General features: G+C 44.2%; 2 protein-coding genes across 3 annotated transcripts; one reads left to right on the forward strand and one right to left on the reverse strand.

Moving 5' to 3' along the window:
• Positions 1-6,432: 6,432 nt before the first annotated feature.
• Positions 6,433-49,797, forward strand: LOC140721096 (uncharacterized). The gene is given in 4 exon segments (XM_073035961.1): positions 6,433-6,651; positions 13,945-14,049; positions 14,051-14,730; positions 47,030-49,797. Coding segments are annotated over 4 exon segments (2,178 nt in total). The 3' UTR covers positions 48,204-49,797.
• LOC140721066 (uncharacterized) lies at positions 21,719-32,224 on the reverse strand. 2 transcript variants are annotated; one of them, XM_073035931.1, is made up of 3 exons: positions 32,075-32,224; positions 30,497-30,642; positions 21,719-24,705 (listed from the first exon to the last, which is right to left on the reverse strand). In XM_073035931.1, exon 3 carries the CDS (start codon positions 24,303-24,305, stop codon positions 22,932-22,934), a length of 1,374 nt encoding a protein of 457 aa, XP_072892032.1. In that variant the 5' UTR covers positions 24,306-24,705; positions 30,497-30,642; positions 32,075-32,224; the 3' UTR covers positions 21,719-22,931. The 2 variants fall into 2 exon arrangements, with proteins under 2 accessions (XP_072892032.1, XP_072892031.1); XM_073035930.1 differs by having other exon boundaries at positions 30,497-30,646; positions 32,075-32,222.
• Positions 49,798-51,142: the final 1,345 nt, after the last annotated feature.

Genomic DNA, 51,142 nt, shown 5'->3' on the forward strand with positions numbered 1-51,142 from the left:
CGTTGTCCTCCCTTTCTGCAGCTGCGATACTATCCCTGGTTTGGCATCGCACTCCCTTTACACTCTGTTACCCGACCCTTTCCAGTCTACAACATCTAAAACCCGGAAAACCCTGAAGCTATCCCTGTCCTTGTGACGGTCGAGTGTCTGTGATAGTTTGGAACATACTTCAACCATTGTAACACTCACGCCAGCAGCATTGAACGTTTGTATTGCTACCTACCTGAACTGTATGAAATCAGCAATCTTCCGCCAATTCAGCAATTTCCGGATGACCAAGTATATGATTGTTTGAATTTGCGACTTATTTGCCAAACCTGTTCATTGTAAAACGACTTTATTTGAAAACTCCGCTGAATTGTCATTTGACGCGGGCGTTATCTACACAGATGGCCATTTAATGTAAACACATACTTCATTCCATTCCTCAGCTCTTCTCTGAATTTCCTCTGTGTCAGTGTATAGATACAAGTATTGGTGCACATGCTGAGGACTTGCAACATGAACCCAAATTGTTGTAGGATGTATACCGGGGAACTCAAATATCTGTTCACGTAAAAATAGTTTTCCAATTGCCATTTCAGGGAATGGGCTACATAGGGCAACCAAAATAATATGAAATTAGCTGATATAGAAAACAGCAAAATCATAGATTTTCTGCGGTTTTCCACCTCGGCATCTTTCTGATTGTCGCTGTTGTGCCGAAGCCTTCTGCGGACTCTATTTGCCTCAACAATATGTCTTATGGTTAACCCGTTAAACACCAGGATTAAGCCGATTGGTAGCAACGGATTTAAAATACTGTCCAGTAATTCGTATCCTCTCCACGCGGGTGAAGTAGCGTATTCATATGTGAGGGCGCAACGCCACGGCGTGTTGTCAATGATGACGTAAGGTTCAACGGCAAAGTAAACCGGGACACATCTCCCGCAGCTCACTATAACCACGGTCACGATAACCACCGTTGCTGTTCTCTCTGTGCAGTATCGCTCCCGCAGCTTTCGGCAACATATTGCGATGAAGCGATCGAAGGTAAAACTGACCGTGAACCAAACAGAACAGTCCGTCGTTGCAACTTTAAATACAAGTGTCAGAGCGCATACGGAGTGATGAGTAGGGATCTAGAATAAATGTGGATATTGTTGGCCTGTTCCACTAAAGCAACAACGATAACCACCATCAGATCCGCTGTTGCCATTCCAACCAGGTAACGGGTGATGCATTTGGACAGTCCGCATTTTCCCCGAGATAGGATCACAATCGCCGTTAAGTTAACTGCAAGAAATTTGGAAACAAAATAGTAATATGGTCAGCTCCCTGAATGCCCCCATTCTACCGATGCTACGGAGGGTATGGTCTGTTTGGAAGAGGAAAGCGGGAATCCTGTGTGTGCGGTCTCGGTCGCTGCACTCCGGCTGGACCGAGTGTGAGTGTCAGTGGATTGGCGACCTACCCACAGTTTAGAGCGAGGCATCCGAGTTCCACGACTCACGGGCCGGTGAACAGAAGATTGTAAACAAAACCATTTCTATTATTAGGGGCGAAACAGTTGAAGCGATTGTTTGCAGCGGTGACAAAGTGGAATCACAAGATACAAAACACAATTTATCATTTAATGACTTGTGTAAGAACAGATCTGAGTGTCGAAAATAGACTGGACCGTCATTTAAATAAGCGGCCACGTTGTTATAAGGTCGAAGTGTCTGCGCTGATAGAAACTCGGACCTAGAAAAGCAGAGACGAGCATCACTTCAGAAAGCCTAGCGAGGTGAAAATATGAAACACTGTCAATATCGGCACGAACGTCACTGACGAAAGAAAAATCACTTCGATCAAAGTACGAAAATGAAAATAAAACAATGAGAAGCTGGAATTCTACGTTCCGGAAAACGTTTCAGCCGACGGTAGCATCTGTGCTCAGTAACAGTGCGGATACCGCAGCAGAGTAACGACGGCACCATACATAAAGTAACCAGCTCCGGCATCTTACCGGGGACACCAACCGCTACAAGTGTGGGATAGAAAATGGCCGCGATGTAGTAAATAGCCGGATATTCCATATTCTGTCAGAAGCAACGTTCAGCTGCTCAGATGGACTGGTGATCGGTTTAGCAGACTTTTATTGAGGTGAGAGCAATTCCACTGAGGCAATTAGCGTGGCGATCACGTCAGGGATATTAGTGATAACCAAGTGCACAAACACTTACATTAAACTATTTTTATCACTGTTCCGTGTCATTAATTTGACTCCTCAGGGGATATTGCAATCTATTTACTTTAAAACAAAATATGATTTGAATTTTCCATGTTATTTTCCATGATATCTGGCTTCAGCAATTTAAATAGGATTTTTAAAAAAAATATCTGTGTTGCTTTCAAAGTAGACATTCATCTTGAAGTCGATTTATTTTGTAACATTTTGAGCACATTCGCTTCTGAAATTGAGGAAAGGAGATTGTTTGGCAAGGGGAACGGAGAACACTTCTTTATTAAAGGGGAATATTCGTTCATTCTTTTCTTTCGTTCGCTCCAGTATTCCGAGCCGTGTGAGTGATGGATATCACAGTGACAACTGACATATTTTACAATAAAATACACTGCACATATTCCTCTAAACACTGTAAAAGATCCACAGCGATATTCCAGAGACCTGTGGTCAAAAAGGGAAGGTGTCTTCTGGAGTTTAGCGAGGGCTGAGGACAGTTTGAAGAACAACGTATTCCAGCGCACGCATGGGCCGACTGACAGGAACCTGACCTCTGCCAGTGAATGACTTGACCACCCCGTACCCGTGATCTTCTATGCAGTCGATTTAACTTTAAAGATATTCTCAAACCAGCTACAATTCTACCAGTATTTCGCCATCCATTCTATGTTTGAACAAATGTAACAAGTTAAATCTGTGAACATTCCGCAGGTTTTCAGGCTGTTCTATTATTTGCCACGAAGTTGTCTGTTTTTCTCCTCATTTGCTTTCAGCTATATTGCCTTCCATACAAACATAGAAACATAGAAAGCCTACAGCACAACATAGGCCCTTCGGCCCATAAAGTTGTGCCGAACATGGTCCTACATTAGAAATTACTAGGGTTACGCATAGCCCTCTATTTTTCCAAGCTCCATGTACCTATCCAAAAGTCTCTTAAAAGACCCAGTTGTTTCCGCCTCCACCACCGTTGCCGACAGACCATTTCACACACTCACTACTCTCTGAGTTGAAATCTTACTCCTGACATCTCATCTGTAACTACTCCCAAGCACCCGAATCCTGTATCCTCTTGTTGCAACCATTTCCTCTCTGGGAAAAAGCCTCTGACTATCCACATCATCAATGCCTCTCATCACCCTGTACACCTCTATCAGGTCATCTCTCATCCTCCGTCCCTCCAAGGAGAAAACGCCGAGTTCACTCAACCTGTTTTCTTAAGCAATGGTCACTATGAGTATGTGCAGAACAGCGGATGTGTTCAAGCTCACCTGTCAATCACACTTCCTTCTGCTCCTGCAGTGCACCGCTTCGTGCCGATTATGGTTCTCGTACCGATGAGCGGCCCTAGGTTTATTGGGGAAAGTCTCATCACTCTCGTTCCATTGTGGAACTCGTACTATTGTGCGGCCCTCGGTTGACTCGAGAAAGTATCACCTCTGCCTTCAAGTTCATCCTTTCAAAGTGAATCACTTCGTACCTTTCCAGGTTCAACTTCATCTGTAACTTCTTAACGCTGCTCTGCGTCCTGTCACTGTCCTGTAGTAACCTGTGACTACCTTCTATACTATTCATAATTTCACCAACTTCCACATCATCGTAAATACAATAATCCACCCCTCCACCTCCTCATCCAAATCATTCATAGAAACACAAAAAGCCGGGGGTCTCAAACTGATCACTGCAGGACACCACTGGTCACCGACATCCAGGGAGAAAACCCTTTATCCACAACTACAGTCTGCCTTTAGTGGGCGTCAGTCCTGAATCCACCAGCCAACTCTCCCTGGATACCAAGCCTTCTGACGCTATGAACGGTCCTACCATGGTTAACCGCATCAAATGCCTTACCAAATGGAGTCAAGGAGATACAAAGCACGAGTTCTAATTTACTGACTTACAACAGAACAGGCCTACGTGTCGAAAATAGACCGGACCGCCATTTAAATGAGATGCCACGTTGTTATAAGGTCGAAGTGTTTGCACTGACAGAGACTCGGAACGAGAAAAGCAGAAGCCAGCATCACTTCAGAAACTCTAGCGAGGTAAAATTATGAGAAGTTGTCAAAAGTAATTTCGATCGAAATACGAAAGATGAAAATAAAGCAATCAGATGCCTGAACCCTCCATTGCGGAAACATGTTTTTCTTTCGTTTGTTCCAGTCAATCCGGGCGCTTTGAGTGATGGAAATCACAGTGACAGCTGACATGTCTTACAGTAACATATAGTGCACATGTTCCTGCAAACGCTTTAAAGGATCCACAGCGATATTCCAGAGCCCTGTGGTCAAAGTGGGAACGTGTCCTCGGGAAATTAGCGAGGGCTGCAGACCGTTTGAAGAACAATGTGTAAAGGGGATTTCTTCTTTTTCTTTGTTACTGTGTATGTAATCAAAATGGCTTCTTAGTTTTGTTAAAAGTAGGAATGCTTCTTTGTTGCGAGAGAGTGCTGGAAGCTTGTTTGGGTTAAAATTTACTGATAACGAGAATTGTCTTCCTTTGTAAACCAATTGGGATTAATGTTGTTCTTTCTTCTGAGTCTGTAAGCTATTGTTGGCGGGTTTTTGGAGATTCGGCGCGAGGGGTTGAGAGACAGAGGAAGCGATCTGTAAACTGGGCGCGGAACGGACCCCAAGCAGGGGTCCAAGGCCAGGAGGTACCCCGAGGAGAGGAGATGAAGATAGATCTGCTTGGTTGACGACTTCGGATGGTCCTGAGCTGCGAGTCGAGGAGTTCGGAGGGGATCGAATGGTGGCCAGAAGTCTTCAGTAATTGAGCTACAACGGTTGTGCACGAAGTGGTTTGGACTTTGATAAGTTTGGCGCGTTTTCTTCATTTTCTTTTCCTTCATGTATACTGCATCGTTATTAATTACTTAGTTATAGTAATCTTTATAAATTGTAATCATTTAATCGCATATGGTGTACTGTCTGTTTTTGGGCGAGGCGGGGACATCACACAGCATCCACACCAGCTGATTACCCAGTTTGGCGGGGCCGAAGGCTGCTCGCCCTAGACAAGAACGAGCTGAGCGGGCCTGAGGCAACCCAGGGGGTCACATTGTGGGGTTCTCGTCCCGATTGATTACTGGGGAAGATGTGCGATCGCCCTCTTTAAATTATGTCTGCGGAGAACAGCAGGTGTGCCTTTGCTGGTGTGCGATTGCTGGTTATCTCTGCATGTGTGTTGAGTGGGGTGGCTGTTGGTGCCCCGGAGGGCGTTGTTCGAGTTCCGGCTAGCGTTGACGAAATGGTGGTGGGGCCATGGGCTGTCCATACTGTTAGGAGAGCGAGGAAGGACTGGCGGGTATGTTCCAGCTATGGTGGGCTCCACCCGGTTGTTGCAATAATGTCCAGCCCTAAAGGGACAGAGATGTGGGTGGAGCTGATCTCTCAGTTGTTGGGTGAGTGGCAGTGCTTGGCTGAGGGAAAGCGACAGGGATTGGTTGAAAGTTTGAGTAGGCGGGCTGGTGACGTTGTTAGAACTGTCGGTTACAATTATCTCGAAGTGACAGCTGCCAGTTCTGGGAAAGTGTGGGAAAATGCGTTTGGTTCGACTGGAAGTCAAATGTCGCAGCTGGGGGGCTTACCATATCCGTGGCAGGAGATTGGTGGAAAGTTTTTAGGGTATCCCTTTTGGTTAGGAGGGCAGATAAATTGCTTGCGGTGCCAGGGGGATCTGTCAAGGGGATCAGCTCCTCCCTCAGTTGTTCAGTTGATCCGAGAGGTGTCGGGAAACTTAGAGGAGGCCTAGTGGGGGAACGGCTTGGGGTCTCTGGGGGAGCACGTTCCCAGCAATGTACCAAGGAACTCCCGAAAGGAACAGACACTATTCCTGAAGGCTTAGAGGGACCACGCACTCAGGTGTCGTTACGGATGGATGGAAGCCACGTTAAAGCCATCCTCGACAGCGGGGTGTCGGTTAAGTTGCTGTACAGTTTGTTTTATAACCGTTATTGGAAGCATTTACCCTTGACGACATTGAGGGCACTGGAGATTTGGGGTAACAGTGCCGGTGATTATCGAGACGACGGTTGCTGGTCAGTGAAAATGGAGTTCTTAGAGGCAAATGTGGGGGTGACTGAGGTTCGTGAATCATTAATGCTGATGTGTCCGGACACCGTTGAGACGGGCAGCGTTTCGGTTCTGGAGAGAACCAATATCCTGCTGGTGCGCTTGGGGGCCTGCCCCGAGGAGGCAGGTGAGAGCTGTTTGGAGGCATTTTCGATGCAGCCAGAGTTTCGAGCTGCTTGTGCGGACGTGTATAGCATACGGCCGATACCGGATTCAAACAAGAGCCGGTGGTGGTACGGCCTGGCGGAAGTATCTGAGTGTGAGCCCCTCTTAGTGGACGCTGCGGAATACCACGAGGGAGGGGAGTCGACCGCTGAAGACACCCCGGTGAGAAAGAGGTCGCGGCGACTGGGCCCTGAAGCCGGGGGAGACGTAGGCAGCGTGTGTGTGGATTATATTGCGCAGAAGAGGCGCACTGTCATTGATCAGAATACGGCCCTGCGGGCCGAAGAGGCGATGGCCTGTCTGAGTGGTGCGAAGTGGTTTAAGGTGTTGGATCTGAGGAATGGATGTTGCCAGATTCCGATGAGTGAGGCCGACAAGGAGAAGACGGCCGTTATAGGTCCCCCAGGATTATTCCGGTCCGAAAGGATGCCACAGGGCATATCCGGAGCCCTTGCAACATTCCCGCGGGGCATGCGGAAGACCATGGGGGATGTGGAGGCGTTTGGAGTTTTGGCGTATGTGGATGATCTCCTGGTATTTGGATTTGCTTCGGGAGAATATGAAGTGAGGCTGTTGCAGGAGCGGCTGAGAACTACTGAGTTAAAGTGTTTATTGGACACGTGCCAGGGCTGGTGAAGGTCGCAGCTTGTGAGTGACTGTCTCTACGGAATCAAGTTTGAAATGAAGACGGAGAGACTGGAGAAAGTTGATCTGGAAGAAGTCATGATGAAGAAAAAGCTGGAGAAGTGCAGTGAATACTGAACTGGAGGCTGACCAATCTTTAACAACTGCTTTTCTGGTCGGGGTTGAAGAAGCTGTTGGAGTAACTGCGTCCCAGATTGAGATGGCCGGGATGCGTGAGTCAGAACTGCTGAGCCTGTGGCGAGAGTTGCAGGGGCCAGAGAAGAAGCTGATATCTCGATTACAGGAGGCTGAAGAGGCTGCGGGAGCAGTGTAGGCCACGTGTTTCCGTTTGGAGAAGATCAAACAGCAGCTACCGGTCGCGGAAATGAGGAAGAATACAGATTCGAAGGATAATGTGCTGGATGTGTGGTACATGCTGCCTTTTGCTGACTTTCCCTCGATTGAGGAAGAGACCTTTGGCCCTTCTCCCACTGAGTCAGGTGTAGTGGGAAGGGTTAGCTGTGTGCAGTGGGGGGCATGAGTGGGGTTGGGAGAGGAGTTGGTAGCGGGCCCGAGGTATCCCCAGTTGTGTCCGAGCCTGAAGGTTTTAAGTAAGGGGGTACGGAGGTCTCAGAGGGTTAGGAAACTCCCAGATAAGTTGGCCTATGTAGCACCTGAGGAACAGGGCGTGAGGATTACTGTTTGGGGAGCAATGTCACTGTTTGTGCCTGGGTTAGGGTTTGTGTTGGCAGGAAGAGTGGGCGAGTTATTTCGTAGTCATGAGGACATGAGTATTATTTGCTGGGGGGAGAGTGTAAAGGGGGTTTCTTCTTTTTCTTTGATACTGCGTATGATAATCAAAATGGCTTCTTTGTTTTGTTAGAAGTAGGAATGCTTCTTTGTTGCGAGAGAGTGCTGGAAGCTTGTTTGGGTTAAAATTTACTGATAACGAGAATTGAATTCCTTTGTAAACCAATTGGGATTAATGTTGTTCTTTCTTCTGAGTCTGTAAGCTATTGTTGACGGGCTTTTGGGCAGATCGGCGTGAGGGGGTGAGAGGGAGAGGATGCGATGCTGTAAACTGTGCGAGGAACGGACCCCAAGCAGGGGTCCAAGGCAAGGAGGTACCCCGAGGAGAGGAGATGAAGCTAGATGTGCTTGGTTGACCACTTCGGGTGGTCCTGAGCTGCGAGTCGAGGCGTTCGGAGGGGATCGAATGGTGGCCAGAAGACTTCAGTAATTGATCTCCAACGGTTGTGTACGAAGTGGTTTGGACTTTGTTAAGTTTGGCGCCTTTTCGTTATTTTCTTTTCCTTCATATATACTGCATGGTTATTAATCAGTTATAGTAATCTTTATAAATTGTAATCATTTAATCGCATATGGTGTCCTGTTTGTTCTTTGGCGAGGCGGGGACATCACACAGCATCCACACAAGCTGATTACCCAGTCTGGCGGGGCCGAAGGCTGCTCCCCCTAGACGAGAACGAGCTGAGCGAGCCTGAGGCGACTCAGGGGGTTACAATTACATTCACCCTGGACGGGTTTATATTTCCTGAAATGTACCTGATTTAACCTGGAAATGAAAATTAGTCGTCTGTGAGAGTAGAACAGTAAAGAAAGCACAACTATTCCCTGTAAATTATCCCGGTATCAATTTGTCGGTTATTCCTGGAAATGTGTTCGCTAAAGTTGTTGCTAACAACGTTCACATGAATAATCTCCGGAATGATCAGCTTTATGTTTGAGGAGCATTTGATGGTTCTGTACCTGTGCTCAATGGAGTTCAGAGGGACGGTGGGAGTGGTGGGAGATGTATGGTTAAATAAACAAATGGAATGCTGAGAAGCCTGGATACAGTGGACATGGAGAGGATGTTTCCATTAGACAGAGAGTCTGTCATCTGACAGCACAGTCTCAGGAAAAAGATGCTTCTCTATAAAACTGGGATGAGAAAGATTCTTTGGTCAAAAGATGTCTGATCTGTGGAATTTGTTGCCGCAGAGGTTGGTTTAGGCTGCCATTTGGGTATATTTATGACAGGGATTAATATATTCATGATTGGTGAGTAGCTGAGGATTACAGGAGGAAGGCTGATGTTGGAATGAATGTTGGATGTTGGAACATATGATGTTGGAATGAAAATCAGCTGTGGTTAAATGGTGAGGCAGACCAGATGGATCAAATCACCTATTTCTGTTCCTGACTGAATGATGGCTCCACCTTATCCCATATTGTTTTGTGATGTGTGAGGGACAATAAAAGATTGTTTACTGATATCATTATATCTGCCTTCAACTTTTAATTTTCAGTGAGTTTTGTTCTTAGTAACATTAAGCAGAAATGTTTGGTTCTCGTTTTTATTGTTAATGTGCTTCATTATCTCTCTAGTTAAAGTTAGACCTGTGGTGAGAGGTTTATTGGAAGAAAAAAAAAATAACCGGAAGCAAACCACAGCTGAAGACGAGGGAACAGCAACAAGTGAACCAGCCCGAGAACTCAGAGCATAAACTGGAGAGAACAACTCTGAATCAACTGACTCGGCGTTCTCATTGATTCAGTCAGGAGAAAGGTTGGTGAGTCTCATTTACTCAAACATTGGTCCTTTAAACATTACATACTTGTACAAGGGAAGGTAGGATTTAGTTGGAGTGGGACTGAATGTTCCCAGAAGAACCAGTTATGCCTCTGTCAGTTTCAGTTGCCATCACTGCAGGTCTGGTACTGTGTTTCCAGCAGCCCAGCCCTTTAAAACCACTCCCATTCTGTGGAAGTCGAATCCGGAGAAAGTCTCTCAGAGAACGTACGGTACAAACTCTTTATTTCAGGTACCCGGGGCTTACTCAGTTAGTCGCTCAAACAGGAACAGTCAATGACTGTTCCCACCCAATCCACTAACTGACTAACAATTCCCCTTACACCACAGATATATCCATCCAGATACCCCCCACACAAGACAGGCTGGAGCCAAAGATATTTACTACATGACAGCCCCTAAAGACAAATTACGAAATAGTCATAATGACTTACACACACAGAACAGACTGAAGCTGTCCTATCTCTACACATGAGTGCACAAGGAGATAAGCATCCTGAAACCCTAGCTAGCTACCCTCAAGAAGAAATATGACTCAGCATGGCTTAGTACATCTGTTGATCATCAGCAGTTTCTTTCAGAAAAACAGGCTGCTAAAGTTTAACGAAGTGTTAACCCTTTTACATACTTTATCATTCCCTCCTTTAGATCATTACATGATCAAGAAAGCAGTAACCTTTTACAGAGAAAGCAACCAAGTACAGCATTGACATCTCAGTGGGTAAAAACAATGTACATCAGTAATTATAACAATGATATGTACAACTATTAGGACATAATGCAATATCATGCCCCACATATTACCAAACAGGCCTTCGAAGATCACCATTTCGACTCTTCGGTCAACCCGTGAAAATCTTGCCCTACTTCCTTGACGCTGTCAATCTCCTTGGCATTGTGCTCGGAGAGGGATGTAATGTTAGTAGACTCATCAGGGATATAGGTGCCGCATTCTGTATCAATAATAGCACAGTTTCCCTCTTTCTCAGCTGGGATAAACTCTAAAGCCGTACGATTCTGTACGACTGTTTGCTTGATTGCAATCATTTCAGTGGATGTTTCTGTTACTTTGGCCTGTGTTTCTGTCAGGGCCCCTGCAGTATTGTGGCCAGCTCCTCAAGTGCTTGTAGCCAAATTGATTATCTCTCATGAATTCCTGGATACTACATAGGAGAGAAAAGCGATCATCCAAAATCGCTCAGTCTCAGTTATTCCTCTCGGCTGCTGGGCACCTGCAGTTATGGCCAGGATGCATGTTTCCCAGTATAGGAAGTTCAGTTTGGTGGGGGCCTGAGATACCATCCCTCAAAACACTGACAGCCACAGTCATCTCTGACTGGTCCACAGCTCCTCACTCACTTCCCCGGATGTTATTTGAGGAAGCCCAGGCTGAGAGTTCCACACTCTGGTTGAGCAGAATTACTGAATTGGAACCATAGTTTTACCATGCTGTGGAATTTCAGCACAAACCCAGCAGGTCCCTGGTTCTACCTGTTTGGCAAGGTGTGACAGAAAGACAGAAAGGTGTTTACATGGGGGCTTCCGGAAAGACATAAACACAAACACCTCTGTTACATTCCCGTAACGGTTTAAATGAACCAGCAGCGATAGACCACACCTGGAGTGTGGTTTTGATGTTAAAACCACTGTCTTTATTCGTATCTACTTATAATATAACAAATTAAGCAAAATAATCAAAAGATAAAAGTGTTATGAGCACACATACGTGTAAATAATACTCCCAAATCACTGAGCGCAGGGAATACCAAGCTTAAAGTCTTGAGACGGTAAAGAATGAAAGTTCAGTTCATCCACGTAATCAATGACGAGAGAGAGATATTTGTAATCCAAGGTGAATGTCAAGAGAAGGCAATTATGTTGAATTCCACAAATTCCACAGTGGTAAAACAGGATAACAGTCGCTGTAGGTCTTATCCGTCGTTGTTCTAAATCCACATACGAATTATCTCCAAAAGTAGCTTATCACAGGAGTACTGTCTTCAGAAGGAACTACCACCCAGGCAAGGGTTAATGCACAGGTAGATTCCGCAAGGTACTCCCAATCCAGACCCAACACACAAAGTATTACTGACAGTGATTTCCACAGAATATCCCTTCTCACAAATGGTTACCACATAACACACCCGAATCCAGCTAAGGGTTAACAAAAGTGTTAGCAACGAGATACTCCAACAAATCCCCATTTGGATTATACGGATTATCACCAACAGTGATTGGTCACAGGAGTACCCACTTCAAGTGAATTACCACCCCCAGGCAAGGGTTAGCACAAGTGGTCCTCACAGGATACTCCCAAACCAACAGATCCACTCCAATGGATCAAACAAAGTGACAATCACACATTCGGTATACACCGGATCAGTAGTCAACCCACCTTGTGGGCATAGGAGAGTCCAAACAGTGGCCTTTCCACTAGGCCCTTTGTTTCGAATTTTCCATCTTCTTTCTTTCTCTCTGGCTGACTGTGTTTGTGACTGTCCTTGCTTAAATAAAACAAACTGTAAGCTATGTAAACACAAGCCGCAAGCAAGTGTAAACACGCTGCATCGTCAAATAGTTCCGCCCCTCTCTCTCTCTCAGTAAGAATCAAACAGGAGCTGGGAAAGCCAGGCTTGAATACACAGGAATTTAGAAGGAGAATTTAGAATTTAGTCTTTTCTCCCCGTATTGCCTTTTTAGTTATCTTCTGTTGCTCTTTAAACGTATCCCAATCCTCTCGCTTCCCTTTCATCTTTGCTATGTTATACATCTTCTCTTGCATTTTTATACTGTCCTTGACTTTCCTTGTTGTCCACGGTCGCCCCCTACTCCCCTTAGCTGGCTTTTACCACAGAGATGGGGTGGGACTACAACCAGAGGCCATGGGTTAAGGGTGGAAGGTGAAATGTTAAGGTGAACATGAGGGGAAACTTCTTCACACAGACAGTCATCCGGGTGTGGAATGAGCAGCCAGCACAAGTAGTGCATGCGAGCATGTTTTCAACATTTAAGAGGTTCGTGTAGGTATCTGGATGGTAGGGATGTGGGAGTGGGCAGTTTAATTAGTTCAGCAAAAAACCAGATGGCCCAAATGGCCTGTTTCTGTATTGTAATTTTCCACAAGAACCTGAAGTAATACTAATATTCACTCTAAGTCCTTTTAACAGCTGTGCAGACCAACCATTCACCTCAGCAGGGATTTTTTATATGGCGTTAAAATTGTGGAACTTTAAGTTAATAATACGTGACAGAAAATCCCAGATGCACGTCAGGAAAGACAATTTGCATGAGAGTGTTTCAGTTACTGTGGGGCCAGGAACACATGCAGCTCAGCAGGAAGAGGGAATAATACCACTGGAGAGAGTCAAACTGAGCCAAGGCACAGATTGGTGATGGCAGAAATGCCATGTTCTTATAGAGACAGGAGGAGCATCAGGGAATTGATGGTCATTCCAGATACCAGCACTCTGCCCAGTCAGGTGATGATTTCTCTGTCCAGCTTGGGTTCAACCTCATTGTAACAGTGAGGAACAGCCAAATCAAAACTTGGCGACTCAAGTAATCTCATCTGAAATATTGTCCTACAGCCATTGATGGACTTTGTAAATCATTTTACAGGTTAAAAACGAGAGGGAATTTGTCTCCAGGAATCTCAAACACAGCACGCCAGTCTTGCTGTCTCTGTCTAGATATTTAAGAAGTGGAGCGAGGGACTCAAACGACCATTCTTTCTACTCAGACTGTGGGGAGGGATTCTTTCGGTCATCTGCCCAACTGGCACGCCCGTCATTTTACACAGGAGAAAGGCCGTTCACCTGCGCAGACAGTGGGAATAGATTCACTCGGTTATCACAATTGAAGGTACATCAGCAAGTTCACACTGGGCAAGGCCATTCATCTGTTCTGTGTGTGAGAAAGGATTCAATTGGTCTTCCCACCGGTGGACACACCAGTCAGTTCACACCGGGCAGAGGCTGGTGATCTGCAGAATTTGTGGGAAATGATTCACTCAATCATCTGACGTAATGGCACACCAGCGGGTTCACACCGGGGAGAGGCCATTCAACTGCTCCGAATGTGCGAAACGATTCACTCGGTCATCCGACCTACAGAGACACCATCGAGTTCACACTGGGGAGAGGCCGTTCACCTGATCAGAATGTGGGAATGGATTCACTCAATCTTCCACCCTACAGAGACACCAGCGAGTTCACACTGGGGAGAGGCCGTTCACCTGATCAGAATGTGGGAATGGATTCACTCAATCTTCCACCCTACAGAGACACCAGCGAATTCACACTGGGGAGAAGCCATTCACCTGCTCAGAATGTGGGAAGAGATTCGCTCACTCATCCAACCTACATAGTCATCAGCGAGTTCACACTGGGAGAGAAGCCGTTCACCTGCTCAGACTGTGGGAAGCGATTCACTCTGTCATCCCACCTACAGAGTCATCAGCGAGTTCACACTGGGGAGAAGCCGTTCACCTGCTCAGAATGTGGGAAGGGATTCACTCAGTCATCCAACCTACAGAGACATCAGCGAGTTCACACTGGGGGGAAGCCGTTCACTTGCTCAGAATGTGGGAAGCGATTCACTCTGTCATCCCACCTACAGGGTCATCAGCGCGTTCACACTGGGGAAAAGCCGTTCACCTGCTCAGAATGTGGGAAGGGATTCACTCAGTCATCCAACCTACAGAGACATCAGCGAGTTCACACTGGGGAGAAGCCGTTCACTTGCTCAGAATGTGGGAAGCGATTCACTCTGTCATCCCACCTGCAGAGTCATCAGCGCGTTCACAGTGGGGAAAAGCCGTTCACCTGCTCAGAATGTGGGAAGCGATTCACTCGGTCATCCAACCTACAGATACATCAGCGAGTTCACACTGGGGAGAAGCCATTCACCTGCTCAGTCTGTGGGGAGAGATTCACTCAGTCATCCACCCTACAAAGTCATCAGCGAGTTCACACTGGGGAGAAGCCGTTCACCTGCTCAGAATGTGGGAAGCGATTCAGCCGGTCATCCAACCTACAGAGACATCAGCGAGTTCACACTGGGGAGAAGCAGTTCACCTGCTCAGAATGTGGGAAAGGTTTCATTCAGTCATCTCAAGTACTGGCACATCAGTCAGTCCACAATGGGGAGTTGCCGTCGTTATGAATCCTTAGGTTTCGTTTGCTGTGGACTGTCATTTTAAGAGAGAGAGATTAAGAAGTCAAATCAGTTTGACTTGCAGTTTGTTTACATCGCTCGCAGCTTGTTTAGTTTTAACCGAGGACACAGACACTCAGAATCAGACGGAGACGAAGTAGGAAAAATGGAAGGAACAAAACCAGGGAACTAGTGACCAAGTGTCACTGATTGCTACTTCCCTATGCCCACAAGGTTAGGTTAATTATCGATTCAGCATACATCGAATGTGTGGATGTCACCTCGTTTGATCCATAGGAGTGGATCTGATTTGGGGTATCCTGTGAAGACCACTGATTTGTTAACCCTTCCCTGGGTGTGTTGTGGTAATTCACTTGAAGACGATACCCTTTGAAGACGATACTGTTGTCTCGTTTTACCACCATGGAACCTGTGGAATTCGACATAATTGCCTTCTCTTGACATTTAGCCTGGATTACAAATATCTCTCTCATCACCTATTCCATGGATGAACTGAACTTTCATACTTTACCATCTCAATTCTCCAAGCCTTGTTTCCCCCGAGCTCAATAGTTTGGGAGTTTTATTTCCGCACATATATACACGTAAAACTGTTAACTTTTGTTTATCTTGCTTAAATTACTATATTACTAGTAGATTCTAATAAAGATAGTTTTAACATCAAAGCAGATTCCAGGTGTAGCCTATTGCTGCTGTTCGTTTCTAAAGCGTTACAATTCATAACAAAATTGGGGCCTGCGTCCGGGATATGAACAGATTTGGGGCGTAGTCATTAATTATCGATTTCATTGTGGAAATTCCTTTGGATTTATTTGTGTGCGGAAAATCAGTAGCAATGGATGTTGACAGATGTCTGGAAGTGCCAGCCTCTGAGGCATTGGAAGACGCCAGAAGGATTGAGTTGTTAAGTATTGCTAAAATGTTAAACCTTGCTAAGGGGAAATCGACGATGAGGAGGGCACAGATGCAGAGGATAATAGCTGAACATTATGTATCTGAGGTTGTGTTTAAAGTGGAGGAGTTGGAGGAAAGTAAACCTAGTTAAGTTTAGCTCCAGTACAAGTGAAAAAAATTAAAGATGGAGGCTGCGGAAAGTCAGAGGCAATTTGAGGCTAGAGAGGCAGAAAAACAGAGGGAGGATGCAGAAAGGCAGAGGCTGTTCGAGCTGGAAAAGATAGAGAGATTGCAGAAAAGGGGTCGAGTGTTAGACTCTGGTGATAAGTTTAAGGCCATTCGGGAAGTTAAATTGGTACCTCCATTTGACGAGGTAGAGGTTGATGAATACTTTCAGCATTTTGAGAAGGTTGCTCAGTTTATATTGGCCAAAAGAAGGTTGGCCTATTCTCTTACAAAGTGTAATTAAGGTGAAGGCTCAGTAAGCCTATTCTGCTTTGACAGTTGATGAAGCAGCTGATTATGACATTGTGAAACAAGCTGTCCTCAAAGCTTACGAGTTGGTCCCAGAATCATACAGGCAAAAGTTTAGAAATTTGAGTAAGTATGTGAACCAGACTTATATGGATCTTGCTTATGAGAAGTTTTTTGTGTTTTGACCGCTGGTGCACATATAAAAATATAAATGATGATTTTAACAGCTTGAAAGGGTTGGTTTAAATTGCAGAATTTAGAGGATGTGTGCCTGAAGACATAAAGAGATATTTAGATGAAAAGGATGCTGCCACTTTGCAGGGGTCTGCTGGATTAGCAGATGAGTTTGCTTTAACTCATAAGGTTAAGTTTATCCCGAATAAGAGATTCCAAAAGAGTAGCAGGGATCACCAGGGTAAACCAGAAATTAAAGCTGGGACTAGTGACAAGAGTAGGGATGAAGGGAAGCAGTTGAAGGAGAAATATGCTGGTCTTACTTGTTACTGTTGTAAGAAAGCTGGTCATATGATGGCTAATTGTTGCCTCCTGGGGGAGAGAAAGGAAAAGGAGGCAGTCCTAAATGCCTGTGTTCAGTATGTTGAAGCACCTGTAAATCCACAGGGTTCTGAACATTCTGTTGAGGCTCAGATAAGGATTTGAGAGGCCTGACCCAGTTAAGAAGAGATTTGATTATTTTATGTCAGATGGGATTGTATTATTAAAGGAAGGGTCAACCCCGGTACCACTGAAAATTGTATGAGGTACAGGGGCTTCTCAGTCACTTATATTGGACAGCATTTTAAAGTTTGGTGATGAAACTGAAACTGGTGAGATAAATCTTATTAAAGGCATTGGGGGGCGGTGTCGTTTCTGTGCCATTGTACAAGGTAACTTTACAGTCAGGGTTGGTTTCGGGACCTGTTAAGATTGGATTGTGTTCCAGTTTACCGGTGGAAGATGTTACTTTGCTGTTAGGGAATGACCTGGCAGATGATAAAGTAGTACCTGCAGTGTAGTTGACAACTAAGCCAACCACGGACTACCCACAGATGGATTTTAACATTTATCCTTCCAGCGCAGTAACTCGAAGTATAACTAAAAATTCAGCCGACGCAGACAGTTCTGTGCAGCATGATTCTGATACCCATGATAGCCACAATCGGGATTCCGGTAATAATGACTTGTCAGGGACTTTTCTGCCTTCATTGTTTCAACAAGATTCAGGTAGTAAGTCTGATGAGAAAGATTTATCCCTGTCTAGGAAGGAGTTTATAGCAGAACAGAACCGAGACCCTGAGATTGAAGCTTTAAAAGAAACAGCTCTCTCAGATGATGATATTAAGAAAGTGCCAGTAGGGTATTATCTCAAGGATGGAGTGTTAATAAGGAAGTGGAGGCCACCTGCTATACCAGCGAGTGAGGAATGGGCAATTGTTCACCAAGTTGTAGTTCCTAAAGTTTATAGGGCTGAAATTTTAACTTTGGCCCACAGTATGCTCTTAGGTGGCCATTTTGGAGTGAATATAACTGTAAACAGGGTTATGAAATAATTGTACTGGCCTAATTTCAGGAAAGATGTGACCTTTTGCAAACCTGTCACACTTGTCCAGCTGTGGGTAAACCCCACCAGGTCATCCCAGTGGCCCCACTGTGGATTATACGTGCATTCGGTGAACCCTTTTATGAAAGGATTGTGTTGGCCCATTGCCAAAGACTAAAGCTGGCCATCAGTACCTGCTAACTACAAAGTATTATGTGTACTGCATCCAGATTCCCAGAGGCAATACCTCTCAGAAATATTAAAGCTAAAACTGTCGCCAAAGTTCTTACCAAGTTGTTCTTTTTTTTCACTTCTTCTGGATTGCCTAAAGAAATCCAGTCTGATCAAGTAAGTAATTTTACACCTGGATTATTTCAGTAGGTAGTTTTTGAACTAGGAGCTGAACAAATAACATAATCTGCGTACCGTCTGGAATCACAAGGGCTGTAGAAAGTTTTCATTCTGCACTCAAAACAATGATTAAGACATACTGTGTTGAAAATGGAAAGACTGTGATGAAGGAATATATTTGTTTTTGTTCTCAGTAAGAGAGTCAGTACAGGATCACTGGGGTTTAGTCGACTTGAACTTCTATTTGGTTGTAGACTGAGGGGACATTTAACCTTGTTATAGGAACAGTGGATTGATGGGGATGTACATGTTAACTTGTTAGACTATGTTTTGAAGTTCAAAAATAAACTACACCAAGCGTGTAGTCCAGTGAGACAAAACAAAGATTTCTCAAAACAAAATAAAGTGTTGGTTTGATAAACGGGCTTGCGAAAGAAAATAGAAAGTGTGGGATAAGGTGCTTGCCTTATCTCCAATGTTGACGAATCCACTCCAGGTGAAATTCAATGAACCGTATGAAATAGGCTCTCAAATTAATGATGTGAATTATGTTATTAAAACACCCGACTGACGTAAACTAACACAGGTTGTACACATAAATATGATAAAGCCTTATTTTGACAAAGACGCACCATCTGTGAGTGTTGTTGTCAAAACTTATGAACCTGGTAACCCTGAGAATGAAACAATTGACTCGTCTGAGACTTTTCACAAGCCAAACAAGGTCGCAGTTAGGCTAATGAACTCTGTTGTTCTAGAAAACATTGATAACAAGTTGTCTCATCTGCAGCCAAAGCAACAACAACAGCTGAAGGAATTAACTCTGAAGTTTAAAGATTTATTTCCCGATGTTCCCAAGCAAACCACGGTCGTAGTACATGATGTAGATATTGGTCAAGCCAAACCTATTAAACAACACCCATATCATATGAAAGTAGAAAAGTGTAAATTGGCTGAGCAAGAAATTGAAAATATGCTGGGAAATGGTATTATTAGTCCTGCAGCATCAGATTGGAATCACCCTGTGTTATTGTGCCCAAATCTGATGGCAGTGTTAGATTTTGCACTGGCTATAGGAAGGTAAATGCAGTAACAAAAACAGATGCCTATCCTATCCCTAGGGTGGATGATTGCATCGATAAAGTTGGAAAAGCTAAATTTCCAACGAAGATTGATCTGTTGAAATGGTATTGGTGTGTTCCTTTGATGGACAGAGGTAGAGAAATGTCTGCGTTTGTGACACCTTCTGAGTTGTATGAATGCAATGTTTTGCCGTTTGGAATGAAAAAATGGTCCAGGATCATTCCAGAGAACGTTTGATTCTGTAATTCGAGGGTTAGACCACACAGATGCCTATATCGATGACTTAGTCACAGGGAGTGACACTTGGGAAGAGCATATCTCTGCAGTAGAGAAGCTGTTTGACAGGCTTTCCCAGGCCAGCCTTACATTTAGCTAAGAGTGAATTTTGCCATGCCACTGTGACCTATCTTGGCTATGTTGTAGCTCAAGGCAAGTGGGCTCCTGTTCAGGCAAAGGTCCAGGCAATTTCTCAAGTTCCTATTCTGACTGCTAAGAAGGCTCTTAGAAGGCTTCTGGGAATGGTTGGATATTATCGTAAGTTCTGTAAGAACTTTGCTTATACCGCCCTTCCTCTGACTAATCTCCTCAAGAAGGGTAAAATGTTTATTTGGACCGAGCCTTGTCAGGAGGCATTTGATCGATTGAAAGCCATTTTTATGTCATTAACCTGTACTCAGGGCACCTGACATTACAAAGCCATTTTCTATAGCTGTGGATGCCAGTGATGAAGCTGCTGGGGCAGTGTTATTACAGAAAGATGATGATGATGTTGAACAGCCTGTAGCTTACTTTTCGAGAAAATTCAATGAGCATCAAAGAAATTATTCCACCTTAGCGGGCTCATTGTTGACATTTAAGAAAAACCTGGACAGGTATCCGGATGAGAGGCGTTTGGGTTGATATGGCCCAGGTGCAGGTCAGTGGGACTAGGCAGAAAAATGGCTCGGCACAGCCAAGAAGGGCCAAAAGGCCTGTTTCTGTGCTGTAATGTTCTATGGTTCTTAGAGAAAGAGTTGTTGTCACTCATCTTGGCTTTGCGGCATTTCGATGTCTGTGTTTGCCCTGTGCAGGAACCTCTTGTAGTTTATACTGATCATAATTTGTTGGTGTTTTTGAGTAAGGTAAAGGACAAAAACAGAAGACTGTTATACTAGTGTCTTATTTTGCAAGAGTATGCTATTGTGATAACGCATATAAAATCCACGGACAATATCATTGCCGATTGTCTTTCCAGATGCTAAGCTCACAGTTTTAATAGTGAAGCAGAATCTGGTATCTGTAAACGCTTCTTCAATGTGTTACATGATAACCGTATGTGTATTGTTTTATATACTGTAGTTTGCAGTTAAAATTTTGCTCTTCGAGATCAAGAATTATTTTTTGGGAAGAGGGGAAGTGTTATGAATCCCTAAGTTTCGTTTGCTGTGGACTGTCACTTTAAGAGAGTGCCTGAGTGAGGTGGGGACTAACAATGACGTCAGCAGCTGACTTTCTCAGCTCATTTTTGATTTTTACAGAGAGAGAGAGCTCAAGGAGGCGGGACTGTCTGACTTGCAGCTTGTTTACATTACTCGCAGTTTGTTTCGTTTTAAGCGAGGACAGACACTCACAGTCAGAAGGACGCAAAGAAAGAGAACAAAAGGATTTAGACAAGGAAGCTAGTGGCAAAGAGTCACTGTTTGGAACTCTCCTCTGCCCACAAGGGCGGTTTGATTATCGATCCAGTGCACATCGAATGTGTGCCTGTCACAACGAATAATACACAGGAGTGGATTTTGTTTGGGGTATCCTGTGGTGACCACTTACGTGTTAACCCTTGCCTGGGTATGTGGTGTGGCGATTCACTTGAAGACGATATCCCTGTGACAAGTCACTTTCGGTGATAATGCGTATGTGTATTTGGAACGACGACAGATAAAATCTACGGCGACTGTTATCTCATTTTACCACCGTGGAACCTGTGGAATTCAACGTAATTGCCTTCTCTCTGCATTTACCCTGGATTACAAATCTCTCTCTCCCATCCCTTATTCCATGAATGAACTAAACTTTCATACCTAACCATCTCAAGACTCTAAGCCTAGTTCTCCACCCCCACCCCCTCCCCCAACACCGAGCTCAATAGTTTGGGAGTTATATCTACACACACACACACACACACACACACACACACACACACACACACACACACACACACACACACACACACACACACACATATATATATATATACATAGCACTGTTAACTTTTGTTTATCTTGCCTAAGTTACTAGATTATAAGAAGATCCTAATGAAGATAGTGGATTTAACATCAAAACCAGACTCCAGGTGCAGTCTATTGCTGCCTGTTCGTTTCTGAAGTGTTTTGGTTCATAACAAAATGCTAGAATCTTTCCTGTCATACCCTATGATCGTAGCTTATAACTCTTACCCCACCAGGTGCTGCAATCAATTAAACCTCTTGTTGTTCTAGCAAAAACTGATTCCTGGAAAACTCAGTGAGGTAGAAGGTGCAAGATAATACATAACAATGAAGTCAAATGTTACGGGAAACTTTACTGATATACTGTACATCATTGCCTCAGTCAAAGTAAGAATTATAAAGATCAATTGTTTAATCACATATTGTGTACGGTTTGGTATTTCGGGGTACAGTACTGATTTGTAACAGGGGACACATCACGCAGCATCCACCCAAATGAGATTTCTTTTCTAGGCTGGGGGGCTATGACCCCCTATATTAAGTTGCTAGCCAAAGCGATATTTACATAAGGTTAGATGACTCAGTGAATCACTTCCCACATTCACAGTAGGTGAACAGCCTCTCCCCAGTGTAAAAGTCAGTGATGCACATTTAGTTGATTTGGCTGAGAGAATCTCTTCCCAAAGACCGAGCAGGTGATCAGACTCTACCCAGTGTGAATTCGCTGGTGTCTTCATAGTTGAGATGACCGAGTGAATCCCTTCCCACATTCTGAGCAGGTGATCGGCCTCTACCCAGGGTGAACTCGCTGGTGTCTCTGTAGTTGAGATGACCCAGTGAATCACTTCCCACAGTCTGAGCAGGTGATCAGCCTCTACCCAGTGTGAACTCACTGATGTCTCTGTAGTTGAGATGACCCAGTGAATCCCTTCCCACAGTCTGAGCAGGTGATCAGCCTCTACCCAGTGTGAATTCGCTGGTGTCTCTGTAGTTGAGATGACCAAGTGAATCCCTTCCCACAGTCTGAGCAGGTGATCAGCCTCTACCCAGTGTGAACTCGCTGATGTCTCTGTAGTTGAGATGACCCAGTGAATCCCTTCCCACAGTCTGAGCAGGTGATCAGCCTCTACCCAGTGTGAACTCGCTGATGTCTCTGTAGTTGAGATGACCCAGTGAATCCCTTCCCACAGTCTGAGCAGGTGATCAGCCTCTACCCAGTGTGAACTCGCTGATGTCTCTGTAGTTGAGATGACCCAGTGAATCCCTTCCCACAGTCTGAGCAGGTGATCAGCCTCTACCCAGTGTGAATTCGCTGGTGTCTCTGTAGTTGAGATGACCAAGTGAATCCCTTCCCACAGTCTGAGCAGGTGATCAGCCTCTACCCAGTGTGAACTCGCTGGTGTCTCTGTAGTTGAGATGACCCAGTGAATCCCTTCCCACAGTCTGAGCAGGTGATCAGCCTCTACCCAGTGTGAACTCGCTGATGTCTCTGTAGTTGAGATGACCCAGTGAATCCCTTCCCACAGTCTGAGCAGGTGATCAGCCTCTACCCAGTGTGAATTCGCTGATGTCTCTGTAGTTGAGATGACCAAGTGAATCCCTTCCCACAGTCTGAGCAGGTGAACGGCTTCTCCCCAGTGTGAACTCTCCGATGTTCCTTCAGTTGAGATGACCAAGTGAATCCCTTCCCACAGTCTGAGCAGGGGAACGGCCGCTCCCTGGTGTGAAATCGCTGATGTACCTTCAGTTGAGATGATGAAGTGAATCCTTTCCCACAGTCTGAGCAGGTGAAGGGCCGCTTCCCAGTGTGAGCTGACTTGTGTACCAGTAGCTGGGATGACCGAGTGAATCCCTTCCCACAGTCTGAGCAGGTGAATGGCCTCTCCCCAGTGTGAACTCGTTGATGTAGCTTAAGATTAGATGAGCAAGTGAATCCCTTCCCACAGTCTGAGCAGGTGAATGGCCTCTCCCCAGTGTGAACTCGTTGATGTACCTTCAGTTTAGATGAGCAAGTGAATCCCTTCCCACAGTCTGAGCAGGTGAACGGCCTCTCCCTAGTGTGAACTCGGTGATGCTCCCTCAGTTGGGATGAGTAAGTGAATCCCTTCCCACAGTCTGAGCAGTTGAACGGCCTCTCACCACTGTGAATTCGCTGGTGTACAATTAGGGTCCATGACTGAGTGAATCCCTTCCCACATTCTGAGCAGGTGAAAGGCCTCTCCCCAGTGTGAACTCGCTGATGTACCTTTAGTTTAGATGAGCGAGTGAATCCCTTCCCACAGTCTGAGCAGGTGAATGGCTTCTCCCCAGAGTGAACTGACTTGTGTAACAGTAGTTCGTATGAATGAGTGAACCCCTTCCCACAGTCTGAACAGTTGAACGGCCTCTCACCAGTGTGAACTCGCTGGTGTGCAATTAGGGTCCATGACTGAGTGAATCCTTTCCCGCAGTCTGAGCAGGTGAAAGGCCTCTCCCCAGTGTGAACTCGCTGATGTACCTTTAGATTAGATGACCGAGTGAATCCCTTCCCACAGTCTGAGCAGGTGAATGGCTTCTCCCCAGTGTGAACTGACTTGTGTAACAGTAGTTCGTATGACTGAATGAATCCCTTCCCACAGTCTGAGCAGTTGAACGGCCTCTCACCAGTGTGAACTCGCTGGTGTGCAATTAGGGTCCATGACTGAGTGAAACCTTTCCCACAGTCTGAGCAGGTGAAAGGCCTCTCCCCAGTGTGAACTCGCTGATGTACCTTTAGTTTAGATGACCGAGTGAATCCCTTCCCACAGTCTGTGCAGGTGAATGGCTTCTCCCCAGTGTGAACTGACTTGTGTAACAGTAGTTCGTATGACTGAGTGAATCCCTTCCCATAGTCTAAGCAGGTGAATGGCCGCTCCCCGGTGCAAAATCGCTGGTGAGCCATTAGATCAGATGACTGAGTGACTCCTTCTCCACAAATTCAGCAAATGACCAGCCTCTGCCCAGTGAACTGACTGGTGTGTCCACAGGTGGGAAGATGGACTGAATCCCTTCTCGCACACAGAACAGTTGAATGGCCTTGCCCAGTGGGTACTTGCTGATGTACCTTCAGTTGAAATATCCGACTGAATCCATTCCCACCGTCTGAGCAGATGATCGGGTCCCACCTGTGTAAGATGATGGGTGTGCCAGTCACACAGATGATCAACTGAATCCCTCCCCACAGTCTGAGCAGGAAAGATGATCGAATGAATCCCTTGTTCCACTTCTTAAATATCTGGACAGTGACAACAAAACTAGTGTGTTGTGTTCACGATTCCCGCAAATTCCTCGTCATTTGTAACCTGTAAAGAGATTTACAAAATCCATCAATGGATGTAGGACATTTCAGATGAGGTCAATTGAGTTGCCAAGGGGTGATCTATCATCACACTGTTACAGTGAAGTTCAACACAAGTTGGAGAGAGAAATCATCTTCGAACTGGGCACAGTGAATGGTATCTGGAATGACCATCAAACTCTCTAATGCTCTTCCTGTCTCTATAAGAATGGAGCATTTCTGCCATCTCCAATCTGTGACCTGGCTCAGTTTGACTCTCTCCATTGGTATTATTCCCTGTTCCCACTGAGCTGCATGGGTTCCTGGCCCCAAAGTAACTGAAACACTCTCACACAAATAGCTGGCAGTGCATTCCATGCACCCACCACTCTCTGTGTAGAAAACTTACCCCTGACATCCCCACGGTATCTATTTCAAATCACCTTAAACTGTGCCCCCTCATGTGAGCCATTTCAGCCCTGGGAAAACACCTCTGGCTATCCACAAGGTCAATGCCCCTCATCATCTTATACAACTAAAAAATGCTCTAAACATAAAGAATGAAATTATGCGTTATTTTGAGGATTTGTCAGAAGTATACAGAATTATGAGGGTACAGATAGGGTAAATGCAAGCAGCTTTTTCCTCTGAGGTTGGGTGGGATAACAACTAGAGGGCATGGATAAGTGAGGAAGGTGAAAATTTAACAGGAACATTTGGAAAAGCTCTTTACTGAAATGGTTGTGTGAGCATGGAATGAAATGCCAACACAAGTAGTGAATATGAGCTTGGTTTCACCATTTAAAGGAAGTCTGGAGTCCCATCCAGATGGGAGTCTGGATGGTAGGGGTATGGAGGGCGATGGTCTTGGTGCAGGTACATGCATTGGACAGTTTAAATGTTTTTTGTTTTCAGCATTGACCAGATGAGCCAAATAGCCAGTTTCTCTGTGAACTGTTCCAAACTTCTATAACAGAGAAGCTAGACAAACTTGTTTGGAAGGGAAAAGGTAGGAGTGACAATGGAGCAGCAATGGCTGGAGTTTCTTGGAGCAATTCGGGAGATAAGTGATCGATATATCCCAAAGAAGTGGAAGCATTGGAAAGGCAGGAGGACACAACTGTGGCTGAAATGAGAAGCCAAAGCCAACATAAAAGCCAAAGAGAGGGCAAACAAAAGAGCAAAAGCTATTGGGAAGCTAGAAACCAACAGAAGACAACCAAAGAAAAAAAAGTCAAATGAGCTCAGGGCGTGGAAAGATGATTCATGAGTCAGTCATTAATGAGTCTTGGTAGCACCCAACAGTCTGAGGCATTTAGAGGAACAAAATATCCAGGGCCTCAATATCTCCTGAAAGCCGAGTTTCCCTGAACCAGTTACGTTTCAACTTTCATTTTGTAAGGCATGTACAAATTCTATAACCTCAAAATTTCACTTCTCAAGGCCTCCCACTTACTAAGTACTCCTTTGTGAGAAAACAGCCTGTCCCAATCCACACTTGTCAGATCCTTTCTGATACCATCAAAATTGACCTTTCTCCAATTTAGAATCTCAACCCATGGTCCAGACCTCTCTTTTTCCATCTTTATTTTGAACTTCATGTCATTATGATCACTAATTTCTGTCACCAGCCCTGATCATTACCTAACAGCTTATTGCACCCTTCTTCATCAGGAATTCTATGTACCGATTATGGGCACAGTTGAGAAACTCTACCCCATCTAGTCCTTTTACAGTAATGGGAGTCCCAGTCAATATATGGAAAATTAAAATTACTTACTGAATAACTTTTGTTCCTCTAAATCCCTCAGACTATTGGGTGCAACCACATCCCAATAATGTCTACAATATCATAATTCCCTTTCCTGAGCTCATCTCGCTTTCCTACGATGCTTCTTGCATTGTGATATACACAGCTCAGCACATTCATCGCACCATGCTCAACCATTTGATTGCTGACTCTATCTGAGGTCTGAACAACATCTGACTGGTGTCAAGAAAATAAACTCTCCCTCATTGTCACAAAAATAAAGGAGCTGATTGTGGAGGACAGGAGGAGCGGAGACACAGACAAGGGTGTCACCCTGGGGCTAGTGAACAACCGACAGCTTCCCCAGTTTCTAAACCCCCCAGTGGTGGGCACTTAATCTGGACTCCACTGCATTTGAACCCCTTCCGCCAGCGGCCGACCCTCATGTGACTCTGTGCTATGACCCTACGGGGTGCGTCACTGAGGAAAGCCAATATTATGCACCCCTCGAGGGACAGAAGTTCCCAGTCACAGTGATTGGAGAGGTTAAAGGAAGAGCGGGCAGGGCATTACTGGCCGAAGCTCTGGATTTCCTTTGGCAACAGACAGGACTGGTGGTTCCCCATACCACCATTAGGGTTTGCCCTGGGTTCAAGCCAAAGAGCCTAGGGTTCCTTGCCCACACCCTGACAAAACAAGCCTCCATCACTGAGGGAGACTGGCAAGACTTGGCCGCAGTCCAACCTCAATACTGGAAGGAGTCGGAGGTGAAGACGGGACATCTGGTAAGACACTCTTTTAATATTCACTGAATGCAATACGTTGTACCACAGCTCTGGGCAATTTCAGGCCATGGTTGTCCGCACCGACTGCCCCCAACTGGATCACCCTCAAAGAAGGACAGACTCTCCCATCCATTCTGCAATACCCCCTCAAGCCTGAGGCAAATTTTACGAGGATGGAAGCTCTTTTGTGGATCTATCAGGAAACCGATATTCTGACTATGCGATAGGGACGGACAGTGAAGTAATTGAGCAGGCCTCTTTTGAAGCAGCTGTCTCCGCCCAGAAGGCTGAGCTGTTTGCTCTGACTCATGCCTGTATCCCAGCAACAGACTAAAGTGGGAACATTTACACAGACTCCCGTTATGCATTTGGAATTGTACATGACTACGGGGATCTCTGGGAACGTGGGGATTCCTCACTTCCTCTGGCCTCCCCATTAGTAATGCCACCTTTGTAAACAACTTACTCACCGCTCTACAGCTACCTCGAGTTTTGGCTGTTATTAAATGTGCAGCCCATGCCCGCATGTCTAACCTGGTCACTAAAGGCAATGCTTTAGCAGATTAGACAGCGAAAACTGTGGCAAAATCCTCAGTAGTTGTAGTCCCCTCGGGTTCCCATCAAATAACCTTCCGTGACTAAAGCAGAACGGGTTTGCCAGACATGAGGGAGGTACGTAGTTTTCAGGGGGATGCCTCTGTGGTCCCAGATGGGGGTGCCAGAAAGACCCTGACCTAGGTTTTTTGATTACCCAGCGGGACAGGTTTTTGTTCCTACACAGTTTTTACCAATATTGGTCAATCAGAAACATGATTTGACACACCTGGGAAAGGAGGGAATGGTTGGTAACCTGTACCCTGCACACCGGTCTACAAGTTGATTTTATTGAATTGCCTAGAGTACATTGCTATAAACACTGCTTAGATATTATAGATGTGCTCAATAGATAGATTGAAGCTATTCCAACTACCATCAATATTGCTGTGACTGTTGTGAATGTATTATTACGGGAAATAATTCCCAGGTACAGCCTGCCAGAGATGCTGAGCTCTGACAATGGCCCACACTTTGTGGTGAAAGTAAACAAATGGGTATGTAACAGACTAGCTATCAAGCAACAACTGTGTACACCACCCACGGGCCGCTGGCAGGGTGGAAAGAGCCAATGGCACTCTGAAGAGTAAACTGGCCAGACTAACAGCGGAGACTGGACTCACTTGGTTGAAGGTACGACCATTAGCCCGATTCCACATGAGGGTTGCCCCACAGGGGAAAACAGGGTTGTCACCAGCTGAAATCATTTCTGGACGGCCCATGAGGACACCATGGGAATAAAGTCTCAGGATTAAAGGCAAAGTGAATAAGAATAAGGAACCTTGGTTCTCGATGGAACTCTGATAAAGAAGAGAGAGATGTATGACATGTGTAAGAAACAGGGAGCAAAGAAGGTACTTGAGGAGTATAAAAAGTGCAAAAAAAACTTAAGGAAGAAATCAGGAGGGCTGAAAGAAGACATGAGGTAGCGTTGGCAGTCAAGGTGAAGGAGAGTAAGAGCTTCCACAGGTATATTAATAGCAAAAGGATAGTTAAGGGATAAAATTGGTCCTCTTGAAGATCAGAGCGGTTGGCTATGTATGGAACCAAAAGAAATTGGGGAGATGTTAAATGGTTTTTTTTGTGTCTGAATTTACTAAGCAAACTGGCATGGAATCAATGGAAATAAGGCAAACAAGTATTGAGGTCATGGAACCTATACAGATAGAAGAGGAGGAGGTGCTTGCTACCTTGAGGCGAGTAGATAAATCTCCAGGACCTGACAGGGTATTCCCTCGGACCATGAAGGAGACTAGTGTTGAAATTGCAGGGGCCCTGGCAGATATATTTAAATGTTGTTATCTACGGGTGAGGTGCCAGAGGATTGGAGGATAGCTCATGTTGTTCCCTTGTTTAAAGAAGGCTCAAAAAGTAATCCAGGAAATTATAGGCTGGTAAGTTTGATGTTAGTCATGGGTAAACTATTGGAAGGAGTACTAAGAGATAGGATTGACAATTGTTTAGACAGACAGGGACTTATTAGGGAGAGTCAACACAGCTTTGTGCATGGTAGGTCATGTTTAACAAATATATTAGAGATTTTCGAGGAGGTTACAAGGAAAGTGGATGAAGGCAAGGCAGTGGATGTAGTGGACTTCAGTAAGGCCTTTGACAAGGTCCCGCATGGGAGGTTAGTTAGGAAGATTCAGTCACTAGGTATACATGGTGAGGTAGTAAATTTGATTGGGAATTGAGAATGGGAGAAGTCAGAGAGCGGTAGTGGAGGATTGCTACTCTGAGTGGAGGCCTGTGACTAGTGGTGTACCACAGGGATCAGTGCGAGGTCCATGGTTATTTGTCATCTATATCAATGATCTGGATGATAATTTGGTAAATTGGATCAGCAAATTTGTTGATGATACAAAGATTGGAGGTGTATTGGACAGTGAGGAAGGTTTTCAAAGCTTGCAGAGGGATCTGGACCAGCTGGAAAAATGGGCTGAAAAATGGCAGATGTAGTTTAATACAGACAAGTGTGAGGTATTGCACTATGAAAGGAAAAACCAAGGTAGAACATACAAGGTAAATGGCAGGGCACTGAGGAGTGCACTAGAACAGAGGGATCTAGGAATACTGATACAAATTTCCCTAAAAGTGGCATCACAGGTAGATAGGGTAGTAAAGAGAGCTTTTGGTTCATTGGCCTTTATAAATCAAAGTATTGATTATAAGAGTTGGAATGTTATGGTGAGGTTGTATGAGGTATTAGTGAGGCCAAATTTGGAGTATTGTGTGCAGTTTTGGTCACCGAATTACAGGAAGTATATTAATAAGGTTGAAAGAGTGCAGAGAAGGTTTACAAGGATGTTGCCAGCACTTGAGAAACTCAGTTACAGAGAAAGGTGGAATAGGTTAGAACTTCATTCTTAGGAGTGTAGAAGAATGAGGGGAGACTTGATAGAGGTATATAAAATTATGATGGGTATAGATAGAGTGAATGCAAGCAGGCTTTTTCCAGTGAGGCTAGGGGAGAGAAAAAAGAACCAGAGGACATGGGTTAAGGGTGAAGGGCGAAAAGTTTAAAGGGAATATTGGGGTGGGGGGGGCTTCTTCACAACTGGGTCTGACTGGTACTGGCATAACTGGTTCTTCTGGGCACATTCAGTCTCACTCCCAACTATTTCCTACCTTCCTTTGTGCAGGTACGTAATGTCTAAAGGACAAGTGTTTGAGTAAATGAGACTCACCAACTTTCTCCTGACTGAATCACTGGAATCTCCGAGTCAGATGGGTTCTCTCCAGTTGATGCTCTCAATCCTCGGGCTGGTTCACTTGTTACAGTTCCCTCGTCTTCAGTCGTGGTTTTTCTTCCAATAAATCTCTCACCGCAGGTCTAACTTTAACATGAAAGATAATGAAGCACGTTAACAATGAAAAGGAGGACCAAACATTTCTGCTTAATGTTACTAGGAACAAAACTCACTGAAATTTAAACGTTGAAGGCAAATATAATGATCTCAGTGAACAATCTTTTATTGTCCCTCACGTGACACAGACGATACGGGATAAGAAGGAGCCATCACTCAGTCATGGTAAGACACAAGACAGAGGAACAGAATCAGGTGATTCAATCCATCTGGTCTGTCCCACCACTCAACCATTCAACCAGGGCTGATTTTTAATCCAACACCATATTCCTGCCGTCCTCCTGTAACCCTGAAGCTACTCAGCAATCATCAGTATATGAATCTTCACAAATATACCCAAATGGCATCCTCAAACAAATTCTGCGGCAACAAATTCCACATATCAGACATCTTTTGGCCAAATTTTTTTTCTCATCTCAGTTTTAAAGGGAAGCATCTTTATTCTGAGACTGTGCTGTCAGATCACAGACTCTCTGTCTAATGGAAACATCCCATCCACGTCCACTGTATCCAGGCTTTTCAGCATTCGGTAGGTATACTTAACCATACATCTCCCACCACCCCCACTGTCCCTCTGAACTCCATTGAGCACAGGTCCAGAGCCATGAAATGCTCCTCATATATAAATCCGATCATTCCTGAGATTATTCATGTAAACCTTGTTAGCAACAACTGTACTGAACACATTTCCAGGAATAACAGACAAATCGGTTCCAGGATAATTTACAGGGAAAAGTTGTGCTTCCTTTACTGTTATACTATCACTCCATTTCCAGGTTAAAACAGGACCATTTCAGGAAATTTGTATTACAGATCTTGTCTTGTCTATACTGGACCGGCCACCGTCGCTGGACTATGAACGTGCAGGAGTAATGTATGGCTAAATGCCTTGCTGAAGGACACAACACGCTGCGGGGAGCTGAGGCTCGAACCATTCTCCCCCTAGACTTCCCAGTCCCTCGGTAAAGCAGGCAATGAAATCAAAGATCCCCACAACCTGGGACGTTCTCCTTTCTCACCCACCCCAGTCCGGGAGAAGACACAACAGCCATAAAGCTCCAGGACAAATGCGAGGAGCCTCAGGAAACGAAGAGAGTTGGGGGAAGTTAATGGCACTCAGTGGGCAAAATCACACCACGTGATCTGGCGTCACAAAGCGGAGGGCGGGGCGAGTCAGCGGCACACAGCCTCAAGTGACCTGTCGGCGGGACTTCCATTACTATTCTGTGGAAACAGACAGCCTGGGCTCCTGGTTTGGATCGTTCAATGCAGATTAAGTGAAGTCGACACATTTTTGACGAGCCCAGATAATTGGAAAATAAATAAGTAACTGGCCCTCAGTTCGGGGCTCACGGCCAACATCGGATCTCCCCGCTCGGGATCGGTCTCAATACTCACCGATGGGAAAGTGATATCTTCGGCCCGCAGACAGTGATCCCGACGGAAGAGACGAAAGTCTTTCCCGTACACAGAGCCGACGCACTTCAGCTCTGAGCGGAGAGGAAAACACCGTCCACCCGGAGACTGTGAGCATGGGCGAAGAGATTGTTACATCATCGGGAGGCGGGGCCTCGGAAACAGACACGCAGATGCTGCCCATTTGCGGTTAAATGGGAGGGGCAAACGGGATCACGTGTCAGGATTGATTGACCCCATCCCCCCAGGCAGAGACTCCGGCTACTCATTAGTCTGAGGAAAGAAGTAAACTTGCCGCTCACATCTCCTCTCACCTTAAATGTATTAGACATTTCAACCCCCAGGAAAAATATATCGTCTGTCCACTCTATCTATTCCTCTCGTAATCTTATAAACGTCCATCCAGTCTCACCCCAGCCTGCGCCGCTCTGGAGAAAACAACACAAGTTTGTCCAGCCTCTCGTTATAGCTCATGCCCTCTAATCCAGGCAGTGTCCTGGTAAACCTCTTCTGCGCCCTCTCCAAAGCCCCGACATCCTTCCGAGAATGGGGGCGACCAGAACTGTATGAAACACTTCAGATGTGGTCTAACTAGTTTTATAAAACTGTGTTACGAACTGTAACGTTTCAGAAACGAACCAGCAGCAATAGAGTTCACACTGGAGTCTGGTTTTGATGTTAAAACCATTCTCTTTATTAGTATCTACTTATGATGTAGTAACTTAATGAAATAAAGGAAAGTTAACAGTGTTATGTGTATATATGTGTAAATATAACTCCCAGACTATCAAGCCTGAGGGAACAAAGCTCAGAGTCTTGAGATGGTAAAGTAGGAAAGTTCAGTAATCCACGGAATAAATAAATGGTGGAGAGATATTTATAATCCAGGGTGAAACGTAGAGAAACGGCCGTTACATCAAAATAACCGTCGACGAAGTTCTTATCCGTTGAAACCGTCACAGACGAGTTATCAGCGAAAGTGACCTGTCACAGGAATACCGTCTTCCAGGGGTTACCACACAACATACCCAGGCAAGGATTAAGACAAGATATTCCACATTCCACTCCTATGGATTATACGAAGTGACAGCCACACACATTCGTTGTGGTTCCGTGTTACCGATGATCAGCCCACTCTTGTGGGGCAAAGGAGAGTTCCAAGCCTCAGCTGCGACTAACGGAAGCGATCAGCGTTTCCAGTCTCTCTCTCTCTCTCCTCTCTCTCTCTCTCATCTCTCTCTCTCTCTCTCTCTCTCTCTCTCTCTCTCTCTCTCTCTCTCTCTCTCTCTCTCTCTCTCCTCTCTCTCTCTCCTCTCCCTCTCCTCTCCTCTCTCTCTCTCTCTCTCTCTCTCTCTCTCTCCCTCTCCCTCTCTCTCTCCCTCTCTCTCCCTCTCTCTCTCTCTCTCTTTCTCTCTCTCTCTCTCTCTCTCTCTCTCTCTCTCTCTCTCCTCTCTCTCTCTCTCTCTCTCTCTCTCTCTCTCTCTCTCCCTCTTTCTCTCTCGCGACTGGACGACTGCCTGTCTGCAGATCGCTCTCTCTCTCTTATGGTTCAGTCCCACAGTCAGCGCTGTCAGCCTGTGACTGACATCATAGGTCCCGCCTCCTCACGCCGGCGCTCTTAAAGAAACAGGTCACAGTACGACAGCAGGCTCGTAACAGCCGCAACACAACTTCCCAACTTTTGAACTCAATGCTTCAACTAATAAAGACAACCATGCCATTTGCCTTCTTAACCACCCGGTCAATCTGTGCAGTCTCTTTCAGGGAGCGATGAACTTGAGTCTAAGATCCCTCTGATCATCAACACTGTTCAGGGTTTTGCATTTAACAGTGTACTGTCTCATACATTCGACCTACCGAGCTGCCAAGATGATCATCACTAATCAAATCTCACTGAGATTTCTCAGGTCCTGTTGAATTTATTGCCAAGTGCACAAGTACGGGAAGGTACAGGTACAGAGAAACACTGACTTGTGGCAACATCACAGGCAAGTACATTCAGATAACACACGGAACACAAATTATACGATTCTCTGTCAGTAACAATCTGTAAATATGTTTTATGTCATTAACAATATATAAAATACATTGTGTCATGATCAATATTAAAATGTGCATTTTGTGTCAATAACAGTCTTGGAAATGTTGAATTTGGTCCCTGTCTCCATTCCTCCTGTAATCCACAACCAGCTCCTTTGTTTTTGTCACAATGAGGGAGAGGTTGTTTTATTGACACCACTGTGTCAGGGTGATGACTTCTCTGTCGGCTGCCTCGTTATTATTTGAGATTAGGTCAGTCAGTGTAGTGTCGTCAGCAAATTTAATTAACAGATTGGAGCTGTGGGTGGCGACACAAGTCATGGGTATACAGAGAGTAAAGGAGAGGGCAAAGAGACACCCCTGTGGGGTATGTGTGCTGAGGGTCAGAGTGACACAGGAGATGGAGCCCACTCCTACCACCTGCCGGCTATCTGACAGGAAGTCCAGGATCCAGCTACACAAGGCAGGGTGAAGGCCGAGGACTCTGAGTTTCTTGTCGATACTTCACTCCTTCGTACGGCTACTGCTCTGCCCATGACTGCAAGGAACTGCAGAGAACTTTGGAGAGCAGAGAACATCAGAGAAACAAGCCTCCCCTCCATGGACTCTTCCTACACTTCCCCTGCCTCGGAAAAGCAGGCCATGTACTCAAAGACCCTCACAATCTGGACATTCTTGCGGCAAACCCGCTCCCCCATCGGGGAAGAGATACAAAAGCTTTAAAGCGCGAAACACCCGGCTCAAGGAGGGATTCCTGTCTGTGGTTATAAGACAAATGAATGATAAAATGTACTCGGCCTCGCAATGTAACTCGACGTGACTCTGCACCATATGTCTCGTGATTGTTTTGCCAGTTTCATTTTTCATTTTTAGAATCTTTTTTATTGAAACATGCTCTTCTACAGCTATAAAATGATTCAAAACGTCAATAGATTAGTAAGTATACAATTAATAAAGCTGAAAAAAAACTGATCGTAAAATATAAAAATGTCAAATATATATATAGAAAAATAAGGGAAAAAAGTACCCCATCTACCTCGGAAATAAACCCAGTAACCACAAAAAAAGGGGGAAAATCCGTTAGCAATGAACCCTCCGGAGCAATACGTTTGACCATCATCTAATTTTTTAAAAAAAGAATCATCAACCGTCATTTCATATTTATAAAAAAATAAAATTGGACGGAAACCATATAGCATAATTCAAATTAAGTGATAATATTTGGCAAAAGAACCCCATCTTCTCTCAAAATCGAATCGAGTATCAAAAGTTCTACTTCTATTTTTTCCAAACTAAGCCATAACATTCCTTGAGAAAACCATTCAATTAATGTAGGGGAAGAAATATCTTTCCATTTTAATAAAATATCCCTTCTTCTCAGTAGTGTAACAAATGGAATTACATGTTGATCTGAAGATGAAATATCCTGAATATGGCGTAGAGCTATTCCAAATAGAACAGTCAATCTATTAGGTTGTAAGTTCATTTTCAGAGCTTTAGAAATTGCAGAAAATAAAGATTTTCAAAACGATTTTAAGGAAGAATATGACCAGAACATATGTGACAAAGTAGCTACTTCAGTTTCACATTATCACAGCATTTGTCTGTAGTAGGAAATATTTTAGATAGTCTCTCCTTTGTAAAATAATAACGGTGAACAGTATTAAATTGAATTAAACAATGGTTGGCACATACAGAAGAAGAATTTACGTTTTTCAAAACTCGAAGCTAATCTTCTTTAACAAGGGTCATATTAAGTTCTCTCTCTCAATCTTGTTTAATCTTTAGTGATAGGTTCTCCTTTTGTAACAAAAATAAATTATAAATTCTGCTAATAGAACCTTTCACTAAGGGATTCAATTTCAAAATGGTATCCAACAAATCAGATTCTTGTAAATATGGAAACTTAGGTAAACATTGTTGTAAAAAATGTTTCACCTGAACATATTTGAAAAAAATGTGTACGAGCGAGAGGAACTTTGTTAATTAACTCTTCAAAGGTCATCAATCGACCATTACACAATAAATCTGTAAAAGAATGGATCCCTTTATTTTTCCATAGGAGAAAAATTGGGTCAGTTCTTGATGGTTTAAATGGAAAGTTTCGATATATAAACTATACAACGTAAATTGTTTAATTTTTTTTTTTAAAAATTACGAAACTGAACCCAAATCCGTAGGGATTGTTTAATAACCGGGTAAATATTTAAATTTGGAATTTTAGAGAGCTGTAAAGGTAATGGAGCTCCTAAAACTAACGTTAAATAAAATTGTTTAACAGCTTTTAATTCCAATTCAACCCATAATGATTTTTGGTTCTTATCAAGACAATATAACCAAAAATATAATTGTCTAATATTCACAGCCCAATAATACAGTCTTAAATTAGGAAGTTCAAGTCCACCATCTTTTTTTAGAATTTTGTAAATGATACTTATTAATTCTTGGTCTCTTATTATTCCAAATAAAGGAAGAAATAAGAGAGTCAATTTGATCGAAATTTGTTTTAGTTAAAAAGATGGGTATATTTTGGAAAATATATAAAAATCTAGGTAAAATCATTTTCACAGCATGAGTACGACCTATTAAAGAAAAAGTAAGTGGATTCCATCTAGAAAATTGTTGTTTCATGGAGTCCATTAAAGGAACTATATTCGCTTTATAAAGATCTTTATATTTTTTAGTAATAATAATACCTAAATATCTAATATTAACTATTCTAAAAGGAATATCATTATATATACTAACAAGGACATTTAATGGAAACAATTCACTGTTACTCAAGTTAAGTTTATATCCTGAAAATTTACCGAAATCTTTAAGTGTTTCCAAAGGATTAGGAATTGATTCCTCAAGATTTGAAATAAAAACCAAAAGATCATCTGCTTAAAGAGAAATCTTATATATGGTTCCATTCATAGAGATACCGTGAATATTTTTAGCTTCACTTAGTGTTATAGCAAAAGTCTCCAATACAAGATTAAATAATAAAGGGCTTAATGGACATCCCTGTCTAATTCCACGAGAAAGTGAGGAAAAAAGACCTGCAGTTATTAGTAATGACAAGCTCAAGGACGGCATCCTGTCTGTGGTTAGAAGCCAAATGAATGATAAAATGGACTCGGTCTCACAATGTAACTCGACGTGAACCTGCACCATATGTCTATCTGCTCTGCACTTTCTCTGCAGCCATAATGCTTTATTACAGTGATTGTTCTGTCGTATATCAGCTCAATGGACTGTTGCAATGTATCGATCTGTGTGGATGGTACGTCAGGCAAGATTTTCATTGGAAGTTCAGTACGTGATGATAGTAAACAAATTCCCCATTTCAATTGTGCGGAAATATTAGACAGGCTGAGCTTCTGCTCTGGAGCCACAGAAAGAAACTGAACTGTTGTCATTTCTGAAATGAACTGGAATGTTGTCCAGCCTCTCGTTATAGCTCGTGAGATGGTAAAGTAGGAAAGTTTAGTAATCCACGGAATAAATGACGGGACAGAGATATTTGTAATCCAGGGTGAAATGTAGAGAAAAGGCCGTTACTTCAAAATAACCGTCGACGAAGTTCTTATCCGTTGAATCTATCCGCATACGAGTTATCAGCGAAAGTGACCTGTCACAGGAATACCGTCTTCCAGGGGTTACCACACAACATACCCAGGCAAGGGTTAATACAAGATATTCCAAAATCCACTCCTATGGATTATACGAAGTGACAGCCACACACATTCGTTGTGGTTCCGTGTACTGATGATCAACCCACTCTTGTGGGCATAGGAGAGTTCCAAGCCTCAGCTGCGACTAACTGAAGCTATCAGCTTTTCCAGTCTCTCTCTCTCGCTTTAGATTGGCCGACTGCCTGTCTGCAGATCGCTCTCTCTCTCTTATGGTTCAGTCCACAGTCAGCGCTGTCAGCCTGTGACTGACGTCATAGCCCCGCCTCCTCACGCCGGCGCTCTTAAAGAAACAGTCACAGTACGACCGCAGGCTCGGAACAGCCGCAACACAACTTCCCGACTTTTGAACTCAATGCTTCAACCAATAAAGACAAGCATGCCATTTGCCTTCTTAACCACCCAATCAATCTGTGCAGTCTTTCTCAGGGAGCGATGAACTTGGAGTCTAAGATCCCTCTGATCATCAACACTGTTCAGGGTTTTGCATTTAACTGTGTACTGTCTCATACATTCGACCTACCGAGCTGCCAAGATGATCATCACTAATCAAATCTCACTGAGATTTCTCAGGTCCTGTTGAATTTATTGCCAAGTGCACAAGTACGGGAAGGTACAGGTACAGAGAAACACTGACTTGTGGCAGCATCACAGGCAAATACATTCAGATAACACACGGAACACAAGTTATACAAAATATCGGTCAGTAACAATCTATAAATATGTTTTATGTCATTAACAATATATAAAATACATTGTGTCATGATCACTATTAATAAGTGCATTTTGTGTCAATAACAAACTTGGAAATGTTGAATTTGGTCCCTGTCTCCATTCCTCCTGTAATCCACAACCAGCTCCTTTGTTTTCGCTACAATGAGGGAGAGGTTGTTTTCTTGACACTACTGTGTCGGGTGATGACTCTTCTCTATACGTTGCTTCGTTATTATTTGGGATTCGGCCGATCAATGTCGTGTAGTCAACAAATTTAATTAGCAGATTGGAACCCGTCACTGCAGCCCCACAGTGCACTATGTACTGATTGCAAAGCTACGAAATTGCATGTGAATAGCCTCCCCTCCCCCAACTCCACTCTTTCTGCGTCAGCAGTAGACTGGGACATCTCACATCTCGCTGCCTCCGCCTGGATATTAACCTGTGAACAACTGTGGTCAGGGACTGATCTCTGGGGTACTCCAAACGCTACCTCCTTCCAGTCTGAAAACGGCCCACTCATCCAGGCACACACTACAGGCAGTTTATCGATCTCCAACGAAAAAGCCTAATCACCTACTCCCGATGTTCAATACCATTGCTGACTCTGAGTTTACCACCGTCAAATGCCGGGAGGGACATAATAATCAGAAAGTCTCTAGTCACAGCCGTGTAAATAAAATGTGATCTCAGTAGGTGTGTGGTGCATGCTCAGAATGCGAAGGAGACAGACAAACTGAGCCAAGTCACAGAATGATGAAGGGGAGGAATGATCCATTTTGATACAGAGAGGGAAGCGGAGAGTTTGATATTGTGCCTGATGCCGGAAATGTGGCCAGTTAGAAGATGAAGTCTTGTCCCCCCCAAATTGTTTTGAGTTGTGACAGTGTTTTTCTCAGAAGGCACCATGACGAATAAAATTATCTGAACTGAAATGTTGTCCTTCACCCACTGACGTGGTTTGTAAACTTTTAACAGTTTAGAAAAGTCAAAAGATTTGAGTATGGCAATCACAAACACGTTAGTTGCTTTGTGATTGCTCGTTTGTTCCGCTGTATCCGTCAGTTCACCAGCGCTTGAATGCCGCCGATCCTTGAATGTGGAGGCGGAGATGTTGGAGAAGACAGCGCCCCACTCGCTCCAAGGAGAGTCCGAACACGTGCCCATGTCCGTGATCTGATTGGATACATCGCCATGACGTCATAGCAGTGAGATGTCATTCACTGGCTCTCATTTTGGAAGGGATTCAGTCGGCCATCGCAGATACACCAACAGCTTCGCACTGGGAAGCGGCCGTTCATCTGCTCCGTGTGTGCGAAGAGACTCATTCAGTTAACCCACCTTGTGATGCTCCGGTGAGTTCACAATAAATAGAGGCCACATTTCTGTCCGGAGTGAGCAAAGAGTTTTACTCAATCATCCCAGCTGCTGCAACACCAGCAACTTCACATCAGGGAGGAAGTTCAAATCAGCTCTGTGTTAAATGTTTAACCATCACGGTAACTGAAGGCAGCTGCAGGTTCATGAGGGACTGTTACTGTCAGATTCTGCAGTTCTTGCGGCTGCTCATCGCACCCAGGACTGAACTCTAGTCAGTGAGCATTGAAGGAGTCTGTTCTGCTGATGTTAGCCTTAAACTAGACTGGTGTTTAATATTGTGTATCTGTGAAAGGTAAATCAGTTATGTATCAAATCCCGTGTCTCAGGTACTTACAGTCTCTATCACACTCACTATGTACACTAGAGAGGCCACTCGGCCCATCTGGTTTCTGCCCATGTTTCTGTTCCGTATCAGTTTATGAAAATCTATCCCTGCCGTTCCCCTCTCACTCTCCCTGAGATGACAGGTTGCAAATAGTCACCACTCCGTGGGATGGGAGATTTCCCTTGAATTCCATAGAATCACAGAAATCTTCAGCACATTACAGACCCACAATGCCCACAATGTTGTGCCGACCATGTAACCTACTCTAGAAACTGTCTAGAATTACCCTACCGCATCGCCCTCTATTTTCCTAAGCTCCATGTACCTATCTAAGAGTCTCTTAAAAGACCGTATTTTATCCGCCTCTACCACCGTCGCTGGCAGAGCATTCCATACACCCACCACTCTTTGTGTAAAAAAACTTGGCTCTGACATCTCCTCTGTATCTACTTCCAAGCAGCTTAAACCTATTCCCCCTCGTGTTCGCTGTTTGAGCCCTGGGGAAAAGCCTCTGGCTATCCACACGACCAATGCCTCTCATCATCTTATACACCTGCATGAATTCCCTGCATGATTTTCTCCAGGCTGAATAAGACGATGAGCTCACTGTGGTTGTGACGTTCTTCAGGGCTCCGGACGAAAATGGTTAAACTCCTTCTTCCCTGCTCTTTTCAATGTTTTGGGTCATTTTCACCAATTTCAAAGGTCTTCGCTTCGAACTGCTGGGTTGTTACCATGCACCTCTGAAGTCTAACAGCAGACTAGCGAGTGAATCTTCGATGGAGCAGAGTCAGAAACCAAGTTGCCAGTCAAGGATTTGGGGCTCCAGAAAGAGATGGGGCCTGGAGTTTACAAGGAGGAGGAAGAAGAGAAACTGAACCTGCAGGATGCGGCTACAAATGAAAGATCCGACACATTTGGAAACTGCTTGATTGAAAAAAAAGGTGATTAATTTCTGCAAAATACTGGAGGAAATCAACAGATCCGGCAGCAATTATGGAGAGGAGTAAATAGAGAACGTTTTGGCCGAGCCCCTTCAGCATGCCTAGCCTGTGTACTCCTCTGCTTAGTTGCTACCTGAACTGCACAGTTCCTCCAGCATTGTGTGTGTGTGTGTGTGTGTGTGTGTGTGTGTGTGTGTGTGTGTGTGTGTGTGTATTTCTAGCAACTGCAGAATCTCTTGTGTTTTATATCTGCCTTTGCAATAGGGTTGTCCGATAGGCATCAAATAAATGGAATGCCTGTTGATATTGAGTATATTGGTTTTTGGAGCCGCTTTCTACGTTAAAACAGCTACACAGTAAAAACCCTGCGGTGTGGACATGAAACCGGTGCTAGCAGGAATGTTTAATGGCAGCTCGATTACCCATAAACCCCTGGGTTTAAAATTTCGCTGCCTCTAAAGCAACGATCAAATGCGCAGGCATCAAGGTCGATGACGTCGCCGAATAGCACGCATGCGCGCCGTACACAAAGGACCTCTGGAGGATCGGGAAAGGTAAGAATGATTTTCCGGGCTGCTATCTTAAACACCCACAGAGGGACATTTGCTGTGAACTCTGGACATCATAGTCCGCAATCCTGGGACAGTCCTGCTCTCTTCCCTCTCTCTCAGCCCCACGATCCGTACACGGGCCCCGGGGAACTTCCGGCTGATGAGGGAATGGGAACCGATGGATCTCTCGGACAGAGCTGAGCTCCAGCTATCTAAATGCAAGGATTAGGAGCTCGGAGAAAGGGAAGAAACATCTTTTACATCACCAGTTGAGAAAATCACCTTTGTTCTTTCTCCAATCGTAAACAAGAGAAAATCTGCAGATGTTTGAAATCCATGCAACACACACAAAATGCCGGAGGAACTCAGCATTAGTACTCTTTTCCATAGATGCTGCCTGGCCTGCTGAGTTCCTCAGGCATTTTGTGTGTGTTGCTTGAGCTACCTCCTTTCGTTCTGCATTGATCTACCCGTCAGAACATGATTTGACCCATTCTCTCTGGGTAAATAACTATATCAAGCACCTTTGTCCTGGGCAACAAATAGCTTTCACATCACAAATGTGCCAGACTCCAATGAGACAGAAAGACTACTGCCCTTCTCTTTATGTTCACTGGCATTGCCACACTGAGTTCAACACCATCTGTCACTTGGGGGAGGGTTCAGGGGATATATTTATGTACAATACAGAAACTGGTGTTACAGTATTGTTGTGATGCAAAAGTTGTTGGAGAATTTACAAGTGGGAAGAAGTGGAGTGATATTGGGAAATCTGACTTTTTAAAGTATCATTTAGCAAGCAAATCACATATGGATGATGTACAAAAGCTCTAGTGAAAAAATCCCTCATAACCCGCTACAGGCCTGCTGCATAGTTTGTGTGAGAGTGCACATGAACTCGATGAAACCCAAAGGAGATCAAAGTTCTTATCAATTGTGATTTGCTAGCTGTTAAAAGAAATACCTCCCTATTTAAAATTCAGTGTGCGCATGTTGTTGTCAGTGGGTAAAAATTGCACAGCACAAGGTGTTTCGGCACACTGGTCATTACAAATTAGGCGGGACATTGGTGGGAAGACGGGGTGACCTCCAGTGCCCCTGATACCCTCACCTACAAGATATGCATCCAGCTGCAGCCTGTAACCCTGCACTTTAAGGAGCTGGAAATGGATGAATTCTGGATCATCTGGGAGTCAGAGGGGGTGATAGATATGACATCAAGAGAGGTGAGTTACACCCAAGGTGCAGGACACATTAAACTGGGTGAGAGTCAGGAAGGGGAATGAGGTTAAATATCCATTGCAGAGTACTCTTGTGGCCATCTTGTACGACAACAGATAGACCACTTTAGAAACTGTTGGGGGGATTACATGGCAGAGGAATGTCAAATGGTTGATAGGGGATTTGTTAGTTTGGAGATTAAAACTAGCAGAGATCTAATATCCTGGTGGTAAGGCTTGCTATTGCTAGTGTGTGATGGGGAGGGTGTGTCGTGAAACTAAATTTGCAGGGGGGAATTGGAGTCAGAATGCCAGAACAGATAGTGAAGTGGGTGAAATGAATTGACTTATATCATTCATTTACATGAGGAGCAGAAATCTTCATATTACTTCTTCATCGAAATGTGCAATGTGTAATTTATAATAAATGGTTTATACATAGGACAGTGGTTATAACAGAAACACAATTGTATCAGCATAAATTAATCAGTCTGTTGCCCTGATGGAAGAAGCTGTCCAGGAGCCTGTTGGTCCAGCTTTTATGCTGTGGTACCATTTCCTGGAAGGTAGCAGCTGGAACAGTTTGTGGTTGGGGTGAGTTGGGTCCACAATGATCCTTTGGGACTTTTTATGCACCTGTCTCTGTAAATGTCCTGAACAATGGGAAGTTCACAACTACAGATAGTTGTCCGCACCACTCTCTGCAGAGTCCTACGATTGAGGGTAGTACAGTTCCCATATCAGGCAGTGATGCAGCCAGTCAGAATGCTCTCAATTGCGCCCCTGTAGAAAGTTCTTAGGATTTGGGGGCCCCATCCCAAACTTCTTCAACCATCTGAGGTGAAAGAGCCGCACGGCCACATACCACACAGCCGGTATGTACAGACCACATGAGATCCTCGGTGATGTTTATGCCGAGGAACTTAAAGCTGTTCACTCTCTCAACCCCAGATCCATTGATGTCAATAGGGGTTAGCCTGTCTCCATTCCTTCTGTAGTCCACAACCAGTTCCCTTGCTTTTGTGACATTGAGGAAGAGGTTGCTTTCTTGACACCCAGACAGACGTTGTTCAGACCTCAGACAGAGTCAGCAATCAAATGGTTGAGCCTGGTGCGATGAATGTGCTGAGCTGTGTATATCACAATGCAAGAAGCATCGTAGGACAGCCCAATGAGCTCAGGACAGGGAATTATGATATTGTAGCCATTATTGGGACTTTGTTGCTCCCAACACTCTGAGAGATTTAGAGAAACAAACTTTGTAGAGATCGCAGACTATGCTAAGAAACAACGGTTGATATAGTAAGCGATTTTAACTTTTTATATATTGAGTTGAACTCCCATACTGTAAAAGGACTAAATGGGGTAGAGTTTGTCAAATGTGCCCTTAATCAGGACGTAGTATTCCCGACATAGAGGTGTGCAATAAGCTGTTAGGAAATGATCCAGCATTAGTGATAGAAATTAGTGTATGGGAACACTTTGTATCTAGCAATTGTAATGACATTAGGTTCCAAGTAAATATGGAAAAGGAGAGGGCTGGACCATGGGTTGAGATTCTAAATTGGAGAAAGGTCAATTCTGATGGTATCAGAAAGATCTGACAAGTGTGGATTGGGACTGGCTGTTTTTCTAGTCAAGGATTACTTGTAAGTGTGAGTTCTTCAGAAGTGAGGGTGTGGAGTTTGTATGTGCCTGCCAAAATAAAAGTTGTAAGGTAACTGGTACAGGGAAACTTGGGTTTCAAGAGATATTGAGAGCTCGGATATTTTGTTCCTCTAAATGTCTCAGACTGCTGGGTGCTACCAAGACTCATTAATGACTGACTCATTAATCATCAGTCCAAGCCCTGAGCTTATCTGACTTTTTGTTTAGTCATCTTCTGTTGGTTCCTAAAAGCTTCCCAATAGTTTTTTGTTCTTTTGTCTGTCCTCTCTTTGGCTTTTATGTTGGCTTTGGCTTCTCATTTCAGCCACGGTTGTGTCCTCCTGCCTTTCCAATGCTTCCACTTCTTTGGGATGTATCTGTCACTCAGCTCCGGAATTCCTCCCAGAAACTCCAGCCATTGCTGCTCCGTTGTCACTCCTACCTTTTCCCTTCCAAACACGTTTGGCCAGCTTCTCTGTTACAGAAACATGGAGAAGTTCAGTACAGAAACAAACTATTTGGCCCTTCTAGTCAATGCCAAAAAAAAAATGTAAGCTGTCTAATGCAACTACCTGCACTGGGACCATCGCCCTCCATACCCATACCATCCAGGTACCTATCAAACTTCCCTTAATTGAGAAATTGAGTTCATATTCAGCACTTGTGCTGGCATCTCATTCCACACTCTCACGACCATTTCAGTAAAGAGCTTTTCCAACTATTCCTGTTAAATTTTCACCATCCCCACTTACTACCCATGACCTCTGCTTGACATCCTACCCAACCTCAGTGGAAAAAGCTGCTTGCATTTACCCTGTCTATACCCTCAATTTTGTAGACTTCTAACAAATCCTCAAAGCAATGTTTAATTTCCTTGTTTATGTTTAGAGCCTTTTTTAGGTTTATGAAATGATGAGGGATGTTGATTGTGTGGATAGCCAGATGTTTGTTACATTGGCCTTTATAAATCAAAGTATAGAGTATAAGAGTTGGAATGTAATGGTGAAGTTGTATTAGACATTGGTAAGACTGAATTTGGAGTATTCTGTGCAGCTTTGGTCACCTAATTACAGGAAGGATATTAATAAGTTTGAAAGAGTGCAGAGAAGGTTTACAAGGATGTTGCTGGGACTTGAGAAACTGAGTTACAGAGAAAGGTTGAATGGGTTAGGACTTTATTCCTTGGAATGTAGGAGAATGAGGGGTGATTTGATAGAGGTGTATAAAATTATGATGGATATAGATAGAGTGAATGTAAGCAGGCTTTTTCCACTGAGGCAAGGGGAGAAAAAAAAACAGAGGTCATGGGTTAAGGGTGAAGAGAGAAAAGTTTAAAGGGAATATTAGGGGGTGCTTCTTCACTCAGAGAGTGGTGGGAGTGTGGAATCAGCTACCAGATGAAGTGGTGAATGCGGACTCACTTTTGACATTTAAGAAAAACTTGGACAGGTATGTGGATGAGAGGGGTTTGTAGGGATATGGCCCAGGTGCAGGTCAGTGGGACTAGGCAGAAAAATGGTTCTGCACAGCCATGAAGGGCCAAAAGGCCTGTTTCTGTACTGTAATGTTCCATGGTTCTGTTGTTGAAATTTCCCAGGGAAGAAATGGCTAACATGAGGGGGCATCATTTTAAGCTGCTTGGAAATAGATACTGAGGGGATTTTGGGGTAAGTTTTTTACACAGAGAGTGGTGGGTGCGTGAAATGCACTTCCAGATATTTGTGTGAGATTCCCATCTGCATGTTAACAAAGGCTATTTGCGTCAGAGTGTTCAGTTACTGTGGGGCCAGCAGCCCATGCAGCTCAGTGGTAACAGGGAATAATACCAATGGAGAGAGTCAAACTGAGCCAAGTCACAGATTGGAGATGGCAGAAATGCCCCATTCTTATAGAGACAGGAGGAGCATCAGAGAGTTTGATGGTCATTCCAGATACCAGCATTGTGCCCAGTTAGAAGATGATTTCTCTCTCCAACTTGGGATGAACTTCACTGCAACAGTGTGATGTCAGATCACACCTTGACAACTCAAGTGATCTCATCTGAAATGTTGTCCTACACCCATTGATGGATTTTGTAAATCTTTTTTACAGGTTAAAAATGACAAGGAATTTGTCTACGGGAATCCCGAACACAACACGCCAGTTTTGCTGTCTTTGTCCAGATATTTAAGAAGTGCAGCAAGGGATTCACACGATCATCCTTCCTGCTCAGACAGTGGGGAGGGATTCACTCAATCATCTAACTGACTGGCATGCCTGTCATTTTACATGGGAGTTCACCTGCTCAGACAGAGGGAATGGATTCACTCAGTCATTTCAACTGAAGGTACTTCAGCAAGTTCACACTGGGCAGATGCTGGTCATCTGCTGAATTTGTGGGAAAGGATTCACTCGGTCATCTGACCTAATGGCTCACCAGCGAGTTCACACTGGGGAGAGGCCGTTCACCTGCTCAGACTGTGGGAAGGGATTCACTCGGTCATCTGACCTAATGGCTCACCAGCGAGTTCACACTGGGGAGAGGCCGTTCATCTGCTCAGACTGTGGGAAGGGATTCATTTCGTCATCTAAACTGAAGATACATCAGAGAGTTCACACTGGAGAGAGGCCGTTCACCTGCTCAGACTGTGGGAAGGGATTCACTCAGTCATCCTATCTACTGGTACACCAGTCAGTTCACACTGGGGAAAGGCCGTTCACCTGCTCAGAGTGTGGGAAAGGATTTACTCAATCATCCACCCTAATGGCTCACCAGCGAGTTCATAGTGGGGAGCGGCTGTTCACCTGCTCGGACTGTGGGAGGGGGTTCACTCGGTCATATAAACTGAAGGTACATCAGCGAGTTCACACTGGAGAGAGGCCATTCACCTGCTCGGACTGTGGGAAGGGATTCACTCAGTCATGTCTACTGAAGTTACATCAGCGAGTTCACACTGGGGAGCGGCCGTTCACTTGCTCAGACTGTGGGAAGGGATTCACTTGCTCATCTCAACTGAAGGTACATCAGCGAGTTCATACTGGGGAGAGGCCGTTCACCTGCACAGTCTGTGGGAAGGGATTCACTTTGTCACCTCACCTACTGAGACACCAGTTAGTTCATACTGGGGAGTGGCCATTCACTTGCTCAGTCTGTGGAAAGGGATTCACTGAATCATCTTTCCTGCAGAGACACCAGTCAGTTCACACTGGGAAGTGGCGGTTCACCTGCTCAGACTGTGGGAAGGGATTCAATCGGTTATCTCACCTGCTGTCACACCAGTCAGCCCATACAGGGAAAGGGCCGTTCACCTGCTCAGTCTGTGGGAAGGGTTTCATTTCGTCATCTCAACTGAAGATACATCAGCGATTTCACACTGGGGAGAGGCCGTTCTCCTGCACAGACTGTGGGAAGGGATTCACTATGTCATCTCATCTGAAGGTACATCAGAGAGTTCACACTGGGGAGAGGCCATTCACCTGCTCAGACTGTGGGAAGGGATTCACTTCGTCATCTCAACTGAAGGTACATCAGAGAGTTCACACTGGGGAGAGGCCGTTCACCTGCTCAGACTGTGGGAAGGGATTCACTCGGACATCTCAACTACAGAGACACCAGCGAGTTCACACTGGGTAGAGGCCGATTTCATGCTCAGACTTTGGGAAAAAATTCTCTCAGCCAAATCCACCAAATGTGTATCACTGTTGACACTGGAGAGATTCCGTTCACCTGCTGTGAATGTGGGAAGCGATTCACTCAGTGAATTATCCTTGCGTAACTCTCACTTCAGCTAGCAGCTTAATATAAGGGGTGATAGACCCCAGCCTGGCTAAACTTAAGAAATCTCGTTTGGATGGATGCTGTGTGATGTGTCCCCTGCTACAAATCAGTACCCTGAAATAGCAGTAAACAATATGTGATTAAACAATTGAGCTTTGTAATTCTTACTTTGACCAGAGGGTTAGTAAAGAAAACAAATAAAAAAAAGAAAAAGGGCCCACTCTCTCCATTTGCATTTTCTCATCTCTCCCTGGCAAAAGACCATGAAAATCACTCTTCCAGACTCACAAGAAAGAACATTTCTGTCATTGGACAGCCCCACACTCCAAAACCCTGTTATCTCTAGTCATAGCCTAAACATTGCTGCTACTGAGAAACCATTACCTCAGCTGGGAAACATTACTGAGAGGTCGTTACATCAGCAGTGAAACCTTACAGCATGTAAGACTTGTGACACACGACCGGGTTCACATTGGGAAGGAAGTTTCAATGAGCTGCATGCTGGATATTTGTCCATCACCGATGCTGAATGCAATTTCGAGAGTGACTGTCGGTGCTGAACTTTGCAATTATTGCTGCTGCTCACCACACCCAGTCCTGCACCCTGGTCACTGGGCATGGGAGGAGTTTCTTCTGCTGCACATTCACCTTTAATGGGACTGGAGTTTAATATTCTGCATCTGAGACAAATAAATCAGTTCTATTTTAAACTCTGTCTCTGGTACTTACTGAATTTATAACACACCTGGTGTACAGTAGAGAGTCAACTCACGCCAGCTGGACCCTGCCAGTGATTCAGTTCCACGACAGTCCTTTTAAATCCTCTCCTGTTGTTCATCTCTCGCTCTCCCTGGATGGTGAGATCCACCACTGGATCCATAGTCCAGTGGTGACGGATTCCAAACAGACACCACTCTGTGGTGAAGAGGTTTCCTTTGAGTTTTCTGCAGAGTGAAGATGTCGAGGAGAAGGAAATCAGAAGTGGGGTGTGGCAATGTCAGAGTGGAAACATTGTGAAGCTGATTGACAGAGAAAATCTTTTGTTTTGTCTGACTGATGACACGAACAATACCTGTGGTGAAGTGCTCCACTAGTCGAGGAACATGTGTGTGTTGGGAAATGCTTTATCTATTAAGGGAGTTGTTCCTACTTGTTTATCTTGTAATATTGTATCCGGATGGTTATTATTGATTGTCCTACCTGAAATAATGTATTGATTAATGTATAATTTTGTCACCATCTCATCTGCTTAGATCGTTGGGATGTCTCCCATGGAGGATCATACTCGTTCCACTGATTAATGTTTCCTTCCATAGTGATGATTAATTTTTCTGAGTTGGCCTCTCATTTAAGTTTTCTGATCTGTATTTCTTATCACAATTGCATATACACACATGGAGTGCTGAATCCAGTTCATTTTTGATGAAAATATATATACCTAGAAGTTTTATCTGACTGTTCTGTGATATTTTTTATTTTATGTGTGTTATTTCTCTTCCTCCATCTGTCCAAGGTAGTGTTAATCTAAGTGGGTTTGAGTGTAAATAGTCTTTTCTAAAGCTTTCTTTACGTTCTTGTTTATCTTTCTAAATTTTACTGATTGAAATGGGACCAAGATATTTTTATTAAAAAAAAAGTCGATGTCAGTATTGATGAAAGTGTTTGTTGCCTGTGTTGTATTTGTTAATTACTGAGCTCTATTTGGTAGTTTTTTTTAAAGCCTTGAACTGAATTTTGACAAAGGTTTTCCCTATTTTGCACTACTTTCTATTTTCTTTGCTTGTTGATATTCCAGATACGTGGGTATCAAGAGTCCCAGTGAAGGGTCTTGGCCCGAAATGTTGATTCCCCTCCATAGATGCTGCCTGACATGCTGAGCTCCTCCAGCACTTTATGTGTAGCTCTCTAGATTTCTAGCATCTGCAGGTCCTTTTGTTTCCCAGATACTTATATGTTTCTTGAAAGAAGAAGCCAAGAACAAGCTGGTAGTGGGGTTGTGTGGCTCTGTTGGTAAAATATTAAATAAAATCATTAGAAAGAAGTGGCATAGGGTTGGTAGGTGTAAAATCTGTGGGTAGAATTAAGGAACAGCAAATGTAAAAAAGAATCCCTGATGAGAATTGTACAGAGACCCCCAAACAGTAGTAAGTATGTGGTCCTCAAATTACAATGGGAGATAGAAAATGCGTGCCAAGAGGGCAATGTTACAGTAGTCATGGGGGATTGTCATGCAGGTGATTAGGAAAATTAGGATGGTGTTGGTCTCAAGAGGAGGAATTCCTGGAATGCCTACAAAATGCTTATTTAGAGCAGCTCGTGATTGAGCCCACTTGGGGGTCAGCTATTCTGGATTGGGTGTTGTAATAAACCAGAATTAATTAGGTCACTTAAGTCCAAAGAACCTTTAGGGGTAAGTGATCTTAATGTGATCAAATTCACCCTGACATTAGAGAAGGAGAAGCTAAAGTCAGATGGAATAAAGAGAATTAGAGAGGCATGAGAGGAAAATTGGTCAAAATTGATCTAAAAGAACATGGGCCGGGACGAAAACAGAGCAGCAATGTCTGGAATTTTTGGAAGGCACAGGATATATACAGTGGCATGCAAAAGTTTGGGCACCCCTGTTCAAAATTTCTGTTACTGTGAATAGCTAAGCGAGTAAACGATGACCTGATTACAAAAGGCATAAAGTTAAAGACGACACATTATTTTATATATTTTAAGCAAGATTACATTTTTATTTCCATCTTTTACAATTTCAAAATAACAAAAATGGAAAAGGGCCAGAAACAAAA

Source organism: Hemitrygon akajei, unplaced genomic scaffold (genome assembly GCF_048418815.1).
Source record: "Hemitrygon akajei unplaced genomic scaffold, sHemAka1.3 Scf000050, whole genome shotgun sequence".
Lineage (NCBI taxonomy): Eukaryota > Metazoa > Chordata > Chondrichthyes > Myliobatiformes > Dasyatidae > Hemitrygon > Hemitrygon akajei.

Coding starts and splice junctions, on each gene's coding strand:
- LOC140721066 (XM_073035931.1), bottom strand. CDS start 24,305: ATGGCTCACCAGCGATTTTGCACCGGGGAGCGGCCATTCACCTGCTTA.